General features: G+C 44.8%; 1 protein-coding gene across 1 annotated transcript; it reads right to left on the minus strand.

Annotated features, from left to right (window-relative positions):
- Positions 1-14,609: 14,609 nt before the first annotated feature.
- Positions 14,610-60,728, minus strand: LOC308676235 (purine nucleoside phosphorylase-like). The gene is made up of 8 exons (XM_081342048.1): positions 60,696-60,728; positions 55,204-55,295; positions 44,571-44,706; positions 25,100-25,269; positions 24,849-24,952; positions 23,175-23,350; positions 19,673-19,863; positions 14,610-17,869 (listed from the first exon to the last, which is right to left on the minus strand). Exons 1-8 carry the CDS (start codon positions 60,701-60,703, stop codon positions 17,652-17,654), a joined length of 1,095 nt encoding a protein of 364 aa, XP_081198174.1. The 5' UTR covers positions 60,704-60,728; the 3' UTR covers positions 14,610-17,651.
- Between the last annotated feature and the right edge of the window lie 220 nt (positions 60,729-60,948).

Here is a 60,948-nt window from a genome sequence, read left to right on the forward strand (position 1 = left end):
ATATATTTGGTTTTATTTGTAACTAGAGCCTTGGTGGAGCAGTGGGCTAATGCCTCCTTAAGAAACACCAGCTGCCTGCAATTAGTGTAGGTTCGCATCCCACCAGGCTCAAGGTTGACTCAGCCTTCCATCCTTCCAAGGTAGGTAAAATGAGGACCCAGATTGTTGGGGGCAATTAAGCTGACTTTGTAATAATGCCGCTTGGGGGGGGAAAGCCCTAATAAGCAGGCATATACATAGAATGAAGGCTATTGCTAAGCACATTGGTTTGTGCTTGAATTGTAAGCTGCCCTGAGTCTTCGGAGAAGGGCGGGATATAAATGGGATTAAAATAAAATAAAAAAAAAATAAAAAAAATAGAATAGACTAGGGTAGGCAAAAGAACAGTAGAAGAAGGAGCAACTTCCGATTTCCTGCTGGCTTCCCCATTGACTTTATTTTCCAGCAGGGAGCATCGTAAAAGATCATGTGATCATCCCCACTTGCATAGTGAGTGAACCTATCATTCTCTTCTAAGTGTTCCCACACAACAAAGAAAAGCAAAAGTTTTTTCTCTCTCTCTTTCTCTGTTAGAAAAGGCCCTTTTTTCCCCCAGACTAATTTATCTGAAAGAAAGTTATTAAAATTTCTACTTCCAAATTGCTTTAATAATGCTAACATTTAATTGGAAGTCTAACAATAACCATTTGAAATGCATATTAAATGTTTGTGTGTGTGTGTATATATGTTGTATTACACTACAGTTTTTAAATTAAATCATGATTCCTACACATCAATTTTGAGGATATATTTTTTATTTAAGCGGAGGCGTATCGATGCTAAAGCAGAATTTTTCAGTCCTTCAAAGATGACTAACCAAGAACCTTTAATTTCTAGTTTTCATTTTTTTCAGAGTTGAAGTTCAGTAGGAAAGCACTCTGCACATGTTCACCTTTCAGTGCTGTGTTTAACAAGTGATAGCTGAAACTGGCTTGCTTTTTGACACTTTACTGATAGTAGTTGGCAAATGTACAGCATTTTAAAATAAAATTTAAAATGAAGGATCTGCAATAGATTGGAAACTATCCAAATAAGTGGGATAAATGCTGAATGCGCTTCCCGTCAAGCTGTCCCCAAACTTGCAAATTTTAAAAGAAAATGATAATTCAAAATATAAAATATAGATCCTTAAGGGGAAAAAAAGTTCTGTAAAGCATCTGTGTAAAGCAGCTGTGTTTGTCTAAGGGAGTTTCAACATTTGAATGGGATTACAGAATTTTATTCATTTATTTATTTATATTGCCGTTTCAAAAAGGGCTCATCCGGGATTTGAACCTGGGACCTCTCGCACCCTAAGCGAGAATCATACCCCTAGACCAACGAGCCAGCTGTCGTAAAAAAAAGTTTTCACATAACTTCCTACTGTACATCAAATAATTATATATACCATGTTGGGACATAGGATAAGCAGTTCTGTAGGAGATAGTTGCACCACCTAGTGGTACAAATGCATTATTGCCTAAAAAACATTTTTCTCCCATTCAATCATTACCTAGTGTAATTTTGTTTTAATTGTTTATTTTTGGAACATACTCCTTACAGTTTCTAAATTTCATGACTCCAAGTGTCCTTCTTTCTCCACTCTTTAAAGTAAAACTCTTCAAAAAAGATATATGGGTTACTTCTACAATTGGAGAGCAATAGTGTTGCCTGTCCTTGCTACTTATTTCTTACCCTTGGCCAAACCAAGTTTGATGGGAGGAGGAAGGGGTCACCTCCTGACCCAAACTACGCTCGGGCTTGTCATTCACTTAGTGCAGTGATGGCGAACCTTTTAGAGACCAAGTGCCCAAACTGCAACCCAAAACCCAGTTATATATATCGTCGGGTGCTAGGTAGGCGTGGCCCATTGCATGGGTGTGGCCAATTGCATGGGTGTGACCCCATTGGTGGGCGTGGCTGCAGTGGTAACAGCAGACTGGGTGGGACTAAACAGTTCAATCAATCAATTCCAACTTTGCGAGATCTTTTTTTTCCCACCAGAAGTTGAAATTGATTGATTGATTGAACCTTTTTTTTTTTGCACACGGCGGCGGAGGCCGAAAGTGAAAAGGTTTTATAAAACCCATCTGATGGCCTAGGACTGGGGCGATGGCGCGCGTGCCCACAGAGAGGGCTCTGCGTGCCACCTGTGGCACCCGTGCCATAGGTTCGCCACCACTGGCTTAGTGCTTCTCAACCTCTGCAGCTTGAAGGTGTGTGGACTTCAACTCCCAGAATTCCCCAGCCAGTGGGCTATATGCAGTACTGTATTTCCGGCAAAACATTGACAGATTAGAGCTGAACAAAGATGATGCCAGAACTTGAGGACATGACCTATGAGGACCAACTGAAAGACCTGGGGATGTTCAGGCTGAAGGGGGAAAAAAGAGAGCAAAGACATGATACCAGTGTCATACTGTAGAAAGTCAGCAACCCCACAGACAGAATGAAATATTTTGGGGAATTTTAAAAAAGGCAGGATAGAATATTTCCCCAAAGGAGAAGAGGAGAAACATCTTCTTAAAGGCAAAAAGTAGCCCCAGACTCACTGCCACAGGAAAACAGCTTCAAACTAAGAAACCTTTAGGGATGCAGATTTTCTAATCAATTCAGGAAGACTTGTCCAATCTGTTCATAAACAAAACACCTCCAGCCTCACAGCTGATGGGATTTACAGTACATTCCCCCACCCAAATTCTAAGGATAGGACAAGACCTTTAGGACATAACAGGATTGACCCATCACCGTTAGATTAGCAAAAGACCCAAAAGTCCACCTCATTGCCCATCCCAGAAACATTTCCACCTCAAAGTCTCAGAGTCCATAAAGATCCACCCACTCTCAACTCCATTTGGTCAGCTGTCCCAGAACTGCATGCTGTTGCTGGTTCTGCTCATCAATAAACAAGAACCTTCTTTCAAAAGCGGCCTCCATTTTTATTCCTGGCTTGGAACTGGACCTGATTTTTCTTTCAACAACCTAATAACGTACCTTTTGACACAATTCTACGTATATGGCTTCACCCAGGATGCCTTAGATTGGGTAGACCCCAAGATGTCTACAACTGCTCTCTGTTTCCCATTTTCTGGCAAATGTCACAAATGTTCTTATATTTTCTTTTTTTTATTAAAGAGTTTTACAAAAAAAGATTTTACAATACATATCACCAAAACCCACCCACCCCAAACCACCCCCCTTCCCCCCCACTTCCCAGAGCTAAATACAGGGTTATAGATATAATAATCATATTCTAACTAAAAATTATCCATATAATGTTCTTATATTTTCAATCCTATCCCACCATACCATAGCCCCACCATACCCTGCCAGTAAAAAAATAGCTTATCCTTTCTTTGGTTCTACCCATCTCCCATGTGTCCATTTAGAAGTTATGCACAAGCTTAAGATGTGCTTGAAAAACTTACTAGATGTAGCTAACTGTCCTTAAGATTAGCACCCTTCCTATATATATGTGGGAAAGACTTTCAACATTAGTCTTTTATTTATTTATTTTTCTCTTCCTTCCAGAGGATTTACTTTTGTCTCCTTCCTCTAAGACTGGATCGATGGGTCCCATCCTCTGTTTCCCAAAATACATGGATTTCTACCTCACTGTTTCATTTGGAACCATGTATCTAGACCTGTTTTTTTTTCTGCTGCAGCTCCATCTCCTGGAGGGATATCCCTGATTCCAAGACAGGCTTTGGGTAAATCCTTGGACTCAGAATAAGGAGGTCTATCTTGGTCAACTGTTGATCTTTTCCTCCTAGTGGGAAAGTCTCTCATACATGTTTTGCTAAACCTTCTCCAAATATGGGACAGAGGTTTCCATCATGATAAATACCCACTCTCCTTTCCAATCTTTCCACTGAAAAGGATGCTCAATAATGCCTCTGGTGGCCTTTGGTAAACAGTACGTATTTTGTACTCATGGTGTCTTGTTGACCTATTGAGTTTGAGAAGCCATTGAACACTATAGAAACCATGATTCCAGTATCCTTCCAGTCCAAAACAGGTCCATCTACTCTCACAACCAATTACTAGAATAGCAACCACACTGTCTGTATTTCTGTCAGAAGCACCAACATAGCTAACTGAAGGGTGCTTCTGGGCTGAAAGAATTTGCCAGTGACAATACCATTACCCAGGAATGTCTTTAGGGGGGATTCTCTACCACACGATTTTTAGACTCAGACTGGTTTATCTGGGTCTTTATTTTGGAATGGTATCCCCACTTTGGAGATTGGTCTATCAGAAAGTGATGATGGGTGGGATGGACTTTGATATGGTATACTTGATGTTGGGCATGGTGCAGCCTCCAAATTAACTCTAACTGGCCAAATTCATTCTCGCCTCCCAAAAACATTAGGGTCATCACACTGATACATCTCAAACTACCTCTTAAAGATTGGATTTCACCAGTTGGAGGACATCCCTCCAGGTGCCTGCATGGTCTTGCATCCCATAAGGAAGTCTTGATGATGAATTTAGTCAGGGACTAGGTCCTGAACTTTCCAATGTCATCAACTCTTTACAGTTCCTCAATTCATACAATCAGGAATTTTCTCTAATTATCTAAGATTCATTGGTTCTGGGGCAGCAAATAAATCCAGTCCATTTTCTGAGTGACAACCATTCAGAACGTTGAAGATTATTTCAAGAGCTTCCTTCAGCTCTCTCTTCTGCAGACAAAACATACCAGATCCTGTAATCCTGCCTCATTCTGGACACCTCATCTACTCTGTACATCTCCCAACAAATTGTCATTGACTTTGAAGTAGCCGAAGGACCGCTCGGGACGACAGGCTAGTTAAACAACAAGTTTATTTAGAGCAAGGCAAAACAGAGAATAACTTGTCCGGCTTTTATAGCCGGCAGCTGGTAGCGAGGACCAATCAGATGTATTTATTTTGGCGCCGTGTCAGGCAGGGACCAATCAGCGTCGTCTTCTGTTGACAGCTCCGGCTTCCGCGTGGTGTGGTGTTTTGACAGCCGCGAGCTGTCAGTGGCTGCGCCTGCGCAGTGTGGCGGACGCTTTGACAGCTCAGTCTTCTTCACGGTCCGGAGTTTGACAGCCGCGAGCTGTCAGTGGAGGCGCCTGCGCAGTACGGGGAACTTTGACAGCTGTCAAAGTTCCCGCGTGTATTCCTGTCAGGCGGCTTCCCTTATATATGCTTTGACGATGCTTTTGTGCTGTTAACATATACACTCAAGGGAATGTTTACATCATGTTATATCATATATACTACACCCCTTACCCCTCCCCTGGTGCGTTTCTTTCCTCTTGGATGTTTGACCCTGCCCACTGATAGTCCTTTAGGTAGGTGGGTGGTCTTCGATTCCTGGATGATCGGCGAAGGGGTGGTGGATGGTCTGGTTCTGGTTCTTCGTTTTGGTGTTCAACTTCCTGGTTTGGGATAGGCAGCATTTCCGGTGGGGGTTGTAAGTCGGCGTTGGTTGGTTGCTTGGAATTGTGTGGCGGTTGTCTGGGTCTGAGCTGGTCAATATGGCGGCGTATGTTGCCCTGTGCCTGCGTAGCTATGAGGTATGAGATGGGCCCTGTTTGTTTTATTACTGTCCCTTGAACCCATTTGTTTTTATCTGTGTATGATCTTGCCCATATTAATTGACCAGGGTTGAGTGTGCGGCCGGGGTGGGGGTGGTGTTTTTCTTCTGGGTATGTGTCGGGGTGCAGTCTGTCGAGACGTGTTATTAGCCTCCTCCCCCATCTTAATTCCGCTGGTGATTTGCCCGTTGTGGAGCATGGCATTGTGTGTTGTGACAAGAGGAACTGGCTGAGTCGCCTCTGCCAGTTCCCTTTAACGAATTTTTTTAATGCTTCTTTCGTGGATCGTACCATAATTTCAGCCATTCCGTTCGACGACGGGTGGAACGGCGCCGACGTGACCAGCCTAATACAATTCTTCGTAGCGAAGATCTGAAATTCACGAGAGGTGAATTGAGGTCCATTGTCGGAAACTATGGTGTCAGGTAGGCCGTGCGTTGCGAATATTTTTCTTAAGGCTTGAATAGTGGCTGCGGACGTTGTTTTCCTAAGGGGCGTGACTTCCAGCCATTTGGAATAGCTGTCTACTGCTATTAAGAAACTTTGGCCCTGGATAGGTCCTGCAAAATCTATATGTATACGTGACCAGGGGTTCCTTGTAGTCTCCCATTTATGGATCGGTGCCTGGGGGGGTTCACTCCTGGTCTCCTGACAGGTATAACACCCACCCACATACTTTTCAATTTGTTTATCTATGCCAGGCCACCATACATAACTTCTAGCCATTGCCTTCATTTTTACAATTCCAGGGTGCCCTTCATGTAAAATGTGTAATGTTTGGTCTATGTTTTTCTCTGGTATGATGACCCTATTTCCCCATAGTAGGCATCCTCTATGTGTTGAAATCTCGTTTTTCCTGTTATAATAAGGTTGGAATTGGGGTTGTGGGTTTTGAGCTGGCCACCCTGTTGTGGCCCATTTGAGGACTCTGGCAAGTATTTTATCTTTTGCTGAATTATTAGCTATAATGTTTGCTGTCAGGGGGCATTCTGGAAGCTGAGAGATTGCTAAAATTAGGCTGGCTGGGGCTGGATCTGAGTCCCTGGTTTGTATGGGCAGTCTGCTGAGGCAGTCAGCATGTCCTAATTCCTTACCTGGTTTATGTATTAGTTGATAAGAATAGGCTGCTAAGAACGTTGACCATCTTAAGATTCTCGGGGAGAGAATTTGTGGTGTAATTTTATTCCAAGTAAATATGCCTAGCAGGGGTTTGTGATCTGTAAATATCGTAAATGGTCTTCCATACAGATAATCATGAAATTTTTTGACCCCTGCTACTATCGCTAGGGCTTCCCTGTCAATTTGTGCATAGTTTCTTTCTGCTTTGGTCAGAGTGCGAGAATAGAAGGCTATGGGTCGTTGTGTGCCATCCTTGAATAGGTGACTTAAGACTGCCCCAATTCCGTAGGGAGAGGCATCGCAAGCGATGCATATTGGGGTGTCTTCTCTGAAAAGGGTGATGGTTGAGCTTTGACAGATAATTTTTTTTAACGATTGGAAACTATTTTCATGTTCTTTGGTCCAGGACCAAGTTGTACCCTTATCGAGGAGCCTATGGAGAGGCTCTGCAATAGTGGCTTTGTGGGGAATGAAAGCATGGTAAAAGTTTAACAGTCCCAAAAAGGATTGAAGCTCTTGCTTATTCCTAGGGCTGGGTGCGGTTTGAATAGCCCTTAGTTTCTCAGAGGTGGGGTGGATGCCCTGGCTATCGATTTTATACCCTAGGAATTCTGTAGAAGTGACTCCAATGGAGCACTTTTCCCGCTTAAGTTTGAGACCGGCTTCTCTGAGCCGGCTCAGCACAGCTGACAGCCTGTCAGCTAAACTAGCTTCATTTTCTCCGGCGATGAGAACATCGTCAAAATAGGGGCAGACCCCGGGTATTCCTTTCAGGGTCTTTTCCATGATACCCTGGAAGATACCCGGGGCTGCAGATATGCCGAACTGAAGCCTCTTAACTTTAAAAGCACCGCGGTGGGTGACAATAGTTTGCGCTTCCGCGGTGTCGTCTGTGACAGGCAGCTGTAAATATGCCTGCGAGAGGTCGAGCTTGGCGAAAATGGTGCCAGAGCGGATGGAAGCAAATACGTCCCTTACCGCTGGCACCGGGTAAGCATGGGGGCTGAGGGCTAGGTTGACTGTCGCCTTATAGTCAGCGCATACTCTCACTTCGCCATTAGGTTTGATTGGGGTGACAATAGGGGTCTCCCAGGTTCCCCCATCTGTTGGCTCCAGCACCCCTAGACTCACGAGTCGGTCAAGCTCATTTTCAATTTTTTCTTTGAGGGCAAAGGGTACCCTCCTAGCTCTTATTTTAATTGGTTGGATTGCTGGATTTAATTGCAGGGAAATGGGGGGACCAGTATATTTCCCTAAAGTGCCCTCGAAAACGTCGGCGTACTTTTCGCAAACGGCTTCCAGGCTGGGTGTTTGAATGGTATTAACCCCAGATAAGGCGATGCCTAGTGGCGTGAACCAGTTAAGCCCTATCAAGTTGGTACGGTTCCCTGGCGTAACTAAAACCTCCAGGGTGCCTTTGAACCCCTTATACTGTACAAGGACCTTGGCTTTCCCTTCCAGCGGAATAGGGGTTTTCTGGAAGTCTGCAAGGTGAACCTGAGTTTGTTTCAGGGGAATTTGTCTTCGGCCTTTCTGACAGATCTCCTGATAGGTAGTTAGCGAAATTAAGGAGACCGCTGACCCTGAATCCACCTCCATGTGGCAAGGCACCCCCTGAATTCTGACCCAGACCTTAACCTTGGAACTTATGCAGTTTACCCTATCGATTGTCTCAACCCGGTTGCCTGGTGGGGTTTCCCTGTTGGCCTGGGCAGCTGGCCTACCTGGGGGGTTTGCCTCCACCTCATTGACGTTGTCCCGGCCCTTGCTGCGGCACACCGGCTTGATGTGGCCAGTCTTCCCGCAGTTGTGGCATTTTGCGTTCCTAAAGCGGCAGCTTCCACGGGCATGGTTGCCCCCGCAGCTGGCACAGGCGGCTCGTTGCACGTAACGCGGGGGTGGCGGTGGAGGGTCCCTGACTCCTCGACGGTCCGACGTTTTTCCCCTCCTCGGCTGTCGGTGCTCCATCCTGCGCTGTAGGGCTTCTCCATCGGTGAAATCTACCGACTCTCCGCTGTCGCTGAAGGTTGCGCTTTCCTGGTAGACGGTCGCCGGGGTCTCTGGGGTCATGTTCGTCGGCTTCTTTTTGTGGCTGTGTTCATATGCCATGATCTCCCTGGTCAGCTCAGCCAGATTCATGTCAGGTTTGGACGTCAGTTTTTTTTGTAGTTTCTCGTCCCTCAGACCGATCACCACCTGGTCCCTGATGCGGTCTTCCAGGTCGGGGAAGCAGCAGTTCCGCGCGGCGTGTCTGACCCCGGCGATGAACTCGTTGGCGGGCTCGTCCTGCCGTTGTTTCTTTTGTGCGAATTGCACCCGCCAGTACAGTTCCGAGCGAGCCGGCATGTAGTACTTGTTCAGCTGGTCCACCAGGTCCGCGTAGGAGACGTCCGTGATGGGCACTGGGCTGAACAGCCCGACGGCTGCGTCGTACACCGGGGGCCCGCTGATGTACAGCAGGGCGGCGGCCTTTGCTCGGTCGTCAGTAATTTTACTGACGAGGAGAAATCCTTCAACTTGGCCGAGGTGTGATTGCCATCTCTCGGGATGGCGGGTATCAAACTCCCTCACACGGCCGAAGTTTGCCATGTCGTCCGGTCCTGGGTTGCTCCGATGGAAGTTAAAACTTCCGTGTCAGCTCTTGCCGGGAACTCTCTTCCTCGGCCGTGACTTCAGCTCCGGAGCGATCCCACCTTCGTCGCCAGTGAAGTAGCCGAAGGACCGCTCGGGACGACAGGCTAGTTAAACAACAAGTTTATTTAGAGCAAGGCAAAACAGAGAATAACTTGTCCGGCTTTTATAGCCGGCAGCTGGTAGCGAGGACCAATCAGATGTATTTATTTTGGCGCCGTGTCAGGCAGGGACCAATCAGCGTCGTCTTCTGTTGACAGCTCCGGCTTCCGCGTGGTGTGGTGTTTTGACAGCCGCGAGCTGTCAGTGGCTGCGCCTGCGCAGTGTGGCGGACGCTTTGACAGCTCAGTCTTCTTCACGGTCCGGAGTTTGACAGCCGCGAGCTGTCAGTGGAGGCGCCTGCGCAGTACGGGGAACTTTGACAGCTGTCAAAGTTCCCGCGTGTATTCCTGTCAGGCGGCTTCCCTTATATATGCTTTGACGATGCTTTTGTGCTGTTAACATATACACTCAAGGGAATGTTTACATCATGTTATATCATATATACTACAGACTTTGTTTGAAACACAGTGCTCAGGATGAGACACAGCACTACAGATGGAGTCTGACACATTCAGTCATTAGTATATTTTGTTTGAATTCTGGTATTGTGATTTATAAGGTATAATTATGCATAACCCAAGTGTAGATTAATCAGTACTGTGAACAGATTAATCACAGTTAGGGTTAATGTGAGGATTATTGAAGGTGTCAGTTGAGAAAAAAAACACTTAAGATTTGCTCTGAGTTCAACTCCAGCTGGGTAGATCTAGATGAGCTGATTCAGATAAGATCTAGTATGAAATAAATTCTGGTTGAGGTCCTCAGAGACGTCAATGCAGGCACCTGCATATTAGATCCATTTCCTTCCTTGTTGGTCAAGGCCTTGTGGGATGTAATAGGTGATGGATCTAAAGCAGACATGTCATGTGACGTTGCCTGACATATCGGAACTTTTCCCCAATTGCTGGGTGGGTGGGTGCGGTTTTGTCATCATTGTCTGGCCCATGGGCTGGCAGTTTGACACCCCTGATCTAAAGGATAATCCAGTCTCTCCTTAATGAAGTACTGATCTATTCTTTCTTCAAGAAACCATCACTAGATCCTAGAATCTTGCATAATTCCCAACCCATCTTCAGCATTTCTTTTCTGAGAAAAATTGTAGAAGCCAGTCTGTTTAAGGAAGTAATGATCTACTCTTTCCTCAAGAAACCATCACTAGAATCTTGCATAATTCCTAATCCATCTTTAACACTTCTTTTCTGGGGGGAAATGTAGAGAAGGTTAATGGTCTGCAGTGTTACAGGTTTCCGGAGGAAGTAGTTTATCAAGGCCTCTTTCTGTTGGGCTTCACATATTGAGACAGCACCAAAACATCATTTATCACTTTTGTAGATTACCTGTGGCAAGATTGGGAAGGTGATGCTTCCATCCTTGTTCTCTTTGAATTTTTGATATCAATGATAGCATCCTTCTGCAGTGGCTTATGAGTAGGAGGCACAGTGCTCCTACCATGGTTCTCCACATTCTTACAAGGTTAGTTCTAGTTGGACTTGATGGGAAGGAGAGGTCCAGCCTTCAGCCCCTGCTCTGGATATACTTAGGACTTGATTCTTGTCAACCCTCATTGAATGTCTACATCTACACTGGGTGAGGTCACCCACTAACATGGAGTTATACTTCTGAACTCAACTGTCCAAGTGATGCCACTGCAATCTTTCTTGGTGTCTGGAAGCTATGGAGATCTAAAATGGGGAAAAAACAGCCTGAAGCTCAACGTTCACAAGATCAGGTAGCTATGTATTTTGGAGCTACCTAAATCCAGGGAATTTCCATCTTTGATTCACTTTGGGTTGATGCCACCAGAGACAAACCTGGGTACAATTTGGGAGGTCCTCCCACACAGTCCTCCTATCTGTCTGAAGAGCAGATAGGAGCCACAGTTCAGAGGATCTGCCTTGTGTGCTACTTGTACCTTTCCTGGATAGGGAAACCATGGCCATTCACACCTTAGTCATTTCTTGTCTAGATTACTACTCTATATGGGACTTGCATTTCAAGGCTGAACTTGAAAATGACTCAGAAGCTATAGCTGGTCCAGAATTCAGCAATACAAGAAGTTGTGGGCACCTTTGTTCACTGATAATTCAAGAGCTGCGCAGGTTTATCAAGAGACTTCTGGGTGTAATTCTAAATTGCTGGTTATGACTTATAAAGTCCTTCATGGTGCAAGACCTGGGTGTTGGGGGAACTGCTTGTTTCCAGTAATTGCTGCCTTTCCAATAAAATTGGGTTCCTATCATTTGAGCACTAACACTTTTTTTTAAAATTCCATTTATATCCCACCCTTCTCCGAAGACTCAGGGTGGCTTACAAGCTTAGCAGTAGCCTTCATTCTATGTATATGCCTGCTTATTAGGGCTTTCACACACACCCCAAGTGGCATTATTACAAAGTCAGCTTAATTGCCCCCAACAATCTGGGTCCTCATTTTACCTACCTCAGAAGGATGGAAGGCTGAGTCAACTTTGAGCCTGGTGGGATGCGAACCTGCACTAATTGCAGGCAGCTGGTGTTACTTAAGGAGGCATTAGCCCACTGCTCCACCAAGGCTCTTGGCAGGACCAAGGAGATATATACCTTCTGTATTGCTTGCCTGTCCTACAAAACAGCAGATTAATATGGCCCCAACCTTATCTGCCTTTCAGAAGACTTTACCTCCAGGATCTGGGTTGAGAGGTTTTGTGTCTTGAGTGTTGTGTATTAGATGAAATTACCTTAGGCATAGGGGAGGGGGTTGCTTTTATTTTTAATGTGTTGCTTTCATTTGTGAATGCCGTTGCTCCATGTAACGTGTCATTGAACAGCCATTTCCACTGATTTAATAAATAAACTTTACATCAGTGAAAGCTTCTTCAAGCAAAGTTTGTGAGTCTCATCATTCCAAGGAATGATTTAGTGGGGTTAATCCTCTCAGAAAGGGGAATAACGGGGACAAATCTAATAGGTGAGGTTTTCTGTAGCTTAGCTCAGGGCTTTTCAACCAGTGGTATGGGTACCATCTGTGGTACATTGGCACCAGGCAGGTGGTACGCGACCATCCTAGAAGTGGTAGCGGGGGAGGGGAGTGAGCTGAACTGGTGGCAGCACCACACAAGCCTGAGTGAGAGACGGCTGGAGCTGCAGGGCTGTCAGGGCTCAGCAGAAGCCCCAGGATCAGTGCTTCTTCGGGGCTGTCAGAGCTCAGTGGAAGAACCAAGCTCAGCGCCAGGCTCCAGCTGGAGCTCAGCGCTGATCCTGGTGCTTCTGAGCCCAGAAGAAGTGCCGATCAGCTGGAATGTTGCAGCATCTCCAGGGTCTTGTGATTTGCATTCAGATGCTTGGCAACTGATTCATATTTATGATGGTCACAGTGTCCCAGGGTCATGTGAAGTCACCAAAACTTGCTGCAACCACCCAGCAGACAGGGGGAATAAAAACCAAACACCCCCCCCCCCACCCCACCGCCAATCCTCAACAGAAATGCTCACAACAAGGAAAACCTTGGACAGGAGGAAGAGTGCCACCTGGTGGGCAGGCAGGTGTCTTGCTCGGCTGTGGCTTGGGGGGCACTATTTCAGTGCCATTGTAACTTCGAACAGTCACTAAGCAAACTGTTGTAAGTCGAGGACTACCTGTACTTCATCACTTTTTACCTTTTTTTGGGGGGGTGTCATCAAGTTTTTGACACCTTGCTAGGTGACTGGTGGTACTCGGATATTGTCATATCCTAAAAGTGGTACAATGGGTGAAAAGGTTGAAAAGGCTTAGCTGACCCTATTAAGCTCCTCTATGTCTCATTTAGCTTTGTCAACTGCAACCATTATGGTTTGTAAGGAGTGGCGCAGTGGTTAGAATGCAGTATTGCAGGCTAATTCTGCCGATTGCCAGTAGTTCGATTCTGACCAGCTCAAAGTTGACTTAGCCTTCCATTCTTCTGAGGTTGGTAAAAGGAGGATCCGGATTGTTGGGGAAAATATGCTGAATCTGTAAACCGCTTAGAGAGGGCTGTAAAGCACTGTGAAGCGGTATATACCGTTTCACCAGTCTAAGTGCTACTGCTATTGTATAAGCCAGGGTTTGATTTTACAAGTTGGACAAACCAATCTATTAGCCACAAAATCAGAGGATTATAATTACAAATGCATCTCATAAGACTCTACTCTCTATCCAAGTCAGATGGTATGAAATGTTAATTCCCCTTGCCAACCTATGGATCTTTGCCAAGTCTCAGTTGAATGGGTGTGTTCTGATTGAAGAGTATGTCAGCTTTTGTAGACTTCTAAACAAGGTTTCATTCTTTAGCATCCTACCTCACCAGCCAACAGGTGGGGAAAACATCTACCAATCAGGATCTGAAGTAGGAAAGGTGTGACTCTACCTGGCCTGGCTTCCTCTAAACTGATTCCTTATGCATCCCTATATCCTGATTAGCATCTCCCAAGTTAATAAAACAGCAGAAAATAAAGAACTCTCTGGGAAAACCTAAGGGAAGCGAAAAGCAATTTCTGAATTGTTGTACAATGTGAAAGAGAGAACTAACACATCCCTTGCTACAAGAACAGGAGGAGGAAGCAGTTGAAGCTCTCAGATATAGGAAGTCCTCGTTGTACGACCACAACTGAGTGCAAAATTTATGTTGCTAAGCAACAGTTGTTAAGGAAGCTTAGCCCTATTTTACAATCTTTGTTACCATAGTTGTTAAGTGAATCTCTGCATTTGTTAATAACAAGGTTGTTAAGTGAATTTGGCTTCCCCATTGACTTTGCTGGTCAGAAGGTCGCCAAAAAATGATCACATGACCCTGTGGGACACTGCAAACCGTCATAAATATGAGCTACATTCGACATTTGGTCACATGACCATGGGAATGCTGGAATGGTTAAGTGTGGAAAATAAATGGTCATAAGTCACTTTTTTCTGTGCTCTTCTAACTTCAATCAGTTGCTAAACAAATGGTTGTAAGTTAAGGGCTACCTATTCAGTTCTTCTTGAACTGAAATGTTGGAGGATTTGGAAGCCTGGAGAGAAATTGCTTGGGAAATCTCACAACCATTATATTATTATTATTATTATTATTATTATTATTATTATTATTATCATCATCATCATCATTATTCCTCTTCCTCCTCCTCCATCATCATCATCATCATCATCAAAGAACATTGGTACAAACCACAATGGGTCTTCTCATTCTAACTTAACTTTATTTATTCAGTCACATTATAATTAATAACTGGGAGCCCTCCATTACAGTAGTTTAAATAAAATAAAAAGTGCAGATTGCGGATGCTCTAAAAAAATATATTCATTATGTCTAATTTTGAAAACATTCAGGCTTAGTGATCCAGCATTCGTCATCAATGTCCTCTCGGTCCTGGTTTGATTCCTCAGCGTGGTTTGAAAAATGGCAAGAGCTTATTTTTGAGCCCAGGGTGAATGGAGAGAAAAGGAAAAAAAGAGATTCAGAAAGGCAAACGGGGGAGAAAGATTTACCAGCAGAAATCAAAACTGTATTTTGGAATAGTATCTTTCCCCCACAGAAGAGGTTAACTGACTATACGGGGGACTGGATTTCAGTGCCTGGAAAGTCTCTCTTTAAACCAGCTTTTCAGCTGGATTTTGCAGCTGTGCCTCAAAGGGAAACTGGATATGCAGAACTGAAGTTGCAAATGCTCTCTCTCATTCTCTTGCACAAATTCCACCTCTTTTAAGTTTTGCACGTTGTTATGGAAAATATGAGAGCACACCAGAATTATTTCCCAACTGGTTTTTTTTCTCCTACAGTCTTCACATTTGTCTTTGCAAGAATCTGAGCCATAAATTTTCACATCAGTAGTAGGTATACCCTCCAACATCTCTGGGCCTAATGAGTTATTCATCCCAGAATGTTAACAAATTTGGGGAATTACTGGCTTCTTTCTTAAATCAGGAAAAAAAAAACCACTGAATCCTTGGACCACATTAGAAAAACAAAGACATTTCCACTAGAGCTGTAGACCTAGGCCTTCACCTGAAGATGCATTAGGTGACTCACTAGGAGCTCCAAACAAGAACAAGCACCAGCGCGAAACAAGCCACAATGATATCAAACAAGACACCTGGCTGATGACATCATCACTACGCGACATCATTTGCCTCGTTTCCCCTGCAAACAGGCGGAATTATTAGGCTAAGAAGATATGGATTAACAGTAGTAACAAATCAGAGGATTCCCCTTTCTTAGATACGAGAGGGGAGGGGTGATGGTCTCCTCTACCCGCGCCTGGAAATAACTAGGTGCAAATGAATCTCTGGGATAGAGGTGCATGTGAATGAAGCTTGCTCCTGATGTTCTGGGTCACTTAATTTCCAAGATCATTGGCTGCTTGCAAAAACTGGGCATTGACTTTCTCCCTGTGAGCCAGCAATTCAATCCAATCACACTGTTGGTTAGAGGAGAAGTGGAAAACCACACTTAATCCCCCAGCCTCTGAGAACCTGGCAGATGTGGAAACTAAGGGAAACTAAAAGAGAAGAACACACAAGGATGCCAACTTTCCTTGGGCACAGCAGTCCCTTAAACAGGAACATCTGACTATCTCACAGAAGACAATGAGACACAAATGAGTAAGCCTCGGTCTACTTCTTACAGAATTCTCCTTACAGAAGAGTCCCAAAGATGCTTTTTCAAAAGGCAACTGGACTTGGTTTTTCCTTGGAAGACGTTTCGCTTCTCATTCAAGAAGCTTCTTCCGTTCTGGATATTCTTGGGTGAGAAGCAAAATGTCTTCAAGAAAAAGCAAAGTCCAGTTGCCTTTTGAAAAAGGCAACCATGACCCGGATGACTGAGAATCTCCATAAGGTAAAGGTAAAGGTTCCCCTGCACATGCGTGCTAGTCGTTTCTGACTCTAGGGGCCGGTGCTCATCTCCGTTTCAAAGCTGAAGAGCTAGCGCTTGTCCGAGGACGTCTCCGTGGTCACGTGGCCGGCATGACTAGACGTCAAAGGCGAACGGAACGCTGTTACCTTCCCACCGTAGTGGTCCCTATTTTTCTACTTGCATTTTTACGTGCTTTTGAACTGCTAGGTTGGCAGAAGCTGGGACGAGTAACAGGCGCTCACTCTGTTACGCGGCACTCGGGATTTTATCCGCCAAACTGCCGACCTTCTGATCGACAAGCTCAGCGTCTTAACTCACTGAGCCACCACATCCCATGATGTGAGAATCTCCATAGACCCTTACAAAAGAGATCCAAATTCAAGGTTAGACAAATCCCCTCACATAGGATGCTAGCAATTCAGAGTTCTAACCCAAACAGGATGTACTTAAATTTATATGCAGAAGGGTCTTTTATTCTAGTTGATATGGAGGTGCATCCAGGTGAGTTAAATTTGACATAGACCCTGACTTTCACTTATCACTGTCAATCTACATTTCGTGAGAACATGATCTCGCCTGCTTATTGCCTGAAGATGGTGGATTCAACTTCTGAGCAATTCAGTAGCTTCTCGGGATCACAAGTGTGGTTGGAAATAAGGTTAATCAAGGGATTAATGTGCAACTTCAACAGATAACTGCAAAGACCAAACGAAACTTGAAAGAACTACCGTGAACAATATTTCACGTATTGGAAGCATGAGAGGCCAGACAAGTTATTGCATAGCAATTAAGACTCCCTGTTCAAAATGCCCAAGCACAGGAAAAAAAACAAACGTCTAACAGGTTGAATTCGGCGGTCTTTTGACTCCCCTCCAACAAGGATTTTAGGATTCAGAAAACTGAACCCAAAGCTGCAATGAGAAACAAAATGGTGCCGTAAAAAACAAACAAAAAAACCAGCCAGCTGTTGCTAGGTTGCTGATGAGAGAATGGTTAAAAGGACTTCTAGATTCCTCACGTCCCCGTTTTTAAAGTAAAACAAGCCTACATGCGGTGATTTCTCACACAGTCTGCTCCCACGGAGTTTCTGCAGGACTTTTACAGAAAAAACAGATGAGATGGGACATGAACTACCAACATGCAGAAGCAATACACAGAAGGACAAAAAAACAGGCAGACAAAAAAAAATGAGCTTCTTGGTCAGAGGTGGACAGTAGGCGGGATTAAAAGGATGTTACTTCCACTCTTGGCAGCTTTCCAGACCAAAATGTCTGCGCCACACCTGAGAGCAGGAATCTTAGCAGCAGGATTTAATAAGAAGCGTATTCTCTCCTTGCCCAAAGTCACGTGGAGGAATCATGAGCTGGACGGCCCCTAGGCTAGGTTGTTGTTGTTTTCGATGCGCTGCACCATCATGGAGACCAGCTTCTCAAGGGTGCGGGCGCTCTGGCGGCTGGCTTCCAAGACTTCTTCGTGGTTGGCCTTCTCTTTGGTGTCATAGTCCAGAATGGCTTTGTTGGTGATAAGGGAGAAGCCAAAAACCTGGAGGCCGCAGTGACGGGCCACAATGACTTCAGGGACCGTGCTCATGCCTGGAAGCGGGAAGAAAAGGGGAAAGCATTAGAGCAGGGGTCCCCAACCCCCGGTCCATGGACTGGCACCGGGCCGCGGCATGCCAAAAACTGGTTCACGCAAATAAGCAAAGCCCCATCCTCATGATACACGCAGTACATGAAACCACACCCTCTCCGGTCCGCAGAAAAACCTCTCTCCACGGAAGGGGTCCCTGGTGCTCAAAAGGTTGGGGGCCTCTGCATTAGAGGATCAGTTTTCAGGAGGATTGGGAAGGATGAGGACATAGCTCTCTTAACACCCCGCCAAACTGGAGGAAGAGGACCACCTATACATTGTTGTGATTCAGGGTCAGCCTGTGGGTTCGGCAGTTGGGTCGGACGACTCAGAGGAGGGGAGTGTTGAAGAGCTTGCTGATGAGAGCCCTCAGCCAGGCCCCTCCCACCTGGTCACGACGGAGACCCAGCTGTGTGAGCCTGACAGCGTGGATGAAGATGACCCACAGCTGGCCCTGTTCAAGGACGCCCGACGCAGGAGGCAGTCAATCAGGAGTAAACAGAGGAAGGCAATGGGGCACCTCGGAAGGAGGCAGAGAGAAGCCACGCCCTGAACTGTATAAAAGGGGAATGCGTGGGAGGGCTGGTTTGCTGAAGGCAACCGCTTGAATAGTTCCTGTTTCATAGCTCCTGTTTCATGGTTGGTGTCTTGTTTTGCTCTGTTTTATTTTAATAAATTTGGCAGGCTTAATTCCAGCCTCTTGCCGTTTGTAAAGGGGTTGTCCCTGCCTTTTCTGCAGGGCCGGTAGCAGGCTGGTACAGAACATACATAACCAATAGAGGAGAATGTTTGTAGCTCAGGGTTGAAATGAGGGATTCGTGGTGGTCTCTGAGCTTGGTTGTATTGTGCTTTGATGGTGTTGCCTAGTTTGGTAATGAAATGTCTGCAACAAAAAAAAACCCAACCAAGCACAGAGACTACCAAGAACTCTGTCAATCAATAACATTCTTTTGAGGTAAACAATGCCTCAGAGTCACTTGAAAAGCCCATACGTCGGAAACGTGACAAACTCCTCTCAAAATTAAACTCACGGCAGCAAACATACCAGTACTCCTTCCTTCTCCTGTGTTCCCCACAAAAGCAAGTCTATGAGGTGAGTTGGGCTGAGAGGGAGAGTGGTCCGAGGTCATCCAACTGTTTTTTCATGCCTACGGCAGGATTAGAACTCACAGTCTCCTAGTTTCTAGCCTGGTGCCTTAATCACTAGAAGAAATGGGTTCTCTATAGCAGCAGTCTCCAAACGTTTTGGTACCAGGGACTGGTTTCATGGAAGACAATTTTTCCATGGACCAGGAAAGGGAGAGAAGGGTTTGCATACAACCTAGATCTGGCACGTGTGCAGACGAAGCTTCGCTCGCTCACCTGCTGCTTGTGCGGCCTGTTCCTAACAGGTCATGGACCGGCACCGGTCCACAGCCTGTTCTATAGCTTGGGAAGCTTTGGAAAATAGCTTGGGAGCGTCTGATCCCTTTCTCTTGCACGGCTTTCTTAAGTACTTTTAATATCTGAAATCAGCCTTTTGTCCAGTTTACTATCAGTGACATAAGGAAGGAGATTCCTAAATACAGCCACCCCAGGTTCTCCGACCTGGAAAAGAGTTTAGAATCTGTCCGGATTTAAAAAAATATATATTGCAAAAGAAGACAATCTTCTTCTGTACTTTTGCCTGAAAAGTAATCAGGTCATCAGGAGTTGGCATGGAGAAAGACTTGGTTTGACCTATGCCCCAGGAGGAACATTTCCCCTTAGCTCTGTCCTTGACTGACCGACGGCATCAACGCCCAGCCTCTGCAGCAAACGGCACTCGGCGATGGTCTCGTAGTTGGGGCCTCCCACGGAGCAGTAGACCCCCTCCCTCATGCAGCCAGAGCAGCCCATTTCAGAAGCCACCATAACGGCCAGTTTTCTCAAGTCTTCATTGTAGGCATCCGACATGGCTGGAAAACGAATACCAAACCTGCAGAAATGAATGGAGAAAAATGAGCCGTGGGATTCATCCCAAAGGGCATGTAGCTAAATGTCTACAGAGATTCTCAGTCATCCAGGTCATGGTTGCCCCAAAGGTGCATTTTTTCAGGAGGCAACTGGACTTTCTTTTTCTTTTCTCCTTTGGAGACTTTTCGCTTCTCATCCAAGAAGCTTCTTCAGCGCTGACTTCACTCCCCACCATCTAGTCAGAGCTGAAAAAGGTTCAGGGAAGAGAAGCGAAAGGTCTTCAAAGAAAAAAAAACAAACAAGAAAGTCCAGTTGCCTCCTGGAAAAAAAAAAAGCAAATTTGAAGAGAGTCGTGGGATTGTATCCCTTTGTTTGCATCTGAAAAATCGCCCGTAATTCTGTTTAAATCAGAAATTGTCAGAATCCATTTATATCACATTCATAAATGTATGTTTAAAACATTATCCCCGCCCCATGGATTCTGCCATCTCCTAAGGAAGGAGGAGCGGATGTGGTTTCAGCCTGCCTTGGGTTATTTCAAAGACCAAGGGAAACCTTTTGAACTGGGGGAACAAAGGGGAGGGTTAGGGAAGAAGGCATCTGGCCTGTGTCTCCATTTGAATCTGTAAAGGAAGAAGGCAATAACCGTAAAGATCCGAAGTTCCCTTTTTCCCACGAAAGGGATGACACGAAGTAAATGATGGGGGGGCTGACCAAATGGGGTTGAGGGAAGGGGGGGGGGTTGAACCGGGAACTCTTTATAAAGTTTCAATCTGTAAAACAATACCAGGTCCTGTCTTGTATTTCCACGACCAAACATGTCCTAGTAAAAATTCCTTTTGGACTAGAACTGACTCCAAGAGTTTTTGTTTTCCTAAGACGTGGATTGGGGTGGGTCCTGACAGAAACGTTCGTAAAGGCTGGGAAGGCAGCCTTGGACCCTGAACTAAAATACATGGCCCTAATGCTGCAAAGCTGACCCTAGCGTCTTCGACTTAATGATGATTCATTTAACAACTGTTTGAAGTTATGACAACCCTAAAAAATGTGAATTATGACCAGGTCCTTCGCACTTATGGCTGTCGCAATGGCCCCACAGTCACATGATCAAAACGTGAGTGCTTGGCAACGAGCACGTCTTTACAACCGTTGCAGTGTCCCAGGGTCACATGATCACCAGTTGAGAGCTTTCCCATGGGGCTTCCAACAAGCAAAGTTAATGGGGGTGGGGGAGGAAGCTAGATTCACTTAACACTGTGATTCATTTAACAAAAATGGCGAAAAGATTGTAAAATTGAACATGAGTCCGTCCACTTCTGCATCGCTTGGCGACTGTAGTGGAATGTAGTCTGGAATCCTAGGAGGGGAATGCTTCTCAGAAGGCAAAGAGATAACAGAGCTTGGAATGTCTGGTAGACAGAAAGGAAGAGGGCTAAGACTGACCTTCCCTAGCAGTTCACAGAGTATATCTACAGATATAGTTGTTCTAGTCTAAGACTCTAGAAAGAGTACAGAGAAGAGCAACAAAGATGATTAGGCGACTGGAGGCTGAAACATATAAGGAACGGTTGCTGGAATTGGGTATGTCCAGTTTAATGAAAAGAAGCACTAAGGGTGACATGATAGCAGTGTTCCAATATTTCAGTGACTGCCACAAAGAAGAGGGAGTCAAGGTATTCTCCAAAGAGCTTGAAGGCAGGACAAGAAGCAACAGATGGAAACTAATCAAGGAGAGAAGCAACCTAGAACTAAAGAGAAATTTCCTGACAGTTAGAACAATTAAGTAGTGGAACAACCTGCCTCCAGAAGTTGTAAATGCTGCAACACTGGAAGTATTTCAAGAAGAGACTGGACAGCCATTTGTCTGGAATAGTATAGGGTTTCCTGCCTGAGCAGGGGGTTGGACTTGGTGACCTCCAAGGTACCTTCTAACGTGATGATGATAATGATGATGATGATGCAAGATTGATGTCAGGACCAACAACGATATGTAGAGTTACTTCAGCGTTGTTTCTTTATTGTTCCACAGACAGAATCTTGCCAGAATAAAGCAACTACTTGCAAAACTACAGCTAGTCCTCAACGTACAACCAAACTTCAGCCCGAAATTTCCATTCCTAAGCACGACAGTTGTTAAGTGACTTTTGTCCCATTTTACAATCTTTCTTGCCAGTTGCTAAGTGAATCGCTGCAGTTGTTTAGTTAGCAACACAGTTGTGAAATAAATCTGATCTGTGGTGGCACAATGGTTAGAATGCAGTATTACAGATTAACTCTGCTCACTACCAGGAGTTCGATCCCGAACGACTCAGGTCGACTCAGCCTTCCATCCTTTCCAGATGGGCAAAATGAAGTCCCAGACTGTTGGGGGCAATAGGCCGACTCTGTATTACCACTTAGAGAGGGCTGTAAAACACTATGAAGCCGTTTATAAGTCTAAGTGCAATTGCTATTTGGCTTCCCCAGACTTTACTTGACAGAGATTCCAAAGGTGATCACACGATCCCAGGACACTGGAACCATCATAAATATTTGACATTTGCCAAGCATCCTAATTTTGATCACATGACCACAGGGATGCTGCAACGGCTGTAAGTGTGGAAAATGGTGGTAACTCCTTTTTTTTTAGGACCGTTGAAATAAGGCCTTTGAACTATGGTACTGGAGAAGACTCCTATGAATCCCTTGGACTGCAAGACGTTCAAACCGGTCAGTCCTAGAGGAGATCAACCCTGACTGCTCTTTAGAAGGCCAGATCCTAAAGTTAAAACTCAAATACTTTGGCCACCTAATGAGAAGGAAGGACTCACTGGAGGAGAGCCTAATGCTGGGAAAGGTTGAGGGCAAGAGAAGAAGGGACGACAGAGAATGAGGTGGCTGGATGGAGTCACTGAAGCAGTAGGCGTGAGCTTAAATGGACTCCAAAAGATGGTAGAGGACAGGAAGGCCTGGAGGAACGTTGTCCATGGGGTCGCGATGGGTCGGACACGATTAACAGCTAACAACAAACAACGTATCTGAACAATCAGTAAACAAATAGTTGAAAGTTGAGGACTATCTTTATAGATATCGTCTGTTTGCTAGCTCTCTTCCTGCCTACTAGACATTTCAACCCTCACGGTCTCATTGCCTCCTTAGAAGTAGCCCCTCCCCCCTGGGATTCCAGGCTACATTTCACCACAGTGACAGAAGTCCTCGTCCCAACTGTGGATGTAAGTCAGGGACTATCTGTAGTCCAATTTCAAAACTGCTCTGGAAGCAGTCATTGAAAGAACCACGGAGAAACTGCTTTCTCTCTCACAGAAGTCCAACGAAGCAAGAAGCTCACGTTACCTCTCATCGTTCGGTCCCGCCAAAGGGTTTTGCCCAGAAAATCCAGGCATGTTGACGTGGTCTTGGATTATCATGATGTCCCCGACTTTGAAAGCAGGATTGAGCCCCCCTGCTGCATTGGTGACAATGAGGGTTTCAACACCAATCAGATGGAAGATCCGAACTGGGAAGGTCACCTGGGAGCAGAAAACAAAGGAAGATCCTGAAGGGGTGTTATGGCATGGAGCGAGGGCAAGATACAGGAAGCTCGTCTCCAGTTTTCTGACGGCTCTAAGAAAAGCAAGGGATCCATCTGTCCGAATTTTACCTGCAATCATCTGTAGTCTCCTTTGGAAGGGCACTGTTTTACAGTATCTAAACACTTAACAAAGAAAGACACACCCCCTTGGCTTGGAGGCACTTAAACGTTCCGCTTTATAGAATTCAAGAATCTGTCTCTGCTCTTTTTCCACCAGTGAAATAAGTTGTCAGCTCTTCGGAGCAATATAACAGGAGCAGTATTCATAGATTTCATGGCTGCATATAATACCATCAATCTTAGAAGGCCGAAAAAAGGAAAAGTTTATGATATCGTCAGGAATCTGCTTCAGAATCATATTTTTTTGGGTGGCGTTCCAAGGAAGGTGAAGTAGATGCAGGAGCCAAAGGAACGGCTTACCACAAGGTAGTACATTGGCTCCAACTCTTTGTAATATTTACACCAATGATCAGCCACTCTCTGAAGGCATTAACAACTATACGTCTGCTGACGATCGAGCAACAGTTGAAGAGGGAAAAACATTTGAGGAGGCTGAACAATGTTTCACTGAAGCCTGAAGCTGGATTGATGCTACTGAGATTGATGCTACTTCGGTCCTTCCGCTGTGACCTGAAGACGTGGTTGTTCCAACAAGCGAGCCTGGACCGACTACGGTCTTAATTGGCTTTTTACTGGTTTTTAAATTGTCATATAATTATTGTATTTATTGTTTAATTCTTTTTAAAATTTTCTATTTTATGTTTTTCAATTTTCATTGTGTGCGCCGCCCTGAATCCTTAGGGAGAAGGGCGGCATATAAATTTAATAAAATAAATAAATAAATAAACCAAAACCAAATTCCACCCATTCCGAGGCAGCTCCTGGATGGAATAAGTAAGGGAAACCCACCTTAAATGCCCACTGAGCTATATACAACCTCAAACCTTCTTGTGAATTAAAGTTGAGTCGAAGGCAAAAACGCAAGAACAAGTTCATCATTAGGTAGAGTAAAGGAGTTTATAAAGGGCGTTGCTCCATTTAGTTTAAAATTATTCCAGTCTGGCCTGGAACTTCCCTAGGATGAATGTGGCGATTCCCCAAGTATTTTTCCTTTCTTCACAAGAATACAAGTCACAAATTTTGCAGCTGTATCTCTTGCAAAGATCTACTGGCTTTTGCATGCATTCATACATACATATATCCCTTTGAAGGAGATTAGCTGAGAGAACCTGCCTGGCCTAAGTTCACCCTGCCTGGAGACTTCCTTTTGCATTTTTTAAATTTTGGACTAATAGTACTGAAAAGTATCTTTGAGTGTGCTCAGAGAACACTTGGTCCTTTTATTATAATTCATTGGTTTTCCACAGTTGCTCAAATTATGATTGGATCAACACTTTAGTTTTGAAATGCCTGCAGGTCTGAGAGGAGTAACTCACCTTCCACAGTGGGTAGCCTTCGTACATATGGAATCGACCTTTCATCACTACAGTCGGCGTCCCACTCAAGTTCCCAAACACCAGCTTCCCAGCGTGGCCTACAACTTTAATAAGAGAAGGAAAAGGTTAAACATTGTGCTGATGCCCCCGGTGGCCATTTTGTTGCATTGCAGCTTCTCTGTATCCTGTTGGTTTATGGCACCACCCAGTGTTCTCCATGACAATTACACTCCCTGGCCATCTCCCATTACCTGTGCTTTGGGGAAAGTTGGGTATCTCAGAGTATTCAAACACGACTTGGTCCTTTAGAAGGTCAGCCAGCCCCCCAAGTCCTGAACCGCAGATGACAGCCACTCGGGGCCGATGCTTGGTTTTATTCAGGAGCCAATCTGCTGTCTGCTTATAATCCTCATAGGTGTATCTGAAACCAGAAAAGATTCAGATGAGATGGGGGAAACAGGGTTAATTGTTTGACCTGCAGGACTGAGGATTCACCAGTAGATGGCAGAAAATATGCACACAAAACTCTAATGAGGAGTGTTTGATTTGAATTCTAAAGAAACCACATTAAAATAAACTTGTGTTTTCCAACGGGCGGGACAGGAGGTGGCAGGCAACTGCATCAACCAGAGACAGGAAAGCAGGAAAAGAATGACTCAGCTGTCAAAATATTATGTGAGAGGAAAGAAAAAAAGCCATATTAGTGGTTTAGTTATTTCTCCAACAGTGACGCTTTAGGAAAACTCCTTTCATACAGACAGGGCTTTTCAACCTTTTCATCCCTTGTACCACTTTTAGGACAAGGCAATGTCCGAGTACCACCAGGCGCCCAGCAAGGTGTCAAAAACTTGACCAAAAAAAAAAAAAGGAAAAAAAATGATGATAAAGTACAGGTAGTCTTTGACTTACAATTCACTTAGTGACTGTTCAAAGTTACGATGGCACTGAAAAAAGTGACTTATGACCATTTTTCACACTTATGACCGTTGCAGCATCATGTGATTTACATTCGGATGCTTGGCAATCGATTCATATTTATGATGGTCACATTGTTCCAGGGTCATGTGATCGCCTTTTGCAACCTTCTGACAAGCAAAGTTAGTGGGGAAACCAGATTCACTTAACAATCATGTTACTAATTTAATTTCTCTCCCTCTTTCTCTCCCTCTCTCTCCCCCCTCCCTCTTTCTCTCTCCTCTCTCTCTCTTTCTCTCGTTCCCTCTATTTCTCCCTTTCTCTCTCTCCCTCTATTTCCCTCCCTCTTTCTTTCTCGTCTCTCCCTCTTTCTCTCTCTCCCTCTTTCCCTCTCTATTTCTCCCTCTCTCCCTCTTTCCCTCTTTCTCCCTCTTTCTCTCTCTCCATTTCCCTCCCTTTCTCCTTCTCTCTCTCCCTCTTTCTCTCCCTCTTTATTTCTCTCTCTCCCTTTTTCTCCCTCCCTATTTCTTTCTCCTTCTCTCTCTCCCTCTTTCTCTCCCTCTCTCTATATCTCCCTTTCTCCCTCTATTTCCCTCCCTCTTTATTTCTCCTTGTCTCTCTCTCCCTCTTTCTCTCCCTCTTTCCCTCTCTCTATTTCTCCCTCTTTTTCTCTCTCCCTCTATTTCCCTCCCTCTTTCTCCTTCTCTCTCCCTTTCTCTCCCTCTTTATTTCTCTATCTCCCTCCCTATTTCTTTCTCCTTCTCTCTCTCTATTTCTCTCTCTCCTCTCCCTCTCTCTTTTTCTCTCTCTCCCTCCCTCTCCCATTGTCCCTTCCTTCTTTCCTTCTTCCCTCTCTCCCATTGTAATTTCTTTCCTTCCAAATCCATTTTTACCAAGAAACCTGATGCCCACTTAACTCTTTATGAAGCACCGGAGGAAAGTTGGGGAAGATCTATCAATGATACTTGGAGGTTGCTAGCTCATTTAATAAGCTTTATTCCAGCTCAGAGTCAATCCATGCATGCCAACAATGCTGCTGTGGACCGCGGGGCAGGAAGGCGCCCTTCACACAGGAGGGATGGAAGATGCACCAAAGCACCCTTCGCCCTGCTCGCCTTCTGCACACGCGGCCGGAGTCCCGGGTGGGGGGGGAGATCCGGCACTCAGGGAAGCGCACGCTAGCAACTCACAACCAGCTGCTCTTGGGGGACGGAGGCACAAAGCTGGCCAGACAGGACTCGGAGCGGTTGACCGTCCCGGACTACAGCTGCGCTTCCACCTTTCCCAGGGCGGCCCCCGCAGCGGAGCGCAGCACAGAGCACTAGCATGCCCCACTGCCACAGAAGCGGCCCACCGCAGCAGCCCCAACTCCTTCACCCCCGACAGGCCCTCGTCCCGGAGCCTCTCACTGCTGGAAACCTGCAGCGGCGGCATAGCAGGGCTTGCGAAAAGCGGGGCGGGTGGCGGTGGCTGCTCCCAGCGCCAACTAAGGGCAAGCAGGGAAGGCCGCTCCTGCTCGAAAGCCAGGATTTGGCAGCCGGCGAGCTGCTCGCGCGGGCTTTCCTGAAGCTGGCAGGCCGAATGGGGACCGGCCTCCCCCTCTCCACGCTAGAGCAGCACCCGCGGAGGCGGCCCTGTGGCCCAGCTTTCTCTTACAGAAAGCAAGCTGAAATTGAGCGAGGGAGATTGCAGCAGTGCGAGATTGGCCGATTGGCATTCCTGGCAATCTCACTTGCTCCGTTTCAGCTTGCTTTCTCTTGCAGCAAGACAAGCTGAAACCAAGCGAGGGACATTGCAGCAGCGCGAGATCGGCCGATTGGCGTTCCTGGCAATCTCCCTCGCTCCGTTTCAGCTTGCTTTCTCTTGCAGCAACGCAAGCTGAAACCGAGCGAGGGAGATTGCAGCAGCGTGAGATCGGCCAATTGGCGTTCCTGGCAATCTCCCTCGCTCTGTTTCAGCTTGCTTTCTCTTGCAGCAAGGCAAGCTGAAACCGAGCGAGGGAGATTGCAGCAGCGTGAGATTGGCGTTTCTCAGCATGTGCCGATTCGTGCTCCTGGCAATCTCCCTTGCTTTCCACTTGCGGAGGTCAGGGCTGGTCATACGGATCAGCTGACGATTCCATACGGCCGGCCCCGACCTCCGCCAATGGGTTCCAGTCGGTGGAGGTCAGGGCCAGCTGTACGGAGTTGCCAACAGTAGGGGGGGAGGGAGTCGGGCGCGTTTTTCCCTTCACACCCGCATTCTGATGGCTTCACCTGCCCTGGCGCGCATCAGGAAAACAAACGTGGGCCTCGATTCCCACCTGCTGTCGCAGGATGAATCCTCGGGTAGGGCGTACGCTGTCTGGCCGCTTTGCTTTCCCCTTTGCAATGCACATAGGGAAGAGGAGAGGGGGAAATCTCTCGAGCCCCAGGAGGGAGGCAATGTGAGGGCCGTGAGGGGTATCGCAAGCTCACGGCGGGGGGAGGGGGGAGGAAAAGAAGATGGACGCGAGTGGACGCAAACACCTACCTGCTGAGGGAGTGGATGGCTTTGTCCCCTTCAGGCTTGCACTTGTTTCTGGGGGAAGGACAACATGGCTGCTGCACAATGAGTCCCAGGGGAGCGCGGGGCCTCACTCTGCGCCTGCGCTCTTCGCGCGGCCTGGTAGGTTCCTGCAGCAGCATGTTTTCCGGCAGCAAGTTAGCTAGGAAGGAGCAGGGGGGAGGTGGGGGCAGGCGGGGGGGGCAGGAAGGCGATGTGCCACGTGCTCGCATACCACCAGTGGTACGCGTACCACCGGTTGAAAAGCCCTGCTTTCTTACACAGTACATTAGCAATTCCCCCCCATAAGGATTTATTTCAAATATTTTTTTTATTATGCTCATATTCTACTTATTCTCACCAGACTACACAGAGACCTCGGTGACTAGAGGTAGTCCTTAGCTTATGACCACAAATGAGCCCAAAATTTCCGCTGCTAAGCAAGGCAGTTGTTAAGCGGGTTACAGCCCATTTTACAGCATTTTATGCCATCGTTGTGAAGTGGCGCTGCAATTATTTAAGGAAAACGTGCAATTATTAAACGAATCAGGCTTCTCCCATTGGCTTTGCTTGTCAGAAGCCAGGCAGCTGGGAAGGTTACAAATGGTGGTAACATGATCCCAGGACAACGCAACAGTCATAATAAGTACATGCCAGTTACCAAGAGTCTGAATTTTGATCAAGTGACCATGGGGGACCATGCTGCATTGATCGTGAAGTGTGAAAACCGGCTGTTGTAATTTCGAATGGCCACTAAACAATACCTGCTCTCTGTAATAAGGTTACTTATCCTTAAGTTCTCAAAGTTCCCAATTTAGTTTCTCTCTCTCTCTCTCTCTCTCTCCTTCCCCCCCTCCCCCCCTCTCCTTTTTCTGCACCTTTTGCATTTCTTCCTGGATCATTTCAATCCATTAGGCTACAGAAGAGTTCTAGAAAAGGCTTGTGCACAACTGGAACAGCTGACCACTTTGATTAAGCAGGGAACAACAATTGTACTTTTACAAAAGTCTGGAAAACCTTTATGGAGGTTTTTTCCCCCTGAAGATATTACTTTTTCATAGCTTTCTTTTTCCCCACTTTTCTTTTTATGTTTTTGTAGTCTTTTAATTCTGTCCAAAATCCTTTTTTATTTAACATATTTATATTCACAAACACTCACACACATACGCATACAAACACACACTATTCATGGGTTTAATAAATTCCTCTGGGCGAACTGGCTGGATAAGAAAAGCTCAGGTACTTTTCCATCAGACACAGACACACACACACACAAAACAACTATGAAGTGAATGAATGCTCAAGCATGCCAGCCAAAAGCTAACCTTGCTTGTGATCATCACAGTTTGCTAAGCCCAAATTCCAGCTAGTCCATGGGAGCCCCTAATATCAGAAACATCAATTAGACCAAAAGTCTTAAATCAGGAGAAGTGGCACCCACCAATTTAGACCACAAAGGTAAAGGAAAAAGTTGTTTGAGGGTTTTTTGTGGGTAAATAAAATCTTTGGGCCAAATATCTCCTGGTGTTTTTAGACCAGTATTTCTCAAGCATGGCAACTTGGCTGGAGAATTCTGGGAATTGACATCCACGCCTCAGTTGCCACGCTTGAGAAATACTGTTTTAAAGACATACTCCTATCATTTTTTTGGTAGCAGAATGAAAGTGCTGTGCTGTTATTTCAACTGGACTGTTTACTTGATCTCCTACTCCTGGGATTTCATAGTGGTCCCCCATCCAAGGACTAAGCAGTTCCTGTCCTGCTTTAACTTTTCAAGTGCAACCAGATCTTGAAAGAGTGGGATTTATTATTATCTCCCTGCTGTCTTTGGAAATTGAGTGCACAGTTCTGGGAATTCAGAAATGGAAGGCAGCAGATAATGCAGCGTGCCAACAAAGGACCTGGAGGGAGCCTTACAGTGTGAAGTGTCACACCCTTTTCGCCTGCACAAACAGCCATGTCTACAAAGTAGCTTTGCCACTTCTAATTAGAGTACACAGTGGGCCACAATTGGTGGCCAACGCCTTTTGGAGGCATCTCATGTGATGGGCACATCAAAGCAGGAAGCAACTGAAATTAAGCTTTGTTCTAATCTATTATACACACCGCCCAATTACCCTGTACAAACCAGGCATTTAAATGTATCACCTTTTAATATTGCTAGAAATAAGATATTGACTACTCCAAAAAAGCAAAGGGAGGGCAAACCAGCCTAGAAATGGGTTTTATTTCAAGCCAGTGCTTAGTAAGGGCAATGGAAAAGTTTCTGAACTGAATTTTTGAAAACTTTTAAGACCTCACGGGCTTAGCCGTTGCCTCCTGCCTCCATTCTTCCTGGGAATGGAAAATCATAACATGCAATTTCATTTCTCCCTTACAATATATGCGAGCGTTGACAGGTAGTCCTCTATTTACAACCACAATTGGGCCCAAACTTTCCGTGGCTAAGTGAGACAGCTACTAAGTGACTTTTGCCCCATTGTACAATCTTTCTCGGCACAGTCGTTAAGTAAATCCCTGCAAAGTAATTTAGTAATTTACTAAGTAAGTAAATTAGTAATGCCATTGTTTAAGTGAATATGGCTCCCCCGTTGATTTTGCTTGTCAGAAGGTGGCAAAAGGGGATCACCTGGCCGTGGGACACTGCAACTGTCATAAATATAATTCAGTTGTCAAGCATCTGAATTTTCATCAGGTGATCATGGAAATACTGCCACAGTCGTAAGTGTGAAAAACATTCATAAGTCACTTTTTTCAGTGGCGTTGTAATTTTGAACTGCCCCTAAACTAATAGTTGAGTGTGTTCCATGCATTTAAAATCACAATAATTTGCTTGTGGTTAGGACCGGGAGGCTCTCTGCACATGTTCAGTTGCAATTTTGCTTATCCATTAGGTAAACCCACAGAGACAATCTCTCTCTCTCTCTCTCTCTCTCTCTCTCTCTCTCTCTCTCTCTCTCTCTCTCTCTCTCTCTCTCACACACACACACACACACACACACACACATCTCTCTCTCTCACACACACACACACACATCCATTAGGTAAACCCACAGAGACAATCTCTCTCTCTCTCTCTCTCTCTCTCTCTCTCTCTCTCTCACACACACACACACACACACACACACACATACACATTCATTAGGTAAACCCACAGAGACAATCTCTCTCTCTCTCTCTCTCTCTCTCTCTCTCTCTCACACACACACACACACACACACACACACACACACGGACGGGAAGCAGGAAATAAAGCCCAGTCTCCAGGGATTTATCTGAACTCTTGAAGCCAAAATTGTCTCCCTTAAATATTTTAAACACTATAGAAAAGGGGGGAAGAGATTATTGTTGTTGTTACTATGGTTATTTATTATATTTAGAAGCCAGCTGATTACAAAATGCTTCCACGAGGCTTACAGTTAAGAAAGATTTAATAGGAAATGTTACACAACTGGACAACCACACCCGATATATAAAAAAAACACACAACCAACAAAGCTTAACAGGCACCCCACCTCTTGCCTGGGGAATTCATTTTAAGAGTCCGAGAACATTATGGTGGGGGGGAGCGATATTGCTATCTGGGGAAATATTATTTCAAAAAGTGGGTGCTGCGACAGAGAAGGGATACTGATAGTCCTCAATTTACAGCCAGAGTTAAGATCAGAATTTCTGTTGCTAAGCAAGATAGTGAATTGAGACAGATTTTACTAAGTGACTCTTGCCATTGTTAAGCAAATCTTGCCATTGTTAAGCAAATTCAGTTTCCCCCACAAATTGACTTTACTTCTCAGAAGCCAGCTGGCAAGGTCACAAAAGGCAATCAAATGACCCTGGGATGCTGCAATTGTCATAAGGAATTCCAGTTGCCATATACCTCCATTTTTTCACCATGAGATGTTCAGAAGTGCCAGGACCGCTGACGTCATCAGTTGCTGCCACAGCTGTTAAGTGCAAGGACCGCTCATAAATCATTTTTTTCCAGTGCCCTTGCAACTTCAAATGGTTGCTGAACAAATGGTCGTGAATCGAGGACTATGGCAGACCGGCTGCAACTTACAGCCTCTAAATAGAAACGATCCTCAGCTCCATTTGTTGAAAAAGATATAATTTCACTAGAAATCAAGTGTATGGCAATAATGCATGGCCAGAACTGAGAATCGCGTGCCAAAATCCCTCCGTTCAACTTTTCCCTCCCTTAGCTGTCTCTCATCACTGCCTCCCTCTCCAACCCATCAAGTCCAAGCCAGATGTTTTGAGAATGGGTAGGCTGGGTGACCTTGAAATGGCCTTCCAGGAGATAACAGCAAGCAGCAGGGGGGAGGGAGGCAGCTGACAGGCTACAGGTAGTCCTCGACTTACAATCATTCATTTAGTGACCGAAGTTATAATGGCACTGGGGGGAAAAAAAGTGATTGATGGCCATTTTTCACCCTTTATGACCTTTGCAGCATCTCCATGGTCTCCTAATCAAAATTTGGATGCTTGGCAATCAGCTGTTATTTAGGACAGTTGCAGTGTCCCGGGATCACGTGATCCCCTTTTATGACCTTCTGACAAGCTAAGTCAGGGGTGTCAAACTCAATTTCATTGAGGGCCGCATCAGCATCGCGGTTGCCCTCAAGGGGCCGGGTGGGTGTGGCCAGGGTGGGTGTGGCCTACTGGGTGGGCGTGGCTAGAGTGCGTATGACCTACTGGGTGGGCGTGGCCAGCTCTACATCGTTCGCATCAAGGGTGCCTATGGGGGCCTGGGCAGGAGTGGGACAGATCTGAGGGTCTCTGGCAGAAGGAGGGTCTCTGGGCCAGGGCCAAGGCAGTGGGGGCCGTTCCCTCACTGTTTCCAGGATGGCTTCGTGGGCCGCATGAAACCACTTCGCGGGCCAGATCCGGCCCCCGGGCCTTGTGTTTGACATGTCTGAGCTAAGTCAATGGGAGAAGCCAGATTCGCTTAACAACATCGCTGCTGCTAACTTACCAACTGCAGGTGGTTCACTTAACCACTGCGGCAAGAAAGGTCGTAAAATGGGGCAAAACTCACTTTAAGACCGCTTTTCACACTTACAATGTCGCGGCACCCCACATGATTAAAAATTGGGCCTTTGGGGAAAAAAACGTTATGTATTTATGACAGCGGCAGTGTCCCGGGGTCATGTCACCTGTCTTGCTTAGCAACAGAAATTTTGGGCTCAACTGTGGTCGTAAACAGAGGACCACCTGTAGTCACATTGTGTGTTGGGCAAAACCTTCTCAAAGAGATATGGCATGTTGAGGACTTGTGGGGGGTGGGGGTGGCATCACCCCCATCAGAGATTATCTTGCACCTGCAGCCTCTCTGGCCCAGGATGAGTAACAGCAAAGGTTTAATTAGTCCTGCCTTTTCCAAAGTGGTGCTTTCCAGAGCAGTTGGCCCTTGTTGTTGTTGTTGTTGTTAGTTGCGAAGTCGTGTCCGACCCATCGCGACCCTATGGACAACGTTCCTCCAGGCCTTCCTGTCCTCTACCATCTTCTGGAGTCCATCTAAGCTCACGCCTACTGCTTCAATGACTCCATCCAGCCACCTCATTCTCTGTCGTCCCCTTCTTCTATTGCCCTCAATCTTTCCCAGCATTAGGCTCTTCTCCAGTGAGTCCTTCCTTCTCATTAGGTGGCCAAAGTATTTGAGTTTTAGCTTCAGGATCTGGCCTTCTAAAGAGCAGTCAGGGTTGATCTCCTCTAGGACTGACCGGTTTGATCGCATTGCAGTCCAAGGAACTCGCAGGAGTCTTCTCCAGCACCATAGTTCAAAGGCTTCAATTCTTTGGCGCTCAGCCTTTCTTATGCTCCAGCTTTCACTGCCATACATTGCAACTGGGAAGACCATAGCCTTGACTATACACACTTTTGTTGACAGGGTGATGTATCTGCTTTTTAGTGTGCTGTCTAGATTTGTCATGGCTTTCCTCCCGAGGAGCAAGCGTCTTTTAATTTCTTGGCTACAGTCCCCATCTGCAGTGATCTTGGAGCCCAGGAAAATAAAATCTGTCACTACAGTTGGCCCTACAATGCTCCATTGATTGGGGAATTCTGGGAATTGCAGTTCCAATCCCCTGGAGAATATGTTATGATATTTAAATTCAGTAGCCGGAGCAGCGGGAGTTGTGCAGTGAGTCAGAACATTGTGAGGCAATCTGCGTTGTGATTGATTGCTGTGGGAGTGGAGTTCCCCTTTTCCCTCCGCCTTTTTCCTTTTGTGTGCCCTAGTTTATGCCGTTCTCTGATTTCCCTGCCAATTTACCTCATGGCGCTCCTGTTTGCCTGACTGTATCTTGTTTGATGTACATATAGGCATAAAATGTATTTATGTAAAACTACACATTTGTGTCAGCCTTTCTGACTTCCTTTGGACAGCTGCTGCGCAATTCCCTGACAGAATACCAATGAGAGATGATTGGATAGGAGGGTTGGGGAATTCTGGGAGTCGAAATCCAGACTTTTTTTCAAGTGAGTGTGGTTGGAAAACTCTATAGAGACAGAGCAGAAGCCAGATCAGGTTGGATGCATCCGGCTCAAAGTCACGTCCCCAAGCTGAGTCATACATCTTACAACAAACCTTTGCCACTTCTAAGATTATTATCAGCGCAAGCACACTAAGGTGCTGAGAAAATTTTAATTTCTGTGAGTGGGGAGCAGATGACAAGAAAGACCCAATCAATTCATCTCCCTTAATGCTCGCTAAACTCTCCATTCCTCTCCCCCAAACAGATGCACATGTTATGTTGTGTTTGCTCACAGCTTGTCAACTAACCACCACTTTTTGCAAACCAAAAATAAAATAAACGTTGTCCCAGCCCAACATACCTTCCTCATAGCTGAATGACGAGTTTAAAACAAAGCCAGTTAAAAACGAACGTACAAAAATAGCACTATACAGGTAGTCCTCAACTTACAAGAGTTCACTTAGTGACCATTCAGAGTTACAACGGCACTGACCATTGCAGCATTCCCATGGTTACATGAACAAAATTCAAATGCTTGGCAACTGGTTCATAGAGAATAGAGATGGAAGGGACCTTGGGAGTCTTCTAGTCCAGAACCTATACCATCTCAGACAAGTGACTGTCCAGTCTCCTCTTAAAAACCTCCAGTGATGGAGTGCCCATGATATTTATGATGGTAGCGGTGTCCTGGGGACATGTGACCTTCTGACAAAATCAGTGGAGAAGTCAGATTCACTTAACAACTATGTTACTAATTTAATAACTGCAAATGAGTCAAGAAAAGTCATAAACTGAGGCTTAACAAATGGCTCACTTAATGGCATAAATTTTGGGCTTGGTTCTGGTCGTAAGTTGAGGACTACCTGTATTCGCATAACATGAAAAAAAATGGAGTTGGTTTCTAACTTTTATTTCTACTTGGAGAGATGTCAGCGCCCATCCGGTTCAGTTATTTGATTGTTACGGTAAATTATTGTGCAAATCCAGAAAGTATGTTATAAATAATAAAATAATAAACCTTTATTGTCAAAGTACAACATGTGTACATTGAGATTAGCTGAGCCTCCCCCCGTATTATTATGTAAATCTTTTCTTCCTCTTTCTGTGTGCAGTGGCATCTGTGGCACCTGTCAGCAGCAGAGAATGCACAAGACGGGAAAATCCAGATAAGTCACTGGTTCACATGACAATCCAGATTGTCACTGAATTATGGAGAAGTAAGGGCGGAGAAGGAAATGAAAGCACCCAGAGGACTGAGATCCATTGTGAATTAAACAGGCATGTAAGTCAGGTAATCCTTGACTTATGACCCTAATACAGTCCAAAATTTCTCTTGCTAAGCAGGACGGTTGTTAAGTACGTTTTGCCCCATTTTATGACCTCCAAATGCTGTAAGAATCTGGATTACTGGAATTTGGAGGGGATCACCTGCCTAGGCTAACGACATGAAGAGGCTTAAGGGCACGATAAAACAGAAAATTATAGGTTCCAATAAGGAACCACAAGAAAAAAATGCAAGAGGTAGGAAAACAATAACCACCAGAAGGCAGAGTACCTGACTTTGCATCATAAAGTCTCTTTCCACACTTGGCAGAGGAGGCAAAAAAAAAAAAAAAGAAGCCGCTGAGGCATCTGTAGCTCCTGATTGGCTGATCTCCTGAAGGGTGTGTGAGCCAGCAAAATGCCTCATTGGTTCCCAGCCTGCAAAGAAGGAACTTGCGTTGCAGCAAAAGAAAAGGCCATCTGTGAGCGTGTGTGTGTGTGTGTATGTACATGCGTGCTTGTGCACACAACTCAGAAAATGTAATGCATTGTTTTAAAACATGCACAGGAACAAGGAGTCCTGCTTGTTCATGGGACAAGCATTTCACTTGAAACTGTTTGCTGACTAGATGGAGCTTTGATCCTGTCTCAAAACATTCGTCATAGCTTTCTTGTGAAACAGGCAGTGTGAAAATGTCTCGGTTTCAACAGCCACAAACCCTATGCTGGCTAGGAGTTGGGGTTTGAACCTTTAATGTATCTGAAGAACTCTACGTTAGGTCAGATTGGGTTAAAGGTATACAGGTAGTTTTCAACTTACAACCATTCCTAACACTTAAGACCATTGCAGCATCCCTATAATCATGTGATCAAAGTTTGGGCAGTTGACAACTGTCATGTATCTACAACAGTTGCAGCATCCTGGGATCATGCGGTCACCATATGCAAACTTCCCAGGTGTCTTCCAAGGAGTGAAGTAAAGGTGTGGGGGGGGGGGGAGACACGACACCAGATTTGCTTAATGACCACTTAGTTCATTTAACCCAAAGGTGCTTTTTCAAAAGGCAACTGGACTTTGTTTTTTCTTGAAGACGTTCTTGAGTGAGAAGCAAAATGTCTTCAACGAAAAACAAAGTCCAGTTGCCTTTTGAAAAAGCACCTTCGGAACAACCATGACCTGGATGACTGAGAACCTCCACAGACATTTAATTCACTTAACTGCAGTGATTCATACACAATCGTAGCAAAAACGATTGTAAAAATTGGGTGTGGCTCACATAACAATCACCTTCCTTAGCAGCAAAAATTGTGGTCTCCACTGTGATTATATGTCAAGGACTACTTTACATCAGGACTATCGGCCATTAACATGAGTACCCTCTCAGACGGGTGAGTGCTGATACTACTGCCACCTAAACAACACAAGGATGGGCTAGGGCAGGGGTAGGCAACCGTGGCTCTTTTATGACTCATGGACTTCAACTCCCAGGATTCCTGAGCCAGCTGGCTCAGGAATTCTGGGAGTTGAAGTCCATGAGTCATAAAAGAGCCACGATTGCCTACCCCTGGGCTAGGGGATGCATTAATCATTTTATATAAACTTGCAGCTTACTTGAGCCATTCACGGCTCATAGTATCCCCAGGGAAGATACAGCAAGCTGGCTAGAATCTCAGTCCTCCCATTAGAGGCTGAATCTATACTGCAAAATTCTGCGGAGGTCCCCCCCCCCCCCGGCTTAATATGGCTGAATATTTCTTTGTGGAAGAACATATGAATGCCACGTGTTCAGGCGAAAAAGGTGGACACTGCATGCTAAGTAGGCATCTAAGGGTTGCTGTGGTGTCAGCCAAACTGCTGAGCTCAACCAGAACTTTCTACGGATGGGAATCCTTTGCTATGAGCCACAATAACAGCAGGATGTGCTCTGAAGGCCATCTATGGAAGGAAGGCTGGTGGGCTTCCTTGTGCACTCGATGGAGAACAGATTAAAAGTAATCCTTGACTTACCACCACGGTGGGGCTCAAAATTTCCCTTGCTAAGCAGGAGAGTTTTTAAGTGAATTTTGCCCCATTTTATGACCTCTCTGGCCACAGTTGTTAAGTGAATCACTGCAGTTCTTCAGTTAATAACACAGTTAAGTGAATCTCACTTTCCCATTGACTTTGCTTGTCAAAATGTTAAAAAGGTGATCGTATAATCCAGGGACACTGTTAAATGTCATAAATACATGCCAGTTGCCAAGCCTCTGAATTCTGATCACATGATTGTGGGGACGCTGCAATGGTCGTAAGTGTGAAAACAGTCATAAGTCACTTTTTCAGTGCTGGTGTAATTTCAGCAATCACTAAACAGAGGATTGTAAGTTGAGGACTGCCTGTCGATGGGCCAGAGGTCCAGTCCAACAGAACGCTACTACTTGTGTTTTTATGTCATCTTCTTGAGTAACTATGCTAATCAGCACGTATGTAGCCATACTCAACCAGAAACATATAACATTCTTAGCAGTGACACAAGTCAGAAAGCCAGATCCTGACAGTTGATGCAATCTCCTTTTAGAAGACATGGGAACATCCTGTTCCTTCTCTTACCAGATACAATGACATTAACCCACAATTTCTCAGTCTCATTTCTGGATTATGTAAACTGGGCAGTATGAAAACTTAGTCAATGGGGAAGTGATGAGTCATGAACAAGACTCTTATCAGGACAGCCAGTTAGTTTTCAATGGGTTCCAGGTGCTGTAAGAACAAAGAAATACCAGCAGAATACACAGCGGTTTTGTGATTGCAACTCCCAAATGCAAGGAAATGGTTTAACATGAGGAAATCAAGAACTTCTCTCTTCTGGTCTTAAAAGTCAACAGCTAAGATAGATGTAAGAATGTATAAGATGCCTTTCATTGAAAACTTCCAATCCAGGGGATGGGTCAATGCAGGGATATGAACTGGAGCTGGCCATAAGATTTCAACAGCATGCATGAATTTAGGCTTCCTTCTTCAGAGTAAATCAACAGATGGAGCCAGGGCGTTCAACATTTGCTCCAAATTAAGGTGGGAAAGTCTGCTGTTATGACCACAGCTTTTTTTTAAAAAAAAAACTTAAAATTGGTAGCTATCAGATCATACACAGCATGGCCCATATCAGGTTTACTCAATATGGACATTCCACACTGGGTCTTCTACCACGTTTGAAGGCAAATATACATGTCCCAAGATAATGTTGCAGGATCTAATCTGGGTGGGACACTGGAACCAGAGGTCTAGTCCACCAAGCTTTCGGACTCATGCTGAAGCCCATCCTCTGGGAACTTCTCTCTACATCAGACATGTCAAACTCGCGATGTCACGTGATGTTGCGCAACGTATCGGAGCCTTTTCGCCATTGATGGCAATGGGGTGGGCGTGGCTTCCAGATGACGCATCCGGCCTGCGGGCCGGCAGTTTGACACCCCTGCTCTACATATTCTGGTAAACAGAAGTTCCCTGAAGATGGGCTCCAGCACAAGAAGACTAAAACTCCGGTCCCAGGGACCAACCCAGATTGGATCCTTCTACCACTTCCTCATCATAGGAACAGTTAAGTTAGGCGGGTCCTTGGTGGTCTCTGAGCTTGGACGTTTTCTTCCAGATGTTTCATTACTCAAACTAGGTAACATCACCAGTGCTACCTAGTTTGGATAATGAAACATCTGCAAGAAAACAGTCTCGTTCAGACAGCACCAAGTACCCTTCATGTCAACCCTGAACTACAAATATTTATTTTATTTTATTGAATTTATATACCACCCTTTCCTGAAGGACTCATATTATCCTTTATTGCTACAGCTAAATTAGTATGCAAAGTGCTTTCACCCACTGTGGCCAATATTGGGAGCTGGTGAATTGCTCCCAGTGGATATCATGATTCAACAAAGACTTGAGATCCATCAGCTGAGACCCATCGATCGATCACTGGGTCATGCCAGTGTCCTGGAGTCAAAAGCGTTCCTAACCAATTGGATCCATGCCTACCCACATTATAAACCTAAGTTCCATGTCCAGCTCCTGATTTTCAACTCAGCATATTTTTCCATGTGACCTTTCTAAAGAGAGTTAAAGTTTACATGGAAAAGGACATTGACTAGAAAACTGGATAATAAGCAACAGTCATGATTTTGCCCGAGAACTGCCTACTTACCCAAGCATTTTTAATGGGAAGAAGGCCAATATTTTATTAACAGTGGCCAGTTACAAGAAAGCTACGCCTTTGGTAGACTGCTGGACAAGCTTGTTCTTCACTGTCAACATTACTGGCAACTTTTGAGAAATTTTCCACAAAGGGAAGTGATCGTTTTTTCACATTTCTTGCCTATTCTACTATTGCATAAAAAAAAAGAATTGCAATCTTCCAGCTTGCATAAAATATGCTATCGGAATAGATGTTGTCTGTGGTTCCATGAAATGCATAGCCATAATTCTGATTTACTGATATATTCCAAGATAAAGGGACAAGCAAAGATATTATTTTGCTGACAAAGCTATGTATTTCCCTGAAAGAATTAGTACATTGTTTAGCACATTATCTTGTTTCATTTCTCCTTTAAAAGTAAACTATAAACCAGCTTATCTTCAAGACTAAGAATCATGGCCTATTATAGGGCAACAACTGAGTTGGGACCACATACATCGCCAGGTTTTTTTTAAAAAAAACATCTGCTTTCACCAATGAGATAAGCCAAAAAGAAATCATAAATTGTGAACCTCAGTAGCATAGCCTGTTCTGAAATCACAAAATTTTCCAAACACGTCTGCAGTCATTGTTATATTTATTCATGCTGGAAACCTTTATGGTCTTTTTGCTGAAAATAGGGAAAAAACTGAACGTGGTCTTTGGGTTCGATGATTAGAAAGGGAAAAATGGAGGAAGGGAATTATGATATAACCTTAACAAGGGTAGATAGGCAATAAACGTAAACATATCTGTAACGGGTGTAAAAAAAAGGTTGGAAGCAAATCCTTCATATATATATTTTTCTTTCCTCTTCTTTTTTCTCACTTAGATATCTATTTTTCCTTCCTTCCTACCCACCTTCTTTCAAATTCATATTGTGTGTTTGCTTTTACTATTACATAAAATTTCTTCTTAAAAATATTTTTTTAAAAAAACCCAAACATATATGTTTGGTCAGTAAAACCAAATCCCTGAGTTTCAAGAGGCCAAATTATAAAACTGCCAGTTTTCTGCTTTTGTTCTTAAGGAACTGTTGTATCATCAGATTGATTGAAGCCAAAATAAATAATTCAAAAGACAAGGAACAAAGTTGTTTATATAATTACTTATTACTTATCATCAAAGCCATAGCCTTTGTGTCTCTTTTGTTGAAATACCACCCATTCAGGATGTTCCTCTCCGCTAACAGGGACTAACCATAAATCTAATATCAAGCCAGGGTTAAATAGAGACAGCAAGTACAAGAGGAACAGGAGTCCAAACCTTGAACTCTAGTTCCTTGCCAACATTTTTATGTCTATTTCTCGCTCTTTGACCTATTGAATTTTCTCCCTTGTCGCAGATCTCCCCAGGACATTGATGAATCTCTGAAGTTATATCCACGCTCAAGGTCCTGATAAAATAACCAATGATTATTAATAATAAAATATAAACTAGATTTTGCTTCCTTTTCTTAACTGGCAGTTTCAATTTATATTTTCTTAAAGGTTAAAGTTTGCCTTGTTAATTGTGCAAGCATACAATGCAGGTAGTCCTCGACTTATGACCACAATTGAGGCCAATTTTTTTTGGCCACAGTTGTTAAATAAATCACTGCAGCTACTAAGTGAATCATACAGTCATTAAATGTCTTCTCGCATTGACTTTGCTTGTTGGAAGTTGGTGTGAGGGTTACAAATGGTGATCACATTTTAATTTTGTGTTTCACGTGACCCCAGGACAATAAAACTGTCATAAATACATGCCAGTTGCCAAGCACCCAAATTTTGATCAGGTGACCATGGGGATGTTGCAATGAGTGGTGTGAAAAATGGTCAGTGGTCAGAAGTACCATTATAACTTGGAAAGGGCATTAAACAACTGGTTGCAAGTCAGTTCTTGCTTGTAAATAAAATTTTGAAAAAGGAAAACATACTAAATGCGCCTTGGGATCTAGTTGGGATGTAACAGTTTTGGGTTTTTCACTTTTCTCTCCACTTATCTTTCTCTTAATTCTCTTTCAAGAGAATCTCACAATATTTGCTTTCTAGAATTTGGAACAATTGGCATCTTAATTAAAATAAAACTTCATTTTAAAAAAGTTGGCCTGGGAAACCAACAGTCACGTGACAAGGACCTGTCCTTCAATTTTGAGGGAAATTTAACCTTGTACAGAGTACTTTTTTTCCAAACCACATAAGCAAACCTCAATATTCTCGGGGGTTTCCATTCACAAATAGTGAGGGGGGAAAAATAAGAATTTCAGTTTTCACAGGCAGAAGCATACAGAAACCACATCAGACACCGCTGAGCAATTTAGGAAGTATAAGTCATAAAAATTCTCAGTCTCCTTTTGTATTACAAATGACTCAAGTTTTCTTTTGCCTCAAATTGGTTCAGAGCCCAGAGGGGGGAAAAAACAGTTTTCAATATGATGCATCATATTAGCACACACCTCAAATGGATGTTCACTGTTTCACTCATCCCTTTGCATGTTTTAATTGCACGTATTAGCAGGAAAGGCAAAAAGTCATTTCAGACATGAATTCAATGCCTCCTTGAAAGCCTAATGGGCACAAATACAGGCACACACCCTGAAGCAGATTGATAACAGCACTTACTTACTTTACAGGTTGCAAAGAAGAGCAAATTGAACCAGAAGCATCTTTGCAACCTAGTGGTGTCCAGATCCTTTAGGACAGAGGTGTCAAACTGCCGGCCCGTGGGCCGGATGCATCATAGCGAAACCGCACCCACCCCATTGCGGGCAATGGCAAAAAAGTCATGAAACTCATGATACGTTGCAACATGTCTCGTGACATTGAGTTTGACACCCCTGCTTTAGGACTTCAACTCCCAGAATACCTGGCATACAGTGGGGAGAGTAGTAGGTGATGGAAGACTAGGCACAACCAATTCTGCCTCTCATATATGGAAAATTCAAGCTACTTGTATCCTCAGCCTACCTGGTAGAGCTGTTAAGAATAAAGAAGCAAGAAGGAGCTTACTGCTTGTTGGAGAGGTGGGATAAAATATGCAAATTAAATTTGGAACATGAAGCGTTTACTTACATAGGATCTTTCAGTCTAAAGAAGCTACATAGATGTTTCCATGCTACTTCAGGAATGTAATTGATCAACAACAGTAATGTAAATTTCCATTTCTTGAGCCCAGTTCTTAAATCCGTAGCTCAATTTTCTCTCCCCACTCAAAACTCCAAATATCCAAAATTCTCACTTTTGAGAACTCTCCAGCTGAGGCTGGAGCTCAGCAAAGGAATAAGGAACACAATAATAATAGGAAAAGAGGGGATGCTTCAGAAGAGGACCCCCCCTTCTTCCCCCAAAAGATGAGCAATTTAAATAATTTTTAAAATTGGGAGTTTGTGTCAACTCTGAGGCTTCCGGTTCATGCACTGCTTAACTTTGTTGTAAGGGAATGCTGCTGCTACTACTGCTACTATTACTACTAGCAGTGATGAAAATGTCACAGACAATAGCAGTCCACAGCTGATTTTAAGGGGGTGGGTGGGGGGAAAATCAGGACCTGACCTTGATGTACTGGGATGGGAAACTACCGGGGAAAAGTCACAGTTGTGGTCTACACCAATGTTTCTCCACCTCGGCAACTTTATAAAATGTGCAGACTTCAACTCCCAGAATTCTCTAGCTGCTGGCTAGAGAATTCTGGGAGTTGAAGTCCACACATCTTAAAGTTGCTCAGGTGGAGAAACGTGGCCAAGACTGAATTCAAAGAAGAACCATCAATGAAGAGGAACGGTAACCCAGACAATTACACAAATCTGTCCTAATAGACCAGCGGATTTGAGTTCAGCTAGAGGGCAAGATTCTATATGGCAGCCACCACAATGGTAATAACAACGGTAATTATCTACCCAACCACTCCAGACTCTTCTGAGGATTAACACACACACACACACACACACCCCAGATTATTCTACATGATAAATTGGTACATTTTACAACATCCACCCGCTCAAAAGCATGAGATAAAATACAGGGGTCCTTCGCGAATTGCCTTTTTTTAAAAAAAAGATGATGGGAAAAAAAACCAATGATGGTTTTTTTCCCTCTCCCTCCCTCCCTCCCTCTTCCCCATCCCCAAAGCCGGGACTCCTTCGCTTTCGCCACTCCGAGGCCATCCAGTCGTGTCGGATGACTACTCCCATCTGCGGCCGGCGATAATGGGAGTTGTAATCCAGAAACCCAGATCAGAAGGCAGCCCTCGGATCAGAGGCAGACGGGCCATAATTATTCCACCGAGGGAATATAATTTCCCGCAATCCTCCTCCCCGGGAGCAACCCGCTTATAACTAGTAACGTTCCCACGCTGACCTTTCTTCCCGCTGGTTGGCCATGATGCGAGTCGGTGACTTTTTTTCTTTTTTTTTTTTTGTTCTCCCGCCGCTTCCGAAGGTTCCTCCAGAGAATCGCTTTGCTCTGCCGGGAAACCGGAGGCTCGGCCGGCCTTCTAAAAAAGAAAGAACGTGTCGTCATAAAGACGCCGGCCAATCGGGCGTCTTCCCGTGCCGGCAACAAAGGTTGCCCCGGGCGACCCCGGCGTTCTCGTCACAGCAGGGGACCCGCTCCGCCCACTTCATTCATGCCCCCCCTGGCGAAAAGCGCGCGGGAGGAGGAGGAGAAGGCGGCATCCAAGCGGGGCGGGCGGGCGAAAAGGGAGGCGCGGTGGGAAGCGAGGATTTTCACTGACGCGTCTCCGCGGCACACGCGGCCGGCCAAGGTGCGAACGTGGGCGGATGCCAGAGGCTGCTTCCTTTGCCAACCCTCAGCCGCTTCCAGCAATCCCCGCTTCTGAATCCCTACCGCTCAATCGTCGGTCCCGGAACGTGTGTCAGAAGAGGGAATTTTTTCCCCCTTTGCTCATCACTTCCCCCTCGTCTAACTTTCTCCTCAAGCCTTCCGATTTTTCTTTTTTTTTTTAAAAAAAAAAGTCGATTTTATTTTTACGCTGTCCGGCTGTGCTTATGGGAGGGAAAAAAAACTGTAAAAGTTTTGCTTAGATTTGGGGAAATGATGTCGATGGAGGTTCTCGGTCCTCCAAGTCATGGTTGTCCCAAAGGTGCTTTTTTCTTCTTCCAGGAGCCAACTGGATTTTCTTGTTTTTCTTTGAAGACCTTTCCCTTCTCATCCAAGGAGCTTCTTCAGCTCTGACTTGGATGGGGATGATCTTTCCATTCCCCACTTCAAAGAAAGTCTTTCAGGAGGCAACTGGGTTTTCTTGTTTTTCTTTGAAGACCTTTCCCTTCTCATCCAAGGAGTTTCTTCAGCTCTGACTTGGATGGGGATGATCTTTCCATTCCCCACTTCAATGAAAGTCTTTCAGGAGCCAACTAGATTTTCTTTGAAGACCTTTCCCTTCTCATCCAAGGAGCTTCTTCAGCTCTGACTGGATGGGGATGATCTTTCCATTCCCCACTTCAAAGAAAGTCTTTCAGGAGGCAACTGGGTTTTCTTGTTTTTCTTTGAAGACCTTTCCCTTCTCATCCAAGGAGTTTCTTCAGCTCTGACCTGGATGGGGATGATCTTTCCATTCCCCACTTCAATGAAAGTCTTTCAGGAGCCAACTAGATTTTCTTTGAAGACCTTTCCCTTCTCATCCAAGGAGCTTCTTCAGCTCTGACTGGATGGGGATGATCTTTCCATTCCCCACTTCAAAGAAAGTCTTTCAGGAGGCAACTGGGTTTTCTTGTTTTTCTTTGAAGACCTTTCCCTTCTCATCCAAGGAGTTTCTTCAGCTCTGACTTGGATGGGGATGATCTTTCCATTCCCCACTTCAATGAAAGTCTTTCAGGAGCCAACTAGATTTTCTTTGAAGACCTTTCCCTTCTCATCCAAGGAGCTTCTTCAGCTCTGACTGGATGGGGATGATCTTTCCATTCCCCACGTCAATGAAAGTCTTTCAGGAGCCAACTGGATTTTCTTGTTTTTCTTTGAAGACCTTTCCCTTCTCATCCAAGGAGTTTCTTCAGCTCTGACTTGGATGGGGATGATCTTTCCATTCCCCACTTCAATGAAAGTCTTTCAGGAGGCAACTGGGTTTTCTTGTTTTTCTTTGAAGACCTTTCCCTTCTCATCCAAGGAGTTTCTTCAGCTCTGACTGGATGGGGATGATCTTTCCATTCCCCACTTCAAAGAAAGTCTTTCAGGAGCCAACTAGATTTTCTTTGAAGACCTTTCCCTTCTCATCCAAGGAGCTTCTTCAGCTCTGACTGGATGGGGATGATCTTTCCATTCCCCACGTCAATGAAAGTCTTTCAGGAGCCAACTGGATTTTCTTGTTTTTCTTTGAAGACCTTTCCCTTCTCATCCAAGGAGTTTCTTCAGCTCTGACCTGGATGGGGATGATCTTTCCATTCCCCACTTCAATGAAAGTCTTTCAGGAGCCAACTAGATTTTCTTTGAAGACCTTTCCCTTCTCATCCAAGGAGCTTCTTCAGCTCTGACTGGATGGGGATGATCTTTCCATTCCCCACGTCAATGAAAGTCTTTCAGGAGCCAACTGGATTTTCTTGTTTTTCTTTGAAGACCTTTCCCTTCTCATCCAAGGAGTTTCTTCAGCTCTGACCTGGATGGGGATGATCTTTCCATTCCCCACTTCAATGAAAGTCTTTCAGGAGGCAACTGGATTTTCTTGTTTTTCTTTGCAGACCTTTCCCTTCTCATCCAAGGAGCTTCTTCAGCTCTGACTGGATGGGGATGATCTTTCCATTCCCCACTTCAAAGAAAGTCTTCAAAGAAAAACAAGAAAGGCCAGTTGCCTCCTGAAAGACTTTCTTTGAAGTGGGGAATGGAAAGATCATCCCCATCCAGTCAGAGCTGAAGAAGCTCCTTGGATGAGAAGGGAAAGGTCTTCAAAGAAAAACAAGAAAATCCAGTTGGCTCCTGGGAAAAAAAGCACCTTTGGGACATTTCAGGAAATGCAATGTTCTTTTTCTATTCTTCCCCCCACTTCCCCATTGGCTCTAATGCAAGGAGGATAAGATAAGATAAAACAAGACCTTTATTGTCACTTTGTTCTGTGAATGCACTGGCACACATTAAAAAATGAAATTCTGATGCCCTCTCTCAAAAGAAAATACATATAGTCAGGGCTTTTTTTCTCATAGAACGCTCAGAACGGAGTTCCGGCACCTTTTTTGGATGGAACCTTGTAGGGTAGGCAAGGCGGGTTGTATGACATGTGTGAGTTCCGGCACCTTTTTCTTTTACAAAAAAAGCACTGCATATAGTCATATCCATAAATTAACATACATATGATGATTACTGGTAATCAATAGAGGTGATTAAGAAGAAAATATAATATTTTATTCCTGCGCTTCTTGGCATTATGATTACTCCTGGACTTACAAATGTGCTCTTACTCATCCTGGGCCAAAGAGGCTGCAGGTACAACATCTGATGGAGCGATACCATCTCCACCCACAAGTGTTCAACCTGCCATATCTCTCTGAGAAGGTTTTGCCCAACACAGAATGTGACTACAGGTAGTCCTTGATTTATGATTACAGTCGGCCCCAACATTTCTGTTGCTAAGCAAGACACTTGTTAAGTGACTTATGCCCCATTTACAACTTTTGTGCCACGACTGTCAAGTGAATCACTGCAATTGTTTAGTGAATCATGCGGTCACTTGTCTGAAATGATATAGGTTCTCCTGCTTGGGCAAGGGGCTGGACTAGAAGACCTCCAAGGTCCCTTCCAGCTCTATTCTGTTCTATCAAGCAAATCTGGCTTCCCCCATTGACCTCGCTTGTTGGAAGCCAGCTGGGAAGATACGAATCATGATGACATGACACTGGGACACTGCAGTTGTCATAGATACCTGCGTTTTCCAAATGCCCAAACGTAAATGGTCATATGACCATGGGGGGGGTACTGCGATGTTGTAAGGGTGAAAACCGGTCGTAAGTCACTTTTTTCAGGCCTGTCGTAACTCTGAACTGTCACTAAACGAATGGTTGTAAGCCATCACGTGGCCAATAAGTAGAGTGCAGAACCAAACAGGCTTACCAACGGTTTTTCAAACCTTCAATGCTTTCTCTGATGATGCTGGCTGCCACATGATGGACCTTGCTCTAGCCTAGGGGTAGGCAGCCTCGGCTCTTTTATGACTCATGGACTTCAACTCCCAGAATTCCTGAGTCAGATTCTGGGAGTTGAAGTCCATGAGTCATAAAAGAGCCGAGGTTGCCTACCCCTGGGCTATCTACAGGCAGTAGCAGCTCATATTTGTGTAAAGTTTTTTTGGCTTGCTAACAAAGAATAAAGGGAGAACGATATGATCATTTCAAACTTATTTGTTCTCATCAGTCAGCCATACCCTTCTGAGATTCGAACCTGGGCCAACTGTGTCTTAAGCAGTTGCTTTAACCCCTAGGCCACAGGATCTCTCTCTCTCTCTCTCTCTCTCTCTCTCTCTCTCTCTCTCTCTCTCTCTCTCTCTCTCTCTCTCTCTCTCTCTCTCTCTCTCTCTCCCTCCCTCCCTCCCTCCCTCCCTCCCTCCCTCCCTCCCTCCCTCCCTCCCTCTCTCTCTCCATGGTTATTTTATTTGCTATATGTGTGAGCCTTAGATGTCACTCTGTTGGTCTTCAAATACTGATCTCATCAAGTTCCTCCTTCACAGTACATCAACTATCATATCCCACGCCCAAAGTTCATGAGATTCTCCTTTTTGATCCTCATCTTTCTTTGATCCCGGCCTGATCTATTGATCCTTGAGGGTGAAGATTTGTTCTCTTTGCTTGTGGGTTGGCTTCTGAAAGGCTAGGTAACATCTTCAGTGGAGTTTAAAGGATGTCAGTGTCAGTGTTGTTCTGTTTATAAGGGCTTCAGGTGTGGGCGTATCAAGTGAGGGTCTCGTTCTATGTCGGACAAACATCACGTCAATTAAAAACCAGGATCCATGAACACCTGCTGGCAATCAAACGCAACGATCCCAAATCTTGCATCTCTACCCACACCGACACCAAGCAACACCAGTCCAATTGGAGCAACACTAAAATCATTGGCCACGTTACCACCCGCCACGCTTGTGAGTTCATCGAAACCTGGCACTCCACAAGCAATTCCACCAACAGACACACTGATCTACAACTAGCCTATGAACCCCTCAGGATCCAAATCAACTGTACAGCCAGCCGGAGACAATCGCGACCCTCAACCAACCCCCGCAAAACCCCATCCTACCCCCCACCAGCAGTTCACTTTCCAATGACCCTGACCCGAAGCAACTTCCCCATCACAAGACTCTCTAATGACTCACACCTGACCCATCACAAGACCCTCACTTGACACACCTGAAGCCCTTATAAACAAAAGGAACATTGACATCCCCTAAACTCCACTGAAGATGTTACCCAGCCTGGTTAACAAAACGTTGGGAAACCAACCCACAAGCTCGGAGCACAAACCTTCACCCTCATCCTATACCCGAGCTACGGATATTTGCCACTATTGCAAACTATTGATCCTTCTTGCAGACTTAGGAACCAATTTAGGAGCCATCATTCTTCAACCTTCTTCCTCTCACTCTCTCAGTTCCTCAAGATACGTTCCTTGAATCTGGAAGTTCTTTTGTTCCAGATTCGGGGGTGGGGCAGGGAAATCTTTCTTTAAATGAACCAATTTTAAAAGTTGTTCTGCAAATCTGATTTTTTTAAGGTCACTCCTGTGCTCTACCAACGCCTGGAGAACCTTTACAAGTAGTCCTCCATTTGGTCCTCATTTGGTGACCGTTCAAAGTTATAAGAGTTCTGGAAAAAAGTGACTTATGAACGGTTCTTGTGCTAACCACCATCCCTGTACCATGATTTGAGCAAACAGCATGTATAGTGCAATGGTTGCAGCACCCCCAAGGTCACATGATGGCCATCTGCAACCTTCCCGGCCAGCTCTTGTTGAGCAAAGTCAATGGGGGAAGCCAGAATTTGCTTAACAACCACAATGATTGCATAATTGCTTAGAACAAAAAAGATTGTAAAATCAGGCATGGTCACACGATGGCTCACTTAGCAACCACTTAGTAATGGAACCTCTGGTCCCAATTTGTGATCGTAAGTCAAGGACTTAGAAGGATTTATTTAAAAACAAATGTTTTGTTTTATTCAATTTATAGGTTTTGTCAAGGCTGACTCAGATTCTAGCGCCCTCTGCAATTCTTCTCGCAGCTTGACAACACAAATGGAAAGGATTCTTCTTCTGCATGTGCCAATGAGACAGTTGACACATTAGCTCTCTTCTTCCAATAGTTCTTTATAGAGAAGCCCAGTTCTAGGGGGATGCTTTGCGAAGAGATTTTTCCAGAGATTATAGCCCATGTTCTCCAATACGTGGTGACTTTAAAAGACAAGCAAAATGTAAGAGTGGACCTCAGATGTCAGAGCTGATTCATGCTGACCTTACAAGCAATTCTGTGCCTGTTTTTTTTCCCCCAGGCTCTCTTTGGTCCCTTTCCATCCTCCTTGGAGCATGGGGCGAGTTGATTGAGATGAACAAAAATTGAAATTATACAAAGCGGCAGTGTTCACGTATCGCAATAAGCCCAGTTTTGTTTTAAAAACTGTTTATTTCCCAAATTACAACAGGTACAATGACCAGCCTTAGAACTGATAATAAAGATGTTGAAATGTTGAAGAGCATCTGCCTTTTAGGATCGACTCTCAACAGGAAACGAACAAGGAGTCAAGAAACATGCTACAGACTAGTACTTGTTAGACCAGGGGTCTCCAACCTTGGCAACTTTAAGACTGGTGGACTTCAACTCCCAGAATTCCCCAGCCATCCATGCTGGCTGGGGAATTCTGGAAGTTGAAGTCCACCAGTCTTAAAGTTGCCACGGTTGGTGACCACTATGGTACAGCATCCTTGAAGCCCTTAAAAAAGGTATTCATATTAAGGTAGTTCTCGACCTACAACCATTCATTTAGTGACCACTGGAAGTTACAACAGCGCTGAAAAAAGAGACTTAGGACCGTTTGTCACAGTTACGACCCTTACAGTATCCCCGTGGTCACGTGATCAAAATTCCGATACTTGGCAACCGGTTCCTATTTATGACATTTGCAGCATCCCTGGGGTCACGTGATCCCCTTTTGCAACCTCCTGACAAGCAAAGAAAATAGGGAAGCCAGATTCACTTAACAACCCTGTTACTAACTGAACAACTGCAGGAATTCACTTCACACCCGTGGCAAGTAAGGTTGTAAAATGGGATGAAACTTACTTGATAACTGTCTCACTTTGCAACAGAAACGCTGCTTGCCAAAAGGTTGCAAAAGGTGGTCACGTGGCCCCAGAACACTGCAACCGTCATAAATACATGCCAGTTGCCAAGCATCCAAATTTTGAACTCATGACCACGGGGATGCTGCAATGCTTCTGTGAAAAACAGGTCTAAGTTACTTTTTTTTTAGTGCCATTGTAACTTAAAACAGTCACTAAACAAACTGTTGTAAGTCGAGGACTACCCATATTTTCTTCCAGGATTTTTTGTTTTTTTCCCCAAAAATAGATTGTCCTATTGATCTCCCAGTCAAGTACTAACATCAGGGGTCTTCAAACGTGCCCCTTTTATGACTTGTGGACTTCAACTCCCAGAATTCCTCAGCCAGGAATGCTGGCTGAAGAATTCTGGGAGTTGAAGTCCACAAGTCATAAAAGGGCCACGTTTGAAGACCCCTTGACTAACATGGTCCAGCCCTGTTTAGCTTTGCATGGTCAGCTAAAGTTGGCTAGATGCCATCACCTAGCTGGGGACTATTTGGAAGAATGCGCCAATAAAACCAACCGGGGTCCAAATCAGGCTGCTCTGATGGTGTAGTCCATGCTTGAAGATCCCAACCACACTGGCAGATGCCCAAAACAAGGTTGAGTTGCAACATAGGCTCAACAGCCAGAGGAAAAGTCAAACTGATGTAAGACATTGTAGATGTTGTAAGTTTTTGTTTATCTCCTGTAGTTACCTGCCTGCAATTAAAGACTACCTGAGGGCTTCATCTTAGCTGGTTGGATCATTGATGTCTATCGCACACATCCGGGAGAAGTTCCAAGGCTACCAGACACATTAGAGTTGAATCAGTGGATAATAGGAGTGTGTGGTTTTATCAGCTGCTCAGCTGTCAGACTTAGCAGGATATTGGGAAAGGATGACAGACCTCACAAGCAGAAGCAGGTATTCTCCTGCTCAGAAAGAGACTGACTATCAGCTGTGTGCCTGTTGGTCACTGACATCTGGATGAATTAGAGGTACTGACTCATTTCAGCCTCCCCAGGACCCCATCATGATCCTGCATGATATCTCAAGATACATCATGAGCTGGAGGACTGGTCTTCTCACATGGGTCAACGAAAGGAACACCCAGGAGAACCCTGCTGTCAGTCACACTGAATTCTCTGATGCATCTGAACAAGTAGAGGAGGAAGTGCCTCTTCAAAATGGTAGGTGGGGGGGCGGGGCAGTAGAATTCAAGGAAGAGTACTGTCAATCCTTCAAGGTAGGCCACTACTGGAACTCTATGGTTCTAGGACAGTGTTTCTCAACTTCATCGAGTTTGGGCTGTGTGGATTTCAGCTCCCAGAATTCCCCTGTCGGCATACTTGGGACATGCACAAACCTCTATAGCAAGAATAAAAAGGTAAAGGTAAAGGTTCCCCCGCACATACGTGCTAGTCATTTCCGACTCTAGGGGCCAGTGCTCATTTCCGTTTCAAAGCCGTAGAGCCAGCGCTTGTCTGAGGACGTTTCCATGGTCATGTGGCCGGCATGACTAGACGCCAAAGGCGCACGGAACGCTGTTACCTTCCCACCGTAGTGGTCCCTATTTTTCTACTTGCATTTCGAACTGCTAGGTTGGCAGAAGCTGGGACGAGTAACAGGCACTCACTCTGTTACGCGGCACTCGGGATTCGACCCGTCAAACTGCCGACCTTCTGATCAAGCTCAGCGTCCTGACCCACTGAGCCACCACGTCCCTTATAGCAAGAATATAATGGAGCAAAATTGGGCCGCAAGTTTTTTTCAGGTTTATTATCATTTATCATCATCCTCGGGTTTAGCCAGCCAGATGTTTAAACTGGAATTGGCATTTTTGTTGTTGTTGTTGTTATTATTATCCTGAAGAGAATGTACAATGAAACAAGGCTGGCTTGCAAGTTATTTGAGACAGGAGGCAGTGCTAAGTGACACAGTTGTTAAGGAAGACCACGATGGATTTACCCCCTCACTCCCAATGTGGTTGTTATGTGCATCATCTCCAGTCAATAAGTGAGACCATCATGAGACCGGGACTTGAAGTTTTATTGCTGGCTTCTCAATGAGCTTTGTTTGTCAGAAGCCAGCTGTCAGGTCTGCAAATCACATGACTGCGGGATGCTGCAATGGTCACTGATTTGCTCATATCTTGGGCAAATACGGTCATAAGTCACTTCTTTCAGTGCTGCTGTAACTTTGGGTCACTAAACGAACTTGTAAATCAGGGATTACCTGTAGCAAGGAAGATGGGGCTAGTTAGAAGATGGGGCAGTGCAGGATGGAGCAGGTGGGGGAATTTCGCCAGGAAGAAACCTAAGTGGGCGATTCAATCAAAGTTTGATGACCACTCCCTATCAGCTGGATCACAGTCAGCAAATTGCACCCTCAGGCACTTTATTCAGTTTGATAGCGTATCTGCTTTGCTTTATTACAGTGAGGAAACCTAAGTCAATAAAAGATAGGGGATCTAGGATTGGAGGCGGGGAAGGAAAAGAACGGTTTGGGTTGTACACACATCGGCCCACATGCACACTTGCCTTTCCAAAGAGCAAACAAAATCACGTTGCTTGATTGCGTCCACTGTGTCCCTGGAGAGGCAACCGGAGGGCGTTTCGTGCAAAATGGGCTGCCAAGCCAATAATTATGTGCCATGATGGCAAGAGCTAACTGACATTAGGGGTCAAAGGGAATCTCGCTCTCTTGAATCGACTGTGGGCTGCTTACACAAGTGCTGTTGCACACACAGATACGTTGCAAAGAACTGGCCCTGGTTGAACCTCTTATCTTACTTGGCTTGTAGATTTCTCCTGGGCAAAAAGACATTTGGCATTTCTACTCGTGCAACTCCAGAGGGGTGGTAGAATTTATCCTTCTTCTTTTTATCAAATTTGTGAAGGTGTTGACCCGGACTTAGGGGGCAGTATAGGACTGTGGTGGCGAACCTACGGCACGCGGGCCACAGGTGGCATGCAGAGCTCTCTCTGTGGGCACGCGTGCCATCGCCCCAGTCCTAGGCCTTCAGCTAGGTTTTATAAAACCTTTTCGCTTTAGGCCTCCACCGCCGTGTGCAAAAAAAAAAAGGTTCAATTAATCAATCCATTTGAACTTCACTCAGGGAAAAAAAAAGATCTCGCAAAGTTGGAATTGATCGATTGAACTTTTTAGTCCCACCCAGGCTGCCATTGCCACCACAGCCACGCCCACCCAATGGGCCACACCCACCCAGCTCCCGTGATACATAAGTGGGTTTTGGCTTGCAGTTTGGGCACTCGGTCTCTAAAAGGTTCACCATCACTGGTATAGGAAGTATCAATTGTGAATATGTGCAGATGGCCCCGTTATCTCTGGCCACTTGCAGAACCTTGAATGCAGGGTCATTAAAGGATAGCAAAGGAAACACCCAATATCCTAACAAATGGTGTCTTAGGGATTATCCAAAAGGGCAGGGCGACAACCTCCCACAGCCCCTGACCCCCTCCCCCTCCTAGTATTCAAAGCGTGTTTATGGAGCAACATGCCCTATAGGACAGTTGGGAAGGGAACGTAAAGGACATTCCCTGCCCCCGTGGCCAAATTTCTTACATATACGACACTGGTTGTGTCTTAGGGCAAAAGACTGCATTGGGCGTTCCGGGGGGTGCCTGGAATCTGGGTGGCATCATTCCATTTTTCTCCCGAGGGGGCCCTACCACTCCTCACCATCCTCTTCAGGAGTCTGATAGCATCTTCTCCAAATCTTCTTAAAAGGGCATAAGCTTTGGTTTGTACATGAACGAATATGATCCTTGGCTCTATAAACAGAGGCACAGAATCAAAATCATGTGAAGTACAAGTACTGCTTTATGAAGTAAGTAAGACCACACCTGGAATACTGAATCCAGTTAAGGTCACCACATTACAGCAAATAGGTCGAGACTTTGGAAAAAGTGCAGAGAAGAGCAACTAAGATGATTAAAGGCCTGGAGACTAAAACATATGAAGAACTGTTGCACGAATTGGGGTTGGCTAGTCTAGAAAAAGGACTAGGGGTGACATGATAGCAATAGTCCTGTATTTGAGAGGTTGCCACAAAGAGGAGGAGGTCACTCATGCGCTCGTTACCTCCCGTGTTGATTACTGCAATGCTCTCTACATGGGGCTGCCCTTGAAGACCACCCGAAGACTTCAGCTGGTGCAGAATGCGGCCGCGCGGGTTGTGATGGGAGCATCCCGATACTCCCATATTACACCCCTCCTGCGTGAGCTGCATTGGTTACCGGTTGTCTTCCGGGTGAGATTTAAGGTGCTGGTTCTTACCTATAAAGCCCTACATGGCTTAGGCCCGGGATATTTGCAGGACCGTCTGTTGCCAGGAACGACTTCCCATCGCCCTGTGCGCTCACACAGAGGGCCTCCTCAGGGTGCCGTCGGCCAATGTCGGCTGGTGACCCCCAGGGGGAGGGCCTTCTCTGTGGGGGCACCTGCCCTGTGAAATCAGCTTCCCCTGGAGCTCCAGATGACCCCAGACCTCCGGTCCTTTCGTCGTGACCTTAAGACATTTCTTTTCCAACAGGCCGACCTGGACTGATGATAAGGGGTTTTTAATATGGTTTTAAGGTTTTATTAGTTGTAGTTGGGGCTATAGATATAGTTTAACTTTTAATATTTGTATTTTTACTTGTATTTTACTGTTGTTAGCCGCCCTGAGTCCTTCGGGAGATAGGGCGGCATATAAGTCCCATTAAATAAATAAATAACTTATTTACCAAAGCACCTGCAGGCAGGACGAGAAACAATGGATGGAAACTAATCGAGGAGAGAAGCAAATTGGAACTAAGGAGAAACTTCCTAACCGCGAGGACAATTAACCAGCGGAACAGCTTGCCTTCAGAAATTGCGGCTGTTTCATCACTGGAGGTTTTTAAGAAGAGACTGGACAGTCACTTGTCTGAGATGGTATAGGATCTGCTGCTTGAGCAGGGGGCTGGACTAGATCACCAAGGCCCCTTCTAGCTCTCCTCTGATTGAAGACAAATATACATGTTCTAGGATAGTGTTGCAGGATCCAATCCGAGTCAATAATTGGGGTTATAGGTTTATTTTTCCGATCCCCTCTATGCTCTCTCTTATTTTGAAGAGAGAGAAGTTCCCTGAGGATGGGCTCCAGCATGAATCTAACTGCTTGGAAGAATAAATCTCTGATCCCAATTGACTGACTCAAGATTAGATCCTGCAGTAGCGGTTCAGTTTATCAGATGTAGAGAGGGGCTAGACCAGCATTTCTCAACCTTTACAGATGGAAGATGTCTGGACTTCAACTCCCAGAATTCCCCAGCCAGCAAAGCTGACTAAAGAATTCTGGGAGTTGAAGTCCAGACATCTTCCAGCTGCCAAGGTTGGGAAACACTGGGCTGGACTAATGTAGAATTAAAATAAAGTGTGGAGAAAGATGGCAAAGAAGAACAAAAAGTTTATTATGAAGATCCAGTTTACATGGGACAGATCACAAGGATGTTATCTGTCAAAAATTTTAATGCATTAAAAATTGTTGTGTTCATCGATGCCTTCAGGCACAACCTGAAATATTTTGATGTATGCAAGATCCGCAGTCTCTCAATTAACTGCACTGGTAGTTTCTTTTTTCCAAGATGGCTACTTTGAGATCTGTAATGGACTATGCTGGATGGTTGAAACGCTCCAATAATATTTTGCCCTTGCTTTGAATCCCGATGTTAAACTTGTCTCCGTGGATTCTTTTGGCACAAAATTTGGCTTGTTGGTTTGATGTAGAATCCAGAGGAGCGCTGCTAGCAGATTATGGCATGTGTCCCATCAGAGGAAACACATGTGAAGGAACCTCTTATCTTACATGTGAAATTGTTGGGACCTGTGATGGTGCTATTGGTGCAAATTTGACAGCACGGTAAGATTTGTTGCAGGATCTGATTACCATGTCAGCGTCACTGTGTTTTTGTTTCATGTTCATTGTGGGAATGGGCTTGGCTGGTTGTATGACAGTGTGGGCCTGCCACCCAGTGCCATTTTCCTGTATGGGCTGTACCTTATTAATCATGCAAGGGAGTGGTTCAAGCTATGGGCAAAAGGAACGGTGCTCTGTTGTTCTCCTTTTGTGATCCATATGTAATAGGCTTTCTCTGGGCATCAAGAAAACCGCACTGACTTGCCTATCGATTTGATGAGATTTATTTATTTATTTATTTATTTATTTATTTATTGATGGGATTTATATCCCGCCCTATCTCCCGAAGGACTCAGGGCGGCTAACAACAAAACATATAATAAGTACAGAAATTAAGATAAAAATAAAATTAAAATCATCTGTGCAATAAATTAAAATTAAAAACTAAAAATAAATTAAAAATTGTAAATATAATTAAATAAAATGCCTGTCAGTCCAGGTCAGCCTGGTGGAAAAGGAGTGTTTTGAGGCCGTGGCGAAAGGATTGGAGATTTTGGGCCACCCGAAGCTCAGGGGGGAGCTGGTTCCACAGGGCTGGTGCTCCCACAGAGAAGGCCCTCCCCCTGGGGGTCGCCAGTCGACATTGCCTAGCTGACGGTACCCTGAGGAGGCCTTCTCTGCGTGAGCGTACTGGGCGATGGGAATTTGTTCCCGGCAACAGATGGTCCTGCAAGTATCCCGGGCCTAAGCCATGTAGGGCTTTAAAGGTAAGAACAATCACCTTAAATCTCACCCGGAGGGCAACCGGTAGCCAATGCAGCTCATGCAGGAGGGGTGTAATATGGGAGTATCGGGGTGCTCTCATCACAACCCGTGCAGCTGCACTCTGCACCAGCTGAAGCCTCCGGGTGGGAGGGAGATGGGCAAATGTAGTCCTCGACTTGTAACCAAAACTGAAACCAGAATTTCTGTGACTAAGCAAGGTAGTTCTTTAGTGAGTTGCAATTGATTTTACCTTTTTTTTTGGCCACAGTTATTAAGTGAATCACTGGGGTCCTTGGTGCTTGTTTTCTTGCAGTCGTTTCATTACCCAAACTAGGTAACATCACCAGGGCTAGTAAGGAGTGGGGTTTGCTGTCAGTTTATATTCTAGTTCTTATGTTCTTTGTTCCCTATGCCATCCGTCTGGTAAACTTGCAAGATTCGTTTTTCTCTCCATGCACATATATATACATAACCCGAACTAGACTGTTTCTCTGTGTCATATAATATATGTGGGTATCTGCATAATTCTGTATTTATTTATTTTTGTCATATTTATGTAGTGTTTATCAGAGGTGGTGACCCTTTGAGAGCTGAACGCAAGGAAATTTCATTTTAATGTATGCCGATTAGTGTACATTCAAAGTGACAAAGTTATTCTATTCTATTCCGTTCTGTTCTGTTGTTCTATTCTATTCTAGTGCTTTGTCACTGTTGGTGGGGGTGGTCTTGGAGGTTTTTTGATTGGGCTGATTACTGTTGGCTTCTTTGCCAGTTTGGGTATTGTTTACTTGATTGTTGGTCTGATGTTAATCTTGGAGTTAATCTATGCTGATCTGGATGCTGATTGCCGGGGGGAGAGATGCTTAAGTCTTTTTGTTCCCTTTTGGGCTGGTTGATCATCTCTTTTGCATAATAACAGAGTTGAAAGGGACCTTGGAGGTCTTCTAGTCCAAGCCCCTGCTCAGGCAGGAAACCCTAAGCCATTTCAGACAAATGGTTGTCCAAATTCTTCTTAAAAACCTCCAAGTTGGAAACACCCACAACTTCTGAAGGCAAGTCGTTCCACTGATTACTTGTTCTAATTGTTCTAATGTTCTGTTCGAATCTATAGATATTTTTGATGTTTATATGTCTATTGAGTGTGAGGCTACTAGAAATTCCCTAGCATTTTTGGACTTGGCTTGGTCTAGGATGGTCACATTTTCCCAAATGAAACTATGGGTAAGTCTGTCCATATGTTGTAAAATTAACATTATTAACTCTGACCAATTAGCCATCAATAGGCATATAGACATTAACAATTGCTATAGAGTAGACAAAACAGATAATCAACTAGCCAAAAGGGGAACAAAGAGACCTGAGCACCTCTCCATCAGCAATCAGCACCCAGATAAGCATGGAGATTAAAGATTAACATCAGAGGAAGTAAACAATACCCCAATCATGAAACTGCCAAAGAAGCCAACAATAAACAGCCCAACCAAAGACCCCTCTGAGTCCACCCTGACCAAAACTGACAGGGTAAGCCACTAAAATATAAACTGACAATAAACCCAACTCCTTCCTAGCACTGATAATGTTACCTAGTTTGGGTAGTGAAATGTCTGCAAGAAAACAACCAACTCAGAGAGCACCAAAGGACACCACCCCCCATTTCAACCCTGAGCTACAATATTCTCCTTTGTTATAACTGTTTGCTAAACAAATGGTTTAGCTTGAGGACTGCCTGTACCTTAGCCACCCAAATCCAAAATTTAATTCTATTAATTAAGCATCTTTGTCAGAACAAATGCATTCAAGCCTGATTGTAGGTGTTAATCTGATCGTGTGTTCTAGATGGAAGTTGGATGCCTGCAGATTTATATGGGAATCTGTAGGCTTCCTGGATAACACGAAATTCCTGTGTCCATTGAGGTAGGTGCGGGATGGGAATAAACATAGCCAATTTTCAGATTTCTCCCTTCCCTTTCGGGCACGGCCAGAGTTTCTATTTCTTTTGAGTAACCACAGGCAGTTGTTGCACCCAAATCATGATTAATGCTAAATGCTAAAACATTTAGAGAGGGCTGGGAAAGTTTTATTCTTTTTTTCTTGAAAGTTCCCAAGAGTATGCATGGCAGTCATGGACTAGTCCAGAACATTCATTCAAGGAAGGATGGAAGGCAGGCTCAAGGTTGACTCAGCCTTCCATCCTTCCAAGGTAGGTAAAATGAGGACCCAGATTGTTGGGGGCAATTAAGCTGACTTTGTAATAATGCCGCTTGGGGTGTGTGTGAAAGCCCTAATAAGCAGGCATATACATAGAATGAAGGCTACTGCTAAGCTTGTAAGCCGCTCTGAGTCTTCGGAGAAGGGCGGGATATAAATGGAATTAAAAAAAAATAACAAAATATCTCAGAATGATCAGATCTGAGCTTAAAGGATAGATAATCTTGATCAATGTTTTTCAACTGCAGCTACTTTAAGATGGGTGGGCTTCAAACTCCCAGAATTCCCCAGCCATGCTCAGCCACGACATCATACAGACCTGGGCATTTTATGACATCCGGTCCTTTGCTGTCCCTGTCTGGCCCACATGAGGTCAATCTGAAATTAGAAATCAAAATGTAATCAAGCCACAACATATAGCCTTACCAGTAGCAGCTAAACAAAACTATGTAATTTATTGCTTTTTATAAAGCAATAAAACTGAGTAGATTTAAATTCAGTTTATTGATTGGACCTTCCATACCAGTCCATACCAGGGACGTGGTGGCTCAGTGGGTTAGGACGCTGAGCTT

This window comes from Vipera berus (genome assembly GCF_964194415.1).
Source record: "Vipera berus genome assembly, chromosome: W".
Classification (NCBI taxonomy): Eukaryota; Metazoa; Chordata; class Lepidosauria; order Squamata; family Viperidae; genus Vipera; species Vipera berus.

What these genes read in the sequence shown, in the direction of transcription:
- LOC308676235 (XM_081342048.1), bottom strand. An exon ending in GCCAACCAGCGGGAAGAAAG is followed by an intron (nt 25,270 to 44,570) that starts GTCAGCGTGGGA and finishes TTCTGGTTTCAG; the next exon opens with ATACACCTATGAGGATTATA. An exon ending in GCTGGGCGTTGATGCCGTCG is followed by an intron (nt 17,870 to 19,672) that starts GTCAGTCAAGGA and finishes TCCCGCTTCCAG; the next exon opens with GCATGAGCACGGTCCCTGAA.